General features: G+C 39.7%; 2 pseudogenes; both read left to right on the top strand.

Moving 5' to 3' along the window:
* The first annotated feature begins 20,995 nt into the window (after window positions 1-20,995).
* On the top strand, window positions 20,996-62,483 carry LOC122663046 (annotated as a pseudogene).
* Window positions 25,335-26,118, top strand: LOC122661717 (annotated as a pseudogene).
* Window positions 62,484-72,089: the final 9,606 nt, after the last annotated feature.

Raw genomic sequence — 72,089 nt, 5'->3', positions numbered from 1 at the left:
AACATTCAAAACTACAGGAGATGGGGTTAAAGACCATTTAGTCGAGTCTTAACCTAACCCAATATTATTTTGAATTATTCGAATCTCATCTAGCCTTGGTAAGCATTCTGGACGTTTACATGTTTCGAGATAACTTAGTTAGGTTACTAAGTATGGGGGTTTGTGAAACCATTCCAAACTTGATGGTGTAGCAAATCATGTGAAGTCTCCTTACTTTGTTATTCCACAAAGGAATATGAAAAATGTCTGATATGTTTCAATGATATTGTGCTAGTCTTTATGTCATTTCAAATTTGATGACATGTCTTTCATAGTATGGTGTACCATTCCAAATTTGATGATACAACATAAATCTATGGCTGATATGACGAATACAGTATTCCAAATGGAAACATGGTATTGTCCTTATGATAGAGACTATATAGGATCGAGTTCTTGTAAAGAAACTTGATGATGATGCTTATTATTTTTTGATTTACCTTCAGCCATATATAAAATGTACTAAGTTCTTATTGTTGAACTAGATACTATTGTGCAAATGATTGAATTCATAATATCTTATGAAATTCATATTTGACAAATTACAGAGAATGGCGAAGATGGAGGAGAACGGTTGAATCGGATCTCGATGAGGATGACTTACTTGATGAGTAAAGTCACATGGATTGCAAGGACTTTTCCTTTTGATTATTTCTTTTGGTTTAGCCACTTGCATGTGGAACTTCGGATTTATTGTTGGGTTTAGTTTTGATCTAAAACCCTAGTTTTATTTCTTGAAGTTTACTTATTCCTTATTTGATTTATTGGATTATTGATATTCAATTTATATTGATTCAATTACTGATTGAACAATGGTTCCTATACATGTGTAATGGATATATGTAGAACATAGGAGGAGCTTGTAAGGGTATTTATGTAATATCCCTTCATATGTTCTAATATAATCCTCCTTGTATTAATGCCCAGGCTGTGAGGGGCAATCTAGTAATTAGCCCATCTGACCTAAACCCTAGTTTTCCTATATATATTAGCTGAAGGCAGCAGTCAGGGTATTCCAAACTAGATACTCAGGGTGTAATGCTTTAAGCAACCTTGTGCTTAAACCCTAACCCTAACACTTTTCAATAGGGTTTATTTAGGCCAATTGAGGTATTTGAGTAAGTGCTCTGAATTCTACATCAACTTCCTTCTCTCTACGCCTAGCAACAGCCCTTTCATATTACTTCACAAATCTTACCAATGTCATAGAGCCCTTAAAATATCCCCTAAAATAACTGTTCATCCCTCGCTTCATTGGCTTGAGCTCATTCCAGCAAAGAACGTGCCTCTCAAATAACAGGGCACCCAATGCTTCCTTTTGGCAAACTTGTCACTTAACCAAGAGTGGTCCTTCAAATTATGTTTCACCATTTTTGCTTTCCACGGAGTTAAGAATTCTGCTTCTGGCCATGAACGATAGACACAATGCTTCCATTCCGCCTTAAATTCACAGTTTTGGAACCATAAAGAACTAAGGTGTTGTAGAGCATGCTTAGATACGTGCCATGAACAGAAGCGATGTACTATTTTAGGGAAAACAGTAGCCACTGTAGGTAAAATACCAGTACACTCATCAGTAATAATTGCTTTTGGTGCCTTGTCTCCCATTGCATTCAACCACAAATTGAACAGCCACTCAAAGGACTCTTTTGTTTCATTTACAAGCAAACCACACCCCAACAAAATAGATTGCATGCGCATGGTGGTTGACCCCTCTGTGAATGGAACAAATGGCCATCTATATCGATTTTTCTTGTATGTTGTATCAAACACCACAACATCACCAAAAACTTCATAATCTGACCTTGCTTTCCCATCTATCCAAAAACTTCCACTCAACGTACCTTCAGTAGATATATTAATTGAATAAATGAATCCAGGATCTCTATCTTTCATGGAATCAAAATAGGTTAAAATTGTTTGGCAATTCACTTCAATCATTTTCCGTTCATCTCTTGTCATCTAACCTTTAAGTTTTCCTCTGACTCACCGATACTCTGATAACCACCAAAGCATTCCACAATGGCATCAAATATTTTCCCTATACCAGCCCTATGGAGGTTATCAACTAAGAATTTCACATCATTTGTCAAATGTTGATGTGAACGGAGCCTGATTGCTTGCCCTTCATGAACCATTGGGTGATTGTGATTGCCCTCAAATTTGTGAACTACCCAACCATCTGATGTTCCTTTAACACAGAGAAATGCTGGACAACCAACTCTAACATCTGGTTGACGATACACTTCTTTTCATCACAATAAATACGTTCTTACCTATTTCCATATAGGACCCATTATTCTTAAACATTGCATCATCTTCCATGTCTACGAATAACCTCAACTGCTTTGAATTAAAACACACAACCACAAAGAAAAAAACATCATTGCAACAATGAGATGTGAATCAATCCTACCATTGATAGTAGTTAGATTTAAATGGGAGAATAATAAACAAACAATAGCTAGTACAGTGGTCCCATATGTAGTATTTTATTGGTTTGCAGTAGCTAAAAAAGAAAAGGAGAAATAATATTAAAGTCAAAAAAAGAAGAAAACCATTCATATTTTCTCAAGTGTCTCCAGATTATTACACCAAAAGGGAAGGAAAAAAAAACTGTCTTATATTAGAGGACATACCTTTTGCCTTCAAAGTTGCTCTACAACTGTCAAAAGATAAAACAGACTCCTTAGCCTTGAGAAATGGAGAGAGGCTTTTCTGTTTACCCAACTTTGGAAGCAGACCCTACCATGACAAACACTGTGTTTCTAGTGTTCTCAATATCACTCTACATAGAGATGGACACATATTTTTCTTTCCCAACTTTGGGAGTGGTCCCTACTTGACAAGGCTTAGTGCCTTTCCATCTAATATTGCAGTATACACCAAAGTTTTGGTGCATTTGATTATGTATTCTCAATCTCATGAAGATAATGAGAGTGTTTTGAATATGGTGTAGAGATGCAAAATACAGTACTAAAACAAAGCAGTTTTTCTATTGAACCAACTTTATATCTTAATATTTAAGATTGAAACGAGGTTATAGAACTATATGAGAATCTAAACAAAACACTTTTTCGATTAATCAAACTTTATATCTTAATATTTAAGATTGAAATGAGGTTACTGAACCATTTAAGAATCTAAACAAAAGTGTGGATAACAAGCGGGTTGGATTTTATCATTAGGTGCAACATTAAATAAAGGAGGGGAAAAGTGATGCAGGTACCGGATACCCACTGTACCTGAGCAGTGGAGTTTTGTTCTACGTTCATGCTGCTGTGGATTGGTGATGTTAATGCCTACGTTAATGCCTTTTCCTGGTTGTGGATTGGTGAAGTTAGTTCTTGCATTAATGCTTTTCCCTGCTGTAATGCCTTGCGCCTGCGTTAATGCCTTTCCCTACTGTAATGCCTTGTATCTGAGTTAATGTCTTTCCCTAGTGGAGTTTGTTCTAGCTTTTTTGATGAAAAGGAAGAAGAAGAAGACAAGGTTGGAGAGAGAGAGAGACTTTATGTTTGCTTTCACTTTTTTTTCTTTTAAAAAGGTTATGTTTGCTTTTACATTCCTACTCTAGTACAGTAAAAGATTATTGTAAAAAAAAACTATAGTAAAAGTTGATGTGTTGTCATCAAAAGAGAAACTGAAGTTTGATGTCATGTCTGGTACTTTGTTGCAGTAGAAGATGTATTGTCATCAAAAGAGAAGTTGAGGTACAAGTTTAACTTAAAGAGTTTGAGGGATAAAGACCCAACCAGTTCTTATACATCTATTTTTTATACTACTTTGCAATAGTATAGTATCCATATATGTCTATACAACCAACGGCCTAAATGAAAGAAGCAAGATCCAATGGCTACTATGGTGTTTGCGTGGGAGATAGCTACTATGGTGCTTGCATGGAAGATACCTTACGGGGTTGCGCAGGCTGTTCGGAGCTGTCTGGGGGGCCGTGCATATGATGTACACCCTATGGGGCAAGTGGGGTTATTTTCTGGGCTATACAATATTTGACAGGTTGGTTTTCGGGGATATTGCCAGTCATCTGCGTCCGACTGTTTTCATCGCTGGGGGATGACAAAATTCAGCGTCTACAATAGGTTCTTAATCATTAATTTGATCATGCATTTGGATGGATTTAACCCAATTGCCATGTTGGACGTTCTCCCTATGGTGTCCAAGCTTCTTACAACTCAAAAATGAGGGATTTATGGAAGAAATCCCAAAAATCCGTGTGCAGTTGTACAACCGGATGGTTTAGACCAAACCACACAGGTCATCTAGTCCTTGCAGCTAAACCATCCAATTGGCCCTCTGAGTTTTGTTTTACCCCAGTTTTACTGGACTTTAGCCCTAAACCCTAGGAAAGGTCTAACCAACCCCTGTACTACTAATCTAAGGCAGAAATCCTAAGGAAATTGAACCTAAATAACTATATACCTAGCTAAATATCTACATGCAAGCCTAATCAGTCTATATGTAATCAACTTAGAAAAGTAACTTTTATTCGGTGAGGCTCGACAAAGAAATCAGACCTAACTAGGAAATTGGATAAATTCACACGACAAGGTGAGTGGGATGAACATTGACTTGTTTTAAGGAATTTTTTTTTTTTTTTTTTTTTGCATTAGATTAGATCATTTGATTGTTATTCATGCATAAAAAAACTAAATAAGGATTCTCGCAATTAAAACCTATTATGAATAGATGTGTACAGCTTAGTAAATTCACTTGATGATTTAATATCCTAAGAAATGCATGCTATAATTTTGTATGTATGTATCTTAATCCTCTTATCTATTTATTTAAAAGTCTTGTTTATGTGAGATTATGCTTAATTCTTTTCTACGATCTGTTATTGAAATATTAGAGACGTACTGCTGAGTTTATGTTTATGTGGAGTTCTTATGAATGGCATTGAAATAGATAGGTGTCGTAGTCGACTTGGAAATGAAGAGCGTGGTGTGTCATAGTATGGGATGCGGAGCACTATGCTCTTCATAATACACCATGTAGAATGCATTCGGTTAAGTATAATTGTATCCCTATGCTACGATCCTTACCAACAGGGGTTTAGGTGTTGGTTACCATAGCTCCTTGCTGTCTGAGGAGTGAGAAGGGCTGCTGCGTTGTGAGAGCACTAGGGCAAGGTTGACTATGGTTATCGGGGTCTGCCAGATGGATGGTTTACAACCCATTACCTAAGTGGGCTCCATGCAACAACTGAGGTTACAACTTGGTGAAGTGCAAAAGAAGCCGAGGGTATTTCTCCGAGTTGTTGTAGTAGCATAAGACCTAGTGACTTAGGCATTGATGTTTAGGTGGATAAAAAGTTAGAACTGAACCTCATGCATCTAGATCTCATTTGTGATGTGTATGCTTACGTGGTTTAGTTTCACTCACTGGGCTCAGTGGAGCTCACCCCTATGGATGTCCTTTTTTTTTTTTAGATGATTATGCAGGTGGAGATTACCCTGAGGGGGAGGATCCTGTCGGACCAGGAGCTGATGGTGACTACGGTTATATGGATCTGGACCCAGAGAGCCATGATCCGTCTTGTGATTGTAGACACTGTAATGGTTTATGACGTAGTTTGATGGATTGGGCTTCGTGTTTTTTTTTTTTAAAACTTTGGAGTAGATACAAAATCTACTGTATAGGTCTTTTGAGCTTACCTTAGGTTTTTTTTTTTTTTTTTTTTGGTGTAAATGCCCTTACTACCCAAGTTGTAAAGCTAACTTTCAGACCTTGTGTACATAAAGTAACTTATCACCTAGACTCTGGATGAACTTGTAATTATATAAGTATCTAAGCTTTTCTTTCTGCTGCATTTGATTTGGTATTGTGAGAGATTGCTCTATGTGGAGTACTGTGTTGTAATCCTACGGTTGGGGTGTCGGTTGACAACTGGTTACCCCGGTCCACCCAAGGTGGGGTGTGACATATGAGTTGTTGTATAGTTTTTCTCAACTTACAGTATTGCTGGCCGAACACATTTAGACTACATCAGCATGACATGTGGCAAACAACTGTCTCTCCATGCACAAGACAATAATGACAATGTGACACCAAAATAGCAACAACCTTTCAATACAATCGGGTTTCTTATAGAAATCCAACTCAACTTTATTTAACAACTATAAAAGTTATACTGAATCAAAACTAAGAAGGGACTCACCATTCCACTAAGTTACTTTCCAACTCAACTCCCTTTCCACAATATCTTAGATTTTTTTTAATTAATTAATTAATTTATAAATCTTTGTTTATCCATTGTTGTTCCATCCACAATGCTGCTAAAAACCATATTATTGAACCAATCCAAATTGATTCGTCACTTTCTGGACACTTGTGTTGATATCAAAATTTTTTTTTTTGGAGAAAGGGGGCTTTTATATTCGATAAAACTGAAATAGAGGATTACAATCTGAAATATTTCTTCCCAGCAGCATCGTCTCTAATTAAGGGGGACAATGCTGTTGGGAGACTATCAAGACAAAAAACGATCTCCTAGGGGGGACTAAGAAACCCTGCCAGGAAACCCGTGCAACTATTAATCTCCCGCACATGGTGTGCAAAAATATAGCTTTGAAAAGAGTCTCGTAGTCCATGAATGTCCCCCACAATGTCAAGTACGTTCCATGGAACCTTGAACACGCCCGTGATCATCTGAATGGCCAATAGGGAGTCCGACCTCACCTGAACTTGAAATAAACCCAATGCCCTAGCTCTCATTAGGCCGCACTTAATTGCTTGAAGTTCCATTCTCACAATGCAATCACTTGCAGTACAGCCAGCCAAGGCAAAGACTACACCCCCATTCTACTCTCGACCAATGGAACCATATCGCCCAAAACCATCTCAGATTGACCCATTACAATTAACTGCAAACCATCAAGCTAGCGGAGGGGGCCAGACATGAGTAGAAACCTTGCTGTGAATAAAGGAAGCACAAATTGCCCATCGAGTGAAAAATCCCCTATTCCAACAATTGTCTGGTTTGGGGGAATTCAAGTCTGCAAAACAACCCCTCATATCCGTGATAATACGCTGAATCACCTCCCAAGTGTTACTCCTCTCACTTTGAAACACCCTTGTATTCCTTTCCTACCACAACTTGTAAATAGTAGCTGTCAAGCTTAACCTCCACACACTGTTGAGAATGGAGTCACCCTTGAAGTGGTTGTTCAGCCAGCACACCTCTTATGTCTATAAACTCGCAGGTTCTCTAACAAACCCATTAATGCTCAAAATTTGTTGCCAAATTTCCTTAGAGTAGGAGCAGATAAAGAATAAATGATCAATGGTCTCAGATCCATGATCGTAAAGGGAGCATGTTGTATCTGCTATCATTCCCCAACTAGCCCTCTTGCTCTTTGTTGCTAGTTTCCCCAACATAGCTAACCAAGCGACAAAGGAAAAGCGTGGTTGGGAAAATGAGAACCAGATCAATTTAGACCACTGAATCTTATCACCATGAGTGCGAACCACCTCCCACGCCGATTTTAGTGTGAAATTACCAGTAGAGGTAGCCGTCCATACCACTGTATCAACCAAGAGCCTGCGACAGAATCTCGTGTCCAAGATGTCAGACCACCTATCCCGAATCATCAGATCAGTCATCTCTTCGTCCCAAATGTCCTCCTCAGTTCAAAAAGAACTAACAAGATCAAAGGGGGAGCGACCCAAGGCCTCGGCAATCAAGGTGTTTGCATTAGCCAACACCCCATTTAGGAGCCACAGATCAAACCAAAGCAAAGTTTCTGCACCCGTCTTGAGGAAGTGTTGAGTGCACCCAAATGCAACCTTTCGGGTATCGAGAATAGAGCAGAACGAAAGAGAACATAGGGTTGGTGGGGGCAATGACCAAACTGAATGTCTCCTCAGCCATCTATGCTTAACAAAGTGCACCCAGCAGGTGTCTTTGCTGGAAGCAATACTCCAAACATGCCTCATTAGCGCTGCAATGTTCCAATCCTTAATTTGGCGCAAGCCCAGCCCACCTTCCTCCTTTGGTCTGCACACAGAGCACCAGGCTACCTTGTACATGCCCCATACCAGCGCTCCCCCACCATAGGAATCTCGCCATCATCCTTTCCAAAGTGTCCACTACATGTTGTGGTAAATGGAATACCGCCACCCAATTTGCAATGCAACCCATCGTCACCGAATGCAAGAGAGTTACACGGTTTGCAAATGAGAGTGTCTTGGCCTTCCACGAGTGGATCTTGCTTTCCATCTTAGAGATAAGGCCAACAAAATATTGATGCTTGAGGCTCTTTGATGCTAGTGGAACTCCAAGGTAAAATAGGGAGGCAACCCGCCGACATTCCCAAAACTTGCTTGAGCTCAGTCTGCACATCCACAGTACAATTTGCAAAGAAAATAGATGACTTGCTGTGGTTAATAGTCAGTCCGGACATAGACGAGAACTCATGAAACAAGCGATCCAAGGTCGATGTAGAAGTGGAGTTTGCCCTCCCAAACACAAATAAGTCATCAACAAAACATAGAGAAGTGATATCAGATTTTTCACAAAATTGATGGTATGAGAAGGAGCCTTCCCATGCCGCTGTAGTCAGGGAATCTGTAAAAACCTGTAGAACTATATTGAACAAGAAAGGTGACATCGGGTACTCCTGGCGCAAGCCCTTGTTGGCAAAAAATTTAGGGGATTGAGCTCTATTTAAGAACACCACATACCCCAAGTTAGTGACGCACTATGTCACCCAGTTGATAAATTTAGGGGGAAAATTCAATTTAAGTAGTAAGGTAAATAAAAAACTCCATTGCACCGAGTCATATGACTTTTTCAAATCAATTTTTGCAGCAAATCTAGGCATACCAGTATTTGCATGATAGCCATAAAGCAATTCTTGGCACAGGAACATATTGTCAGTGATCTGCCTTCCTTCAATAAAGGCGGATTGATTAACTCCAACCAGCTTGTGCAACACCAACTTGAGTCTATTTGCCAGCAAATTCACAATGAAGCGGTAAATGAAGGAACTTACCACTATTAGCCGATAGTCATTAAATGTGTTCTGCACCTCCCCCTTAGGCACCAGTGTCAATCTAGAGAGTTTTACTTGTCCCGACAAGTGCAAGTTATGGAAAAAATTGAGGATGGCAGCACAAACATCCTCCCCGATTATTCCCTAAGCCCTCTTGTAGAAAAAGGCCCTAAAGCCATTGGTGCCAGGTGAGCTGTCGTCGTCGGCCGTAAAAATCACTGCTCAAATCTCTTCCGCCATGAAGTCCCTACATAGAGAAGCACAATCCATCTGATCCAAAGAGCGATCTACTGGGAGATTAAAGGGAGTACATATGGTTTGTGGAGTTCCCATGAATGCCCTCTCAAAGAAGTGCGCAACTTATCTACGGATTCGCTCCTCATCTATGATTCTATCCCCAGCATTGTTAAGAATAGAACCAATACGGTTTTGACACCTTTTGGACTTTAATGAATGGTGGAAAAACTCCGTGTTGCCATCTCCCTGCTTCAACAATTTGACCCGAGCCTATTGTTGTACTTGGGATTCCCTAGCGTTCATCAAGTACCGGAGTTTTGAGACCATGCCTCTCTCACGATCCAGCTGGTCAACTTCTGCAGCCTGGGATTGTAAGGATGTCTGCAACTGGTCAAACTCACCACGAACAACAGAAATCTAAGGATCCACACTATGAAAGGATGATCTGCTCCAGGTCTTCAACCGCTCTTTCAAAGCCTTAAGCTTGTTGATTAATGCAAACATAGGGGAACCAGACACCTGAGCACCCTAAAACTCACGTACCAACGAAAGGAATTCATCATGCTTTGCCCAATGGTTGTAGAAATAGAATTGCTTCCCACGCTTCTATACCCGAGAACCCAGAGAGATGACCATAGGGCAATGATCAGAAATACCTTGGTTCTGGAAGATCATGAGAGACCTAGGAAAAGCATCCATCCACCCAAACTCATAAGTGATTTGTCAATTTTTTATTCAATTTGATCAGATCCACTTCCACGATTGTTCCAAGTAAAGAAACACCCAAACCACTTCATATCAACTAGGTCCAAGTTACCCATACACTCCGTAAGGGGACGAACCATTTGAGAAGTAGCAGGCCTACCACCTGTCTTTTTACTTGGGGAGCGAATGGTGTTAAAGTCTCCAAGAATTAACCAGGGTAGGGAGATTGAGGCACAAAAATGTCATAAAGTACTACAAAGCTCCTCACGCTCAGGCTAGAAGTTTGCCCCATAGACAAATGAAACCACCAATTGCTGCTGGGAAGCCTTAATAGTGATCAGAATGTGTAACAATTGGGAATTGGACCTAAAGAGTTGGACTGAAACATAGTCTTCGTCCCACAACACTCAGATATGCCCCGAAGGTGATGTGTTATAATTATCTAACCCCTTTCATCGTCTACTAAACATTTGAAAGCAAGAATCATAATTAACCGGCTTCACCCAGGTCTCAACTAAACCAAAGAAAGCCAAGTTCTGACTAGTAGCCCAATCAAAAACCGCCCGCCTTTTACCAGGTGCATTCAGCCCCCTGGTGTTCTAGATACTGTACTTAATCATGGGAGGTTGGGGTGGGGTGTACCAAGGGGGCACCCCTTCCTGGACTGCGCTCTTGTTCTCTAACTGGTACACAATCTGCAGCATCCTGTGCGTTAAAGCGATTATCCCTAGCCATTGAATAGCGGTATCCAAAACTTTGGAGTGGGCCTTTACCATTTGACGCACACGAGCACGCATAGAAGAACCCCCCATGTTGTATCTGGCTTCCTGCAGTCGTGCCTGAATGCGAAACACTTGGATGAGCATGGTTCACCACCGACGTGCCAGAAGGCCCTACACCTGATCGTGCCTGGATCGCCACCTCTGTGCCAGAAGATAAGGTTCCCAATTGCACCTGGCTCACCACCATTGTGGCAGCAGCCATACGACTCTCACGATCACTGTTCACTACCGTAATCACCTCTCCCATGCTCTCACGATTCTCACACAAGACTCCTTTCCCACATCCACCAGAACTGCCCACAATCTTAGCTTTATTGGGGTTATCCCCAGCAACGTCAGCCTTAGCCAGCGTGGCCTTTCCACTTGCATGTCATGTTGGGGAGTTGTTCCCAGTATCAACAGTTACGGCTCTATGATCTTGCAAGGAAGAGAAGTTGGCTACGTGTTGTGCATCTCCCACTACAACCGCCCCACTCGCTGATGATGGTTCAGGAGCCATCGGTGTCGAAAAGGCTATTGGCCGAGATCTCTTCCCCTTGCCTTGTCATCGAGAGGACGTAGTCCACTGCTCCTCAACCTGCATCGCAATCACCTGTGGTGTCCCCGAGTCATTTGTTTGCTGCTTCACCACCACAAGACACGTACTATCACCATGGCCAAATATATGGCATGTATGACAGATTGGGGGAGCCCAATCATACTCAACCGATTGTTCAAGGACTCTTCCATCATCTAACATAATTGGGATAGTAGATGGAAGACCATCCACAACCTTGATAGAAACATAAACCCGTGCAAAGGATAGGCATTCATGTTGTAATGTGCGTCTATTTGTGCAAATCGGAGTCCCCAACACACTGGTAATGTGGTCCAAAGTCTTGCTTCCTCAAAAGTAAAGATTCAGCCCTTACAATCTAACCCAAAGTGGAAGCTTCGTTTCCTCCTTTTTATCATGTGAGACCTCAGGAGACCATGGTCGCAAGATAAGTGGGCGATTCCCCAGGGTCCATGACCCTTTATCTAACACCTGGCGACTTAAATCAAAGCCCTGGAAGTCAAAAATAAAAATCCCACTATCAAGGCCAAACACTTCGACACCACCTACATGAGCCCACTTCTCCCTCACAAACCTCTTCATGGTGGAGAAGGAGGGTATAGGGCTAAACACGTATCCCACCAGAACACAATCCCATCGATCTTGTTCCTCACTCAGATCTGCAGTACTGCAATGAGCCACCTTTCCCCCCTCTATAATGGTTTGCTCAAGAAAAGGAATATCCAGTGTACCATCTCTAACCTGCCCTCCTGGAAAGAGGTTCACCCATGAACGCTGATGATCCATCTCCTCACCCTTTGCTCTAGGAGATGCCGAGGCAGCCTCGTGGCCCACCGGATTGGGACCACCGATGGCCATGACAAACAACGTACACGAAAACTAGAAAAAAAACCCTCGTGCGCACAGAGCTCTCCTCCCTGCTACCAACTTTTTTCCTTCTTCGATATCAATTTTAACACCTAAGAACTACTCAACACTGTCAAGGATGGCAATTAGATCTTTAACTCACCTCGAAATCAAGTGATCGTGTAATCAAAAATCAAGATTCTCCTTTATTCGCAGGCTCAAAGTCTGTGGCAAAGTGAAAAGTCCAAAATACCCCTATATTTTGGGCACGGGTATTATAGTAGATTTGCATCTTTGCATGTTAAAAACTTGGTCATGAAAGTATCTTTATACCATCTAAAGTCTTGTAGTTTTTTATACCTTAGGTTGGTTAATTGTTTAGAGGTCCTATCTTTGAGTTTTGTTGGATCTCCTAGAAAGTATTTTGCTATACTAAAAATGAGAGTATTTACCGCATCTCCAACTGTTTGATTATTTTTAAGAATAGGCAATCCTTATCTGTAGTTTGAATAGAAGTTAGGATTTCATACTTTTGATTGGTTGTTACGACAAAATCCCACCATCCTTTTAATTGACCAGTGAAACCTGAAATGATCAATTCTGTAACAGCTTGATCAGAGGTTTCTTTGATACGATAAGCGTTACTTACCATTGTCATCTCCTGTAATTTGTATACCAGATTATAATCAGACATGCCATCTATGTTCCATTCATAGATGATGCCACTTTGATATGTTGCTTGATGGGAGGAACCTCTTTCTTTGATTTGGAGATCTGGGAAAGTAGGTATGGGGTAATAATTTGTTGTGGTCTTAAAATTGCTAGCAATAGCATTTATTGTATCTGGATCTATATTTGAATCGATTGTTGATTCAGAGTGTGTTTTGTTTATGATGCTTATTTGCATATTTGAGGTCTTGTTACTGTAATTTGAGATGGTCGTTGTGGCGTCTCTGGGATTACCATTGAGTTAAGCCTTGCTTCTATTTCTTGTAATATTTCCTTTTTATTTAATTCCTTTGATTGGTTACTTGATATGATATATGGATTAAACAATGGTTTTGGTTTAACTATATTCTTTTCTTTATCCTAATCATCTTGTGTTGGTATCTTCTGGACTAAACATTCTATTCTAGACAATTGTTATCCTATAGTTTGCAAGTGCTGGTTTGTAAAATTTACTTGTTCAATTATTCTTTTTGATCCTTCAGAAGCTCCTTCAGTAACCTTAAAGGGTGACGTTGAAATATCAGTGTCTTTTACTATTAATTTTAACTTTTCCATGGGAGGATGAACTGATTCCATTATTATGTCATAATTTGTTCTCCAAACTGGATGTGTAGTATTTTGTACATTAATCTGGTTAAAAGGGTATTCAATGTTGTTATTACTAGTATAAATATCTAAATAATTGAAAAATAAGAGATTTGTTTTAATCTATTCATCTTATCATACCAAATGGTTCTAATTTCATTATGTTCTTCTATCGAGAATTGATCAAAGAACCATTCTCTTTTATCTTTGTTTCGTAGTGAATCAAAATCTTTTCGAAGTTTTGGTTTATCAATCTGAAAGTCTTCATCTTGAATGACATGTAAAGAAGTTGGAGTTTTCATTTCAGACTCTATTGGTGATTGTGGGGTAGACCTTGGGTATAAATTCCATGAGTTATGTTTTCATACGTTCTTATTCCTAATAAACTTGACTTTTCTAGAATTCTACTTACTATGGAAGGGATGTTAGAGCATGATGCTTTGCTTGATTCCTTATGTCTATGTCGAAGAAGGTTTAGAATTGATTTATAGCCTCTAGTCTCACTAGGTTTTCTATCAAAACTAATCGTAACTTGCTCGTCTAAGTTCTAAGTTATTGATTGAATTTCTCTATTTTGTTCGACTTGTGGAATAGGGATCTGAATTTATATTTTTCATTCTTCATGGAAAGATATAGATTTCCAAGTCACTATTTTAGGTAAAATAGTCATTGACTGCATGAAATCAGTATCAATGAATATCGTCTAACCTTTCAGGGATCTTTTGTGAGCTCTAGGGCTGATTGTTTTCATGGTTTTGTATTGGATCCGATGTACAAGTGCACTCGGGATAGATCCAAGCTTCATATTATAGTCGAATGTTTTGAAATTGATTTTAAGGGCATCTAGAAAATTTTTGTCATTTAAAAGGTAGACTGATATCTAGATAATAATTAAAGTGGACTGGTCCATGGCAAAGACTTATTTCGATGATTCCTAGTAGAGAATTGTCAAAGTCCAAAAATCTCTGATCTCTTAGAGCTAGGAGAAGGGATGTATTGAATCCTTCTCTGTGTAAAGGTTTGATAGCAACTTGGATTAACCCTATGTGGGTATAGTTGTAGCTTTGCTTTACTTGTATAAGGATCGAGGATCCAGAAGTTGGATTTCTTCCAGATCTGAAGAGAAATCAATGGTTTGTTCAACTGTTTTTATAGTTTCAGTGAAACTATAAAGATCTTGGTTGTAAACTTCTTTGGTAGGTACTTTGGGGATGATCCAATTTTGAAACTTGTTGTCAGCATCTCATATAAATTCATTATTACTGATAACACTATTGTTGAAAGTGCATTCTCCCAATGTATTAGAGGACATTGTCCAGAATAATCTACTCACACTTATCGGTGATATCTCTCATTTAAAATCTCATTTTACCTATCCATAAATGGAAAAAAAATGATCATATGCGAAAAACCGAGAAATAGGGGCTTACAACCAACAACCCTTTAACACGGCTCCAGAATGCATAATCACCTCTAACCAAGTAATAGGGTTGCAATGAAATTAGAGAGGGAGAGAGCACAATAAGAACAAGCCTATTATTTGAAGTAATGGCTCTGATACCAATGATATTATCGAGAATACATATACCAATGATATATATATATATATATATTATATCTATTTTTTTTTTTGTCTTTCAATTTATGCATATAATATGACATAAGGGTGTTAAATGCCAATGTTAAAAAAGAATGAATAAATGAAAACTTTAAAATACAAATAGGAAGAGAAATATATAATTTTTTTTTTTCGATTTGAGCAGGAGATGTTGATGAAGAAGCCTATTGAGCTCTTATAGAGAAGGAAGATAAAGAAAAATAAATATTTAAATAAGACAATAGAAGGAACTTAAAGAGAAAGTGGAAACCTTGTTCTCCAGTCCGTGAAATCTCCAATGGGTGAAATGAACTACATGCATAACAAACCTGTAGATTTGAATAGGCTACAATCCGTGAAGCTTGAAATCTCCAGTGGATGAAGTGAATTACAAACATAACAGACCTGCAGATTTAAATTGGCTGCAGTCCATGAGCTTGAATTTCCAATCGGTGAAGTGAACTTCATTTTAAGCATAGCAGAGTTGTAACCCGTAATTCCCAATGCAGTCTTCTAATCTACTTATCATGACCTGTAGATTCTAACTTCAGTTCAAGGATAGCAGAACTACTCTACTCATAGATCATAGATTAGAAGAGTAGAGTAGCTAACACCTACAAAAGAATTTAGATTCTGAAACCTGGGAACCACAAGCAGTACATGATAAGTATAACATAATATAAGTTATATTATATAACATAGGGTTGAAGTGAATTGACGTTGGCGGTTAAAGTGACCAGATCTCGGATCGGATCAGCCGATCTAAACGTATTTTCCGATCCGGTTACCGCTCCATATAACTTGGCATGGATCTTTTTAAACTCGGGATCGGTCATGGCCGATACTGATCCGATCCGGACGATATCAGCCGATCCAATCTAAGATTAAGAACCATGGTAACCACCATTCTAATTGTTTAACCCCTAAAAAAAATTAAAATCGTCCCCAATTCCTTAAAAGTGCAGTTAGAGATTTTCGATAAAAGTAACTATTTCTACTAATTCTTTACAACGAAAGAATTTTAAGTCCAAATTCTTGAGTTAACAAAACCAGAAAACATTACACATTCATTAGACTAAATGACATATCATTAGTATCCCCAAAAGGGTAGCATCATAGAAAAAAAAAATTTACATGATAATGTTCATATCAATCTAATGGCTCGAAACCTGTATAAGTACCTTACATTGGTTCTCCCATAAACGATAACATGAATATATTGCATGTACATCAATCAAAAAGTAAGGGTGAATCTCTAAAAAATAAAGGAAACTATGATCTTCATAATTTTTCATTCTAGGCAACCGCCTTGCCCTTGTCCTTCAAGCCATCATCTTTAGAAAAAGAGGGTAACCATGTGGGATGAGCTTACTAACCCAATGAGAAAGTCAATAATAACCTTTCACACAAACATACAATTTATGCAATACTATGATCATTCATTTTGTAACTCATCATTATAAAATTTTGTCATTAATAAGGGTCTGCCTTACGACATAACCATCATGTACTTGTCTATGTCATCTCAAGCACATAGAGGACGAGGCATTCCATACAAGATGGAATTCATGACTATGACATCTCAGGCCCGTAGAGGACGAGGCATTTCACACGAGGTGAAGATCATGACTGTAAATTTCTATGTCATCTCAAGCCTATAGATGACGAGGCATTTGGCTGGTCCAATCGAGTATCCTCATTTAGTTGTTTCATCATGAGCCTTTCCAACAAATTACCCTAATTGGAATAGGTACCATGTCATCATGGTTATCATTTAAAATCATTGTTTTTCATGTTCAATAAACTATGCATTTTGTTTCTAGGAAGAAACATTTACATAATCATTCATATACCTCATAGCATGTTATTCATTCATTGTATCACAATGTCATCCGTAACAAACCATTACATTCATTTACAATGATTCACACATCATTATTGAACAATTAAAATTAACCATAGGTTATTAAAGATTCCTCACATTGATTCAATACTTGTCTTTTTTATACAAAAGTCAATCAATCCTTATGACCTTTAAACCCTTGACTAGTTGACTATTGTGGATGTCTTATTGTAGCAAACATCCTCTTTAAGAATTTATTCAACTATTAAAATGGTCCCATAACAGTCTATGAACAAAACCTCAAAGAAAACAAGCAAACTTGTCATTGACAAGGCAGATGGGCGGACTAATTGCAAAATTTTGTTTTCCTTTGCCTCAACTTTCAGGGGTTTTTGACCCTTTTTGTGTAGTTATGGAAAAAACTCTATTTCACAAAAATTGTAGCTATAGATGTCTTCTTTCACCCAAAAAACAAGAATCCCTAAATTCCGATCCGAAGTGAGTGAGATATCACATCTAGAATATACATGGTCAATTTGTTCGAAATGAAGAATACAACAAAACTGAGATTCAAACATGGGGGTTTCCATTCTAATGCATCATACATGAAATACAACATATATTCATGTTCATGTCATCATTATAAACATAATGGAATCTCCAATTAACCTTTGAATCAACAGATTACAAAACCAAATGAGAATTTAGGAAAACATATACATTGTTCTTGACAAGTTCTTCCCAAAACCTAGGGTTTGAGGTCTTGAATCTTTGATTACTTGCACAATCCTTGTCTATTCTTCAAACCATTGTAGATCTATCAAAAATATAACGTGAATCACTCATAGAAGCCAACAAAAAACGTGAATCTATGCTTGATTGCAAAACCAATCCTTCCTGAAGCCATTTACCTTAAAAAACAGCAACTGTGTGCCTAAATCTTTGCAAATCTGTGATAAATCTCTAATTCCTTAAGAATCTAATACAAATATACCATAGTCTACTTGAATTAATCAACAAAAATGAAAATCTTAACTTGGTAACAAGACTAAATCATTTCATGGCTAATTTACCTTCAAGAAACTCCAAAGTTAAGTTCAAATTTGAGTAGATCACTTTAAGCTCAATCTAAAAGCCAAATCTTCATTTAAACTGATGTAATCAACCATCTAAATACTTTATTCAGCTTCATTTACTGTTTTCTTCCCTTTTCAAGCTCTTCTCTTTCTTCAAAGTCTCAAGAACATAAAAAATTCAGCAAAAGACTAAGAACTCTAAACCTTGTCTACTAATAAAGAATGACACTTTTATAAATTCTCTTAAATCACATGTACAAATCCAACATTGCTCCTTCATGATTTCATTTTCACCATTGCAATAGGCCAATAATCATCCATGCATAACCTTTAGACTTTCAAACTTTCCATCGTTGCCTTTGAACCAAACCTCAATATACCCTTATGCGTAACTCAAAGGTTGAACCAAGTACTAAATCTAATGAGTTGAACCATTGGTTCAAGCCATACATTATGCCATTCACATATATATTAAATAATCATAAAATACAGCAAAACAGTAAAATAGACATATACTTTAAAATAAACATGACTTTTTGCACTGGCTTTCCTCAACCAAGAACATCCATTTGTCAATACAAAACACAAATTAAATAATAAATAATATCAAGAATCGGGTTATTACAATTAGACCTGTGTGTAAGGGGGCAAGAGCGCTGACTGGAACAGGTCGCTATAATAAGTGGAGAGTTGGGGGGAGGGTGAGAGGGTCTAACTTTAGTTAGAGATCGAGACAACTGAGAGTTGAGGTAAAAGGAATAATAAGGCATTAGTGAGGTCGGGCTGCTAGCTTAACTGGGCTTGAAGATAGGATAGTGGGTTCGGGTCCTGGTTCAATGTTTGTGTATTTAGTTGGTTATTGAGAAATGGTGTGGGGATTAATGATGGGTAGGGGTTATTTGAGAAAGGCTCATTGGGAATGTTGAGAAATGCCAGTGACATGTAAGGGAAACCATGGTGATTAGCAATCATGGAAAGAAAGTGGGGCTGAGGAAAGGGGGGGACTGAGCTTGTTGGTGGGCGTGATTCCTTTTATCACAGAGCCAAATCTACTGGGGGTAACTAAGTACACTTCGAAGTTGGGGTGTATTCATGAGTGCCATGGTGAAGTTGATGGGCTTCAGATTGTGCAACACATCTCTGTTCTTCATGGCCTATCATACCACAGAAATAGCAATAAATCGACAACCTCTTGTATTTAAACTAGATTATGATTTGTGAACCATTCCGTCTTATGAGAGGAACATGCATTCGAAGTGGTTTAGAGATATCGACAGACACTCGAACTTGAAGAAACCTGATCCTCTTGCGAATTAGATTCCATTTATAAACATAGCTTTCGAAGAGTGACCAATCTTCACACCAATTTGTAGTGCCAATTTCAAAATTTTATAGTTCTAAAGGTACCTCGTGCAGTTGAATACATAACCTCGTTCAATTAAAGTTCCAATCCTTGGACTCTCTCTAATGTTCTAGAATCAGGAGGTTACCGGCTACAGTCTACAAACATTTAGCAATGACGTTTTCCAGGACGAGTTTGTGTTCAAAATGAAACCGATAGGTTCGCTCGAGATAAGCCTCGGCTCTCCTCTTTGTGTTCCATGCTATAGGTAGAGTTTCGGTTACCAACTGTGATTGATATCTCTTGCCTTCAATAATTTTCCGGACGACAGTGCTAGACCAGGATTCAGATAGTCTTTCCTTTGTCTCATAGTCAAGTGTGAAAGGATCATCATCTGAGGGATAATTTGGAGATGGATAATATGACAGTGAATATGGATCTAGGAGTGCAAGAGGTGGTGATTGGTACTCATGGATCATATGATTAGGACTAGAAAGAAACACAGAAGGGAGAAGGGGAGGCAGAAGAGAGCTGGGGATAGTAGCAAAATATAATTGGAGCAAAAAAGTCATGATGTTGTCGGAGGACATACACCCTAAAGGCGGAAGAGAGAAAACCAACCATTTAGTTTTAAGTTGCAAAGAGCTTCGGGAGGCTGAGTTCTTTGTGATTATTAGACCTTTAGACGAAGAACAGAGAGACAATGGTCGTGAAAACCCAATTTTCTCGACACAACTTCAATAAAAGACCATTCAAGGTGATCATACGCCTTCTTCCTGTCCAACTTCAAGGCTTAGAATTTATTGGGATCTTTTTTCCTCTTTAGAGTGTCTAGAATTGTTGCGACCAAAACATGACCGTCCTACTATTAATTGACATCGAATTTTAATTTTGGGAGCATTTAGTAAACGGGATGACTCTGAGATTGACCCCCTTGGAGCTGGAATCAATAAAGGAACGATCCCAATTAACACCCTTTCATAGACCCTTAAATCATATTTTATAATGAAATTTAGGCAGCTTTTGGTATGCATTCTAAGTTGATTTACTCTCAATGATAAAAATAGTTGTTTTTATCTCCCCTTAAGGGAAAAAGTTCTCTGTCCGGGAGTGTGGCCTACGCCAGCACTCCCATGAGTCTATGTCTCTCCTCCCAATGGGAAAAAACACCTCTGCCCCCTTGTTTTAAGGAAGAGAGAGATAGACATATGGGAGTGCTGGCGTAGCGTACAGAAAACTGCTTCCCTTATCTTAAATAATCTATCAAGAAAAGAAAAAGTAAATTACATAATATATAAAATAAATTAAAATATCCATATCTACGTCGAACAGATTCGGATAGTTTTCAAAACCGTTTTTCTTATACAACAATAGTAACAATAGAGCCTTATCCCAACTAAACCGTTTTTTTTCTTATACAAATTCCTTTACATACCTTTAATCAAGAAGGACAGGGTCTCCCTCACAAACCCTTTCGCTGCAATTCCATATTTGTCTTCTCCAATCTCCATGACTCTCAGCGCACAATGACAACTGAAGAAGAAAAATCTCCCTGAAGGCCAAGAACAGAGAGGGAGAGAGAGAGAGAGAGAGAGAGAGAGAGAGAGAGAGAGAGAGATGTCCTTCCTTCAAACAGCTCAAATTATGTCTCTGAACTTGCAAGTTCCCAACAAAAACCTTCCTTATCCTCATTACCCTCCTCTCTTATGCCCAATTCGCCCTCCTCGATCAATTTCCGTCGGAAAATCCCGGAAGTTTGTCGTGATTAATGGATGTTCTTCTCCGGCTCTGGTGGATGAAGACCTCACAGCACACTTAGAACACTGCTTCAGGCTCTCCCCTGCCGATTTGGATGCGGGCTTGCCTTCATTGTCGACGTCGTCTTCATCTTCTTCTGTTATGATTGCCCCTGTTATGAAGGGTCGTACGGCGCGTTAGGAACGGTGACTCTTGAGAAGTCAAAGCTTGATTTATCGCAGAAGCAATCCAAGTCTAGTCCAGAGGTTCGTGTTATCTTGGTTGTTTAATTGGCAATGGCAGAAATGCTTTTGAGTTATTGTTGGTTAAATTTGTGGAATATTTTGCAATCTTCTTTTAACTGAGGAATGGGTTGCATAATGATTTTCTTTCAAATGGGGTTTCTCTTACAAATTGTTGGATTTGGGTCGTTGGTTGCCAACTTATGTTTAATGGGCAACTGAGTAGATATCAAAATTTTCAGTCCATAGGTTTTCCTTATTTATATTTCAGTGATCACGAAGAGACATATACAGTTATTGCCTTATTGATAAATAAAGTGACGTAAAGAGTTATATATGAGGGAATAGGAAGGCCTTTCTGTATGATAGTGCAACTAGTAGGACTGCGTTGAAGCCATGTTAGGGTGTCTGTCGCCATGGTTCATGCTAAATAAGCCTTGGGAGTGTTGAATTTCTAATTCATGCAACTTCTTCTCCTTGCATGACTAATTGTTGATATTTTTGGTACTTAAAAACCTTAATTTTTGAAGCTTTAAAGCCTTTAATTTTGGAAGTACCCTCTTAGTTATAAACAGATATTTACAGAACGCAACTTAAGGAGGATCTTGGGTATGGAACTGGAAGATGACTTTTTTAATCTTCTAGTTACTTGGGTTTGGAATTTATGGTTCTGAGGATGTGCATTGGTGTTGAAAAGGAGTTCCTCTAGAAGAGAAAAGTTTGGGGAAGAAATTATATTTCTTTAGTTTTGTACTTATCTAACGTGACTGGAATATAGAGGTCCCTGATACTTGTAGTTGACATTAAAGTGTATAAACAAGTTGTGTCTGGAAGCTTCTTTGGTTTGGAGGTAGTGAATGTAGTGAAATGCATAGTTTCTTGGCTCTGAGTTTAATTTGCTTTGTGCTCTGTTCATGATTTGTTTTTCTTATTTGGCTGGTGTATCCAATTATCTGGACTAGATTCTGTATCAATTCATTGAATTTTCTCAATTTTCTTAATTCAACAGGACAACATTCTGTGTATGAAGTTGGTCTTTGTTAACTTGAATTTACTTACTCATTCCATTAATTCTATTTGATAAAGACAAATATTTGGATGTGAACCGTGTAAGTAATGTAGTTCTAGATTGAAAGTAATCAAACTAGAAACCAAAACCAGAAGCTGTATCAAAGGATGACTCGATTAGGGTTTATTTAAGGGAAAGGCTAAATTAGGTTTAGGGTTATGGAAGTTAGGGTTTAGATGTTAGGTTTAATGTAAGGTTGCTGATTTACTAATTCCAGTGATGAATTAAACTCAAACTAGCAAAACAGTGGGTGTAAACTGAATCGACAGCAAAGGTTTATGGTGAAAATAGGTTAGATTAGGGTCAGGGTTTAAGGGAAGAGAAATTAGGATTCCTTGGGTTTGGCTGGGCAGAATTACACCCAACTTGGATCGAGTTTTCCAAAGAGGCAGGGTAGCACTCGATCTGAGTTTGGAGTGATTCTCACGGCTAGAATGGGCTGGGGTGAATTTAGGTCTTGGGAAAAATAAGAAGCAAGGGGAATCTAGGGTTTGGGGATTTCAAACTTACTTGTTGGTGATGAACAAACTTGAAATCAGACTTGTTGATGATGAATGAACCTTGAGATCAGAACTTGAATGTAGAACAGTGATGAAGATGCCAAAAAGTAACCAAACGAACCACCCGGGCTTCCATCGCAAGGTGTCAATCAGATCAAGCCCCAATTCCGTCAGCCTTGATCAAACACAAGACAAAGATCTTCTTGGAGAAGCCAAGTTGCAAAACAAGAGCTTTGAGAATTGGTTTTTCAAATTGTGAGAGGTAAGAAGAGCCTCCCATGAATTGTATTTATTTATAAGGCCTAAAGGTCAACTCTTATTCAGCCTAGGAGTGGAAACCCCCCCCTAGCCGACTCTATTACAGAAACAGCCCCTTTCTCAAAACTGTGGAGAGGAGTGGGACACTTAAGTTGTCACATGACCACTGAAACAACTGAAAAGAAATCTACTTAATTCACTTAATTGAACTACTGGTTCAAACCAGCTTTAGACCGGTTCAATTTAAAACACAAAGACATGAAAAATAAAACTAAGTATAGAAAACTACTAAATACTAAACAACTACTTGGACTGCTTGGACTTCTTCTTATGGATATAAGTCTTCAGATCTACATCAGTAAGTGGGTTGATGATTTTATCATGGTATATTTAAAATTGTAACTGTTGTATAACTTGGGAATAGTCATAAATCTGTTTGGAAAAGGAACATATTAAGTAAGAAATTTTAAGCTGAACATACTATGTATGTTCAAGGTATGTCAATTTTTGGTGTCATTATCAGTTTATGATTAATGTTAGGCTTTTCTGATAAGAGAGTTAGTGGCTGTTAACTTAGTAACTGTGTTCTTTAAATCTATTAACGAAATGAGTTTTATAATGAGAAGATGTATTCCATCATTATTCTGACTTTTACTTTTCCTGAATGGGAAATGTGAGTAATGATTTAATAGAATATATGGTCCCCGATGGACTGGAATGGCTGAAAAAGACTTTTGTAATCAATTACAAGTAGCTTTGATAAGGCTCTGTTCAGTTTGCTGGTTGAGTTTAGGATATGGGCATTAACCTTGATTGTGGATAAAAGTTAATCTTCCCAACCTTAAAACATGATTAATCTTTTTTAATGCAGCAGTTGATAAAGGAACTGTAGAACTGAATGCCTCCATTAGTTTTTCTTTTGATAATTACTGGATACCTCCATTATTGCAATCCCTAAACCTGTTCAAACATTATCCGTGCTGGGAGAGTATGATTCACTATTTCTCTACCTAGATTCACTTCTCTTGATTGGACACAAGATTTCCTGATGATATTCCTGACCCATGATCAGTCATGTAGATTTGCTTACTTTTCAGATAAATCTAACTTTACTCGATTCCGATCAGCCACACTTCCTGACAGTAACCTCATGCACGGTTGCAACTAGAAACCCTAATCATAATTAGGGATATTGGGTTCGAACTGCAAGTAGCTAAGAGGGAAGATTAGGGTTGGAGAAATAATAACAGGCACTGGAATACATTTATTGGAACAGAATATATAGGAAATAGGTCACAAGCAAGGGAAAAGAATGGAACAGAAATTAGAGCAGAAATAGGATAGAGAAGGAGTGATGCGGATAACTCACATAAATGGGGTTATTTTATTAGATTTAAGCCTTGGGTTGGGTTATGTATGTGTTGGGCTTTGATCCCACGTGTTTTCATTGTGATGGGCCACTTTAGTGGGCCTAAAATATGGGTAGAAGGTAGGCATACGGAATTAGGCTTCATTAGCTAGTCTTTAATTTAGGGAAAATTACACCCCTCCCCTACAGTTTATAATATGTTACAAACAGACCCAGACCGTTAGTGTCCCTCCGCTAAGTCTTGACTTGAGTCAAGACTAATTCATTTAATGCCCAAAATATCCTTCTTTCTTCTTCTTCTTCTTCTTCCTCCTGCAACCCCTCCCGTCTCCACACCTCAGTCCCGCCGGAAAGCCACCTTCCCCTCCCCAAACCGGCCTACCCATCCCACTGAATTTCATTCTGTATCTGCCGTTCTGATCTGAGAAATCCTAACAATAGTGAAGTTCGATGACTTGATCTCTAGCAGCATCGGTGAAACACCGGACAGCTGCACTGTTTGTCTGTATGAGTTCGAGGGTGGAGAAGAGATCAGACAGTTGACGAACAGCCGACACATCTTTCACAGGTGCTGTTTGGATCGTTGGATGGATCATAAACCCCTTTCATACCCGACGAGTTGCAGGAGGTGTTCAACGAACGTCTCTGGGCTGCTTCTGGTATTCCAGATTACTACAGCAAGTACTCTTTGGTTTCGGGTTTGTAGCTTTTGATTTTGAAGAGAAGAAAAACAGCAGGCCTGGGAAGTACTTAAATGTACATATAAAGTGGGGGAAACTCCGAGAATCCGGAAAAGATATGGTTTTTAATGGCTGTCTCTGCAAGTAATTTCTGCAAAGATTTCGCCATCACTTGGCACGATGGTCGTGCCAAATTACTTAACAATGGGGACCTTCTCACTCTGTCCCTAGACAAAGCTTCCGGCTCTGGTTTTCATTCCAATAACGAGTATCTGTTTGGGAAGATTGATATGCAGCTCAAGCTCGTTCCTGGCAACTTCGGTGGCACTGTCACCGACTATTATGTAAGCTCCCGTTTTCTCCTCCCTTTAGTTTAGCTCTTCTTGTATAAAGTTTCCATCTTAATTTCTGACAAAAATATGCCAAGTCCCCAATATCTTTTATTCAAAAGTGAAAATCTGTTTATCTTCAAAGGATGAGATCGATTTTGAATTCTTGGGGAACCTCAGTGGATATCCTTAAATTCTTCACACTAACATGTTCAGTCAAGGCAAAGGCAAATGAGAGCAGCAGTTCTATCTGTGGTTTGACCCAACCGCTGACTTCTTTGTGGATGGAACACCCATAAGAGAGTTCAAGAACTTAGTCAAAGGGGGTTCCCTTCCCAACCAACCCATGAGGATCTATTCTAGTCTCTGGAATGCAGATACCTGGGCTACCAGGGGTGGGCTTGTCAAGACTGACTGGAGCCAAGCTCCCTTCACCACCTCCTACCGCAACTTCAGTGCCACTGCCTGCGTTTGGTCTTCTGGGTCATCTTCTTGCAACTCGAATTCTCCCTCCTCTGCATCTGGCAATAACAACAGCTGGTTCTCTTACAGAGGAATGCCACCATCTGCATTCCCATCTTAGTAGCTCTCCCTAATCTCTCTTACACTCTTCAGGAATCAAGATGGGGATTGATTGGCCAAGAGAGAGAGAGCATGGGTGGGGGCGGGGAGATGGGATGTGCCAGCAGCAGGGGTAGGGGCGGAGTTGCAGGAAAGGGGGGTGGGGGCGGGGCTGCAGGGAAAGGGTTAAGGGTAAAATAGTCTTTTCCAAACTATAACTAAGACCAGGCTAAAACCATCAGCCAGAGGGGTTACGAGTGTAATTGTTGAAAACACAGGGGAGGGGGGGTGTAATTTCCCCTTTAATTTAAGTTATTTTTTAAGTTGTTTAGATAGCTTGGAACACTCGCACCTTGTGTGAGAAGGTTTCCTTTTATTATTATGTTTATTAATTATGTTACTGATACTTAGAAATGGGATTTTACTTTCCTATTCAGATTAGAATTATGTTTTAGCTTTTATAAATATCTTGTAAGAGCCAAAGCTCAGATACGAGTTATGATGAATAAAGTTTGAAATTTTCTTCAATGGATGTTGTGCGATTCAGTGGGGGGTGAGACATCCTTGGAGGGCAGTCAAATTCTGTACCTTGTTGGTGGGAAGCCATAGTTATCCTTCTTGTTCTTCTTATTCTCTGTTTTGTCTTCCTCAAATCAGTGTTGTTTCATCTAATTTAATTCAAGCTTGCTGTTCTCTATTGAATCTTAGTTTGGGTAGGTTTATCATCCTCTTTTATTGTTGAATACATACTTTTCTTGTTGAGAACCAAATCACAGCAGGAAGTATCTCAATTTGGGCTGGTGGATACCCTATTTTTTACTTCTTTTCAGCAAAAAACGAGATTCACCGTTATGGGGAATCTACCCATAAGACCAGGGAGATCTTTAAGGGCATCAAATACTGTCCTTAAGGGACCTTCGACCAGGGTTTGAAGTGGATCAGATTTGATCTGCTGATATTAATTTTCTCATAAATTCTGCCTGTTGTCTGAACCAGACCTGAATATTGTCTAATTACTTTAAATCCAGCCATTAGATTTGAATTAGCCTGCCAATAGTGAAACTCGACCAGACTTTGAGGTTAATCTGATTCTTTGATTTTGAGTAATTAGACAACAACAACAACAACAACAACAACAACAACAAAAACACAGCCTTATCTCAACTAAATGGGGTCGGCTACATGGATCCTTAAAAAACAAAGTAGTAGGAATAAAAAATGAAGAAATGAGATAAAAAAAAGTGAGAAGTGGAAAAAAAAATGGAAGCTGAAAATAAAAGGAAAAATGATAGCCCAGGAAATTAGGAAAATCTGACCTTTGGATCATTACCATCTTCTGAAGAGCATCTATTTTTATTTATGTGTGAGTGCTAATCAGCGTTTGACCTTCATCTGAGAAGGTTGACTTTTGTTGACTTTTCTGGTTTGGAGACTTGGTATCCTGAAAGAGGGGTGTGTAACCTAAACCTAGGGTTCATCCTAACTACTCCCCACCAAGGAGATTTAAAATTAACTCAACAACCCAAGGTCTGATAGGGTTGAAACTCAGGTCGAGTTGCCCGTTCTAACGGGTGTATCAGTGGCTAAAATGTCACTGAATTCTCACAACATTTAAGGGGTGTGATGGGAGCAGGGTTGGTTGTAAACTGAAACGGGGCAGGATAGCAGGACAGTGATGAAAGAGGTCTGAAACAGTGGTTGTTTGTGGGGTGGTTTTAATGCAGGTGCACTACCTTGGATTGACCCAATCCCAGTTGGGTATCCAATGCAGATGAACCGGGTCCAGTTTGAGTTTTTGGATCTGGTAGGATTTTAGGAATTTATTTTATTTGGGGAAAATGTCTTTTTATTTTCCTTATTTGAATAAGTTTCCTAGTTAGGAAGTTAGAGTCTTTTATTTCTCTTTATATATGATGTAATTCCCCATCATTGAATAGATTGAAAAGATGATTTGAGTTGATTGTGTTTGAGAGCCTGCGTGACTGTGAGTATGTGTGAGTTTCTTCTCCCCCCCTTTCTAATGTGTGATTTCCTCTATTCCCCTGCAACTCTGAGACCCCTCTCAGATTTCTTCCCACTCCCTACTGGCCCTCTACCAATTTTGGTATCAAAGCCGAAGGATCCATCTCCTTCCCTTCCTATTAATTCTGTTTCTCCTCCCTCTGTACAATCCCTTTCCTTTCCCCTGTAACCCTCTTCCCATTGACTTCCACAACAACCTAATCTTCTCTCCCGACAGTTGCAACAACACCCCACCTCCTTTTTGTTTTTCCCGCTGTGATAACGAACACATCATCCAAAAAAAGAGTCAAAAGGTGCTTCCATTGAAACCCCCCCTTCAACCCCCTTCTGTTACACCGCAACAACCCCACTGCTTCCTTTTCTTTTCCCCACAACTCCAATTGATTTCCCCCCTTCACCTTAATGTTTCGCCAGCAACAAAAAGAGAGAGAGAGAGAGAGAGAGAGGAAGAAAACTGTAGAAAACCTAGGACCTGTAACCAGTAACTAGAGAGAGAAGAAAAGAGAGAAGAGAAGATGGAAGAAAAATTGTAATGCTTGAGTGCTTGAGTGATCTAATTGATTAGACAAGCCCTCTATTTATAATAAAGGGAAATATTACAATAGAACCGAACTGCCCCTACCCTAGCCGATTCTATTAGAAGAGTCAGCAGTATATAATGAGATAATAAATAAACAAACCCAAAAGGACCAGAATACCCCCACAGTATTTTGGTGTACATATTTCAACACTCCCCCTCAAGCTGGAGTATACATATATAAAAGAAAAGCTCCAGTTTGGACCAATAAGAATAACAAAAAAAAAAAATAAATAAATAAATGCTACACTAGTCTTGAATAGTAGTCGTAGACTCCAGTGAGCACAGAGAGAACTCCAATCAACCACCATAAAGCACACACTCCAAGCATTCTAACACTCCCCCTCAAGTTGGCGCATAGAAAGCACATATGCCCAACTTGAACGAAATAGGATGAAACAACTTCCCAAATAATCTTGGACATAATAAATCTTCAAGAACTGGAAATAATTGATCTTCAAAACTCGGACAGACTTGATCAACAAACCGCGACAGATTTGTTCTACAAAGCTTGAGAAGAATCGTTCTTCAAAATAGAGAGATGCACCGATCTTAACAAAGGCAGACACAATCTTCCAAAAAAGGCAGCTTTCATCGATCTTAGTAGTTGTCCAGTGATGAATCTCGGATCGTCACAGTGACATAAAATCTTGAAGATAAATAAATAGGGCAGCAAACATCAGAAAAAACTGAATCAACCCAACTGTAGATCCTCAAATAGGCATCCAAATAAGATCCCAAAATATCTTCAATACTTCAATCTCCCCCTCACGGCAAATTCAACCCAATAACTAAAGATACCCAATGGCAATGGTGGAAAAAACTGATCTTCAATGTTTTGCACAAATGTTCTAAAATGGCTGCAAGGTTCTGCAAGTTCTGCAATGTCTACAAGTTTCTGTAAGTTCTGCAATGTAATTGTACACAATCTCCCCCTCACTTGTAGTAGTACACGTGGACAAATAATGGAGATGATGTAAGGGATAATGGCAAAAGTGTAATTGTCCAGAATTTTCCAAAGGTGCTATGGGAAAAAGGAAAGAATGGCAAAATGGTAATTTATCAAATATTTCCAAGAGGAGTTATGGGTAAATAACAAGCAATGCAGATCTGAGGTTCCAAAAAACTGACTCGGATCGCTTAGGGGCCCACCCAATTAACAAATAAATCAAATTTAAGTAGTAGTGGCAATCTGGTAAATAACCAAGGAATCGTGAGAAAAGGGGAAAGAAAGTACCGTCTCCTACATCTAACACAAACCAGAGGCGGAAAACCAGATTTGATTTTCAAGGGAGGAACTCACTCGATTGGCTTCTGTTTACCTTGAGATTTCAATCGATGAATAATAACCCAAGACCCTTCTGAATCCCAGTAATATCAGACCTAAACAGCCAATATATTCCAAGAAGGATTGGCTGAAACAGATCTGGCGGAAAGCTTAGATTCAGATTTGATTTCTGATTAGAACTTCAAACATAGAACAAAAAACGACTCAAGGCTGTGAAGGATGAATTGTTTCTATTGCAGGGATGTTTCTTTACAACCTCAAACTGTTCTGAAGAGAAGCAGTAGAGATCGATGTAGCAGCAAATCAGTAATCTAGAAAGCAGATCACGCAACCTATACTGCATTGAAGGAGGAAGAACCCTAGTCGATAGTAAGAAAATCATCTTCAGAAATTTGCCAGGGCATCTGAATCGATACTAAAGGAATAAATCAGCAGGTTCAGTAACTCTCAACAGGTAGCAGTTGAGAATATCCTTCGAAATACACCATCAAATTAAGAAGAAGATTAAGAGAACCAGAGTTCGATTGCACAGCAGCAAACCAGGGGCATAATATCATACATCTGCTGAATCACATAAGGAGAAAAATAATTCCACACCACCTGCAGTGTCGTCTTCTGCCCCAAACTCGGTCAATGGCAGAAAAACAGCATGAGAGAAGAGGGTTTATACCAACCCACTTTCAAAAACTGGAGGGAAATCCGGCGAAAACCAAGGGGATAACCAGGCCTTCTTGGCGGTGTTGTCTTCAACAATAGAAACCAAAGGTATGCTGGTATGCAGGAATTTAAAAAAAAACGACATACTAGAGGCAGAAATCCTATTTGTAAACACCTCCAGATCAAGTCATCATACCAGGAATCCAATCGACTCCAGAAAACCAGAAACGATAGCAGTAGCGATACCAGAAAGGATTCCAGAAATATACTGCAAATCTTGGAGAGAATCAGTCACTGGTTGCCTAGCTCTGATACCATGTAGAAAACCTAGGACCTGTAACCAGTAACTATAGAGAGAAGAAAAGAGAGAAGAGAAGATGGAAGAAAAATTGTAACGCCTGAGTGCTTGTGTAATCTAATTGATCAGACAAGCCCTCTATTTATAATAAAGGGAAATATTACAATAAGACAGAACTGCCCCTACCCTAGCCGACTCTATTAGAAGAGTCAGCAGTACATAATGAGATAATAAATAAACAAACCCAGAAGGACCAGAATACCCCCACGGAATTCTGGTGTACATATTTCAACAAAAACATAGAGTGCGAAAGGCATTAAAAAAATAAAAAAGAGAAACCGCAGCAAAAATGAAGGAAACATACTTGGGTTCCATCGAAGTTGCCATCCCTTGTTGAAGTCCAAGTGTGTGTTGAACTCCTTGTCGGACTCGAACTCCACTGCCGGCTTCTTCGCATCGAAGTCCTTCTCCGCAAGTTACAAAGCTGCCTCCTTCTTCGTGTCGTCTCCCTCACGTCAAGGCCTTCACTATTTCTTTTTTTTTCGTTTTGAGTAGCAGACTCCAAGTAGGAGACACGATTCACTTTTATTTCTCTTCTTTTTTTTTCCTCTTTATGTTCCTATACTGCCCCTTCTTTTCTTCTTATCCCCTTTGTTCTTTTTTATATTTGGTTTCCAAGTTTATCCTTTCCCATATATAATACTCCCTTGTTGGTTATCATTGAACTACCCATAATTACGGTACTGTCACCTTAATATGATTTTTACTCCATTTACAATTCTGCCCTTGTTATCATAAACCCACTACATCATAGAAGTTGATCGATACGATTTATTCCTTTCAATTTGTGATGGGTTCCGAAAATTGCAAAAACAAAACTTTTTAATTTGAAGACAGCTTTTCGGGAGCTTGCCAATATTAGCAACTTCTATGATAAGATGTCAAACATGATACAATCGTTAGAAGGCGGATCAGATGTGGACAAAAAGTGACAATCAAACTGAAATACACGGTCTGATCAAAGTTGCGATTGAAGAATTGATCGATGGTCCGATTTCAGGTGTGAAACCCCACGATCAGATTCCCATCGAAGAGAGGTCGTCTGCTAATGACCATTAGAAGATCGTGATGGTTGATCATGAGATGCGCTGGATCATAACCCCATCAAAGTTGATATTTTTTGGATGCCGATCGAGTGGTACTAATTTTCTCATTTTATAAAACTTGTGAGCCAGTGTTTCTCAACACTGGGGGAATTAATGCAGGTGTACTACCTTGGATCGACCCAAACCCAGTTGGGTATCCAAATGGAGATGAACCGGGTCCAGTTTGAGTTTTTTGGATCTAGTAGGATTTTGGGAATTTATGTTATTTGGGAAACTAATGTCTTTTAGTTTATTTTAGAAGTTAGCTTTGTAGGGTATTTGGTTTCCTGATTGTTCTTAGTTTCCTTATTTGAATAAGTTCCTAGTTAGGGAGTTAGTCTTTATTTTTAGGAGTCTTTTATTCTCTTTATATATGGTGTAATTCCCCATCGTTGAATAGATTGATAAGTTGATTTGAGTTGATTGTGTTTCAGAGCCTGCGTGGCTGTGAGTGTGTGCGAATTTCTTCTTCCCCCCCTTTCTTATGCGATTTCCTCTCCTCCCCTGCAAGTCTGAGACCCCCTCTCAGATTTCTTCCCATTCCCTATCGGCCCTCCACCAGTTTTAGCAGGTTATGCTGTCAGGAATAGTGGGTGAAATCAGAGCAAAAGGGATGATTTGAGAGACATATAGTGAATTGAAGGTGGCCGAAAAAGTTATCTAAATCTGAGTAGCTGTTGGGTATTTAATTGAAAAATGCTCACATGTGGTTAAAGGCACACTAAAACCAAAGAAAGAAAGCTAAGAGCTGTAGAACAGAAACTCATTAACTCACCAACAAAGGCAGAGGGAATCCACCCTTAGAGCCTGAAGAATCCTCCCCAGTTGACCAGTGAATCCACACTAAAAAACCAACTGCAGCAATTTTATTCAATTCTCAGTATTTGTGTTTATCCCTATTTATAATGAAGGGATCAGCCCTTAGACTTGCTTTAGAAGTAAGAAACTCTTCTAAACAAAAATAGAAACGATCTAAAAGAAATTCCAACTCAGACTTAGGCTCTCGATATAATAACCAGAAAAAGAAAGTAAGAGTCTAAGACTAAGCTCATAATAGAAACTAAGACTAAACTGCTGCTGCTGTTGACTGAGAAAACTTTCAGAATGCTGCTGGAATACTAGAAGGGCAGATTGATTGGGCCTTTTTGTGCCATTCTCTCTTGGCTGCTGCGTCAACATGAGCAATACATAAGCAGAGAGAAGGTTGGAGATAGAAAATCATAGTGAAACTAGAATTGAACCCCCCTACAATCCACATGACCAGCCCTCTTTAAAATGGAAAGAGATTATAAATTAAATTCCAATTACTTATGATCGTGCTCTAGTCAACTGTAATAAGATGTTCCCTATTGTTTAAATTGTCTCAAAATTGGTCTTTTGATAGATAAGGAGCTTGGGACAATTCTGTTGAAGATACTGCCGCATCAGTGCTGTTGGTTGGCAAGAAAAGAACCGCAAGCTTTCAAGTATGTTTCACTGATCAGAACATATCTTGCAAAGCTCAAGCAATGGAAAGATAATCAACAACATAAAAATCTTCTTGTTGAATAATTGACTTGGGAGGTTGTATACTCTTCTTCTTGCATAAAGACCTATGTTTGATGCATATCTTCTTCAAGTTCAGCTAATGTAGTTCTAGATAGGGTAAAGCCCTACTAGAAGCCAATTAAACCAGGACCAATAACAAGGAACTAAGGGGTTGTTGGTTCTGCAGTTTCAGTAGGACAGAATTGTAGTTTTAGGTCAAATCTAGGGCTTAGGTTAGGATAATGGAAGGGGGGCTTAGGGGGTATGGGTAGGCAGGTTTACAGGACTCTAATAATGTAGGTATTATAGAGTTTTAAGTGTTTTGAAAATTCTGTAAAACTGGGCAGTAAGTCAGGATTGACTATGGGTTTTGGGAAATTAATGAAGAATGAGGAGATTAGGGTTTTAATGGAAAAATATGGCTGAGCAGCAAGATCTAGAGTTTAATGGAATTCAAACAAAAATAAAGGGGGATCAATTGGGGAAAGGAGTAGAGGATTAGAAGAAGAAATTAATGAATAATTTGTAGCAAAAATCCACTAGCAGCAGCTTGGACAGAAGTGAAGGGTAGAACCACCTTCGAATTGGGATCCTCCCGGCCGTCACGGCATAAGGAGTTGATCGTATTCCACCAATCCCTTTCCACCTTGATAGAACCACAAGGATGCACACTCACAAGGAGCATAGGAGCAGCAACAATGGCAGCCAACAAGCAAAAGCTGAGTTTTTATTAATCAAATTCGTGTCCAAGGCTTTGCCCCCTTACAATCTTATATAAAAGACTCAAAAATAGATTTCTACTCTAAGAAGAAAAGGTCCAACCCAATCCTTAACCTATTAGATAACACTTAAACTGACTAGGAAACTAAAATACTAAAAGAAATAGACTCAAAACCTGGCTGGACTTATAGAATCCTAATCCAGCTCAACTTACATCACATGACCACTTAAAAGAGTCACATGATCACTTAAGTGATCACATGACAACTAATTACATAAAAATCAAAACTAAGGAATTAAAACAGCTAATCCCGTATGCAACCTAATTACCCATATTTTAGGCCCATAAAAGTGGCCTATTACATAGAAAACCCATGGGATCAAAGGCCCAACATACATACAACCCAACTGTGAAAACCCGCAAAAAAAAAAAAAAAATTGAACTTTTAAAACCCGAGTGATTTCAGGTTTTGGTTCAATATTTTCCATGCTAACCTCAAGCTATGGGCAGCATCACATCTTTTTCATGTGCTTGGCATGCTGGTTTGATGGCCTGCGAAGCCTCTCTCTGTCTTAGGCCGAATCCCAGGTAAGAATCCCATTTTATATGTATATATGTTGTATTTCTAATTAATTAGTGTATTAGGGGCAGAATAGTAATTTTTACCTTGTGGGACCTACATCCCCAGTGGGAAATCCAATTCCTAACATTTACCCGTGTTCGGATTGTCCCTGATGTCGTATGATATCATTATATAATTAGAATAATGAAATAGGTACGAAATTCTAATTAAAATCTGTTTTAAGAATCTATTTTAGAATCTGATTTTTAACTTAGCTAAACAAACAGCCCCTTAACTTAAGCACTATATATATAGAACTTATTTCCAAATTCACTATTCACATCTAAACTAAAGGGAACTCGATTCAGCCTTGGTACCTTAGGGAAGAAGAAAGGAAAGTGGGAGAAAGAGAAGGAGAAGAAGGAAAAGAAGAATCACCTTGGAGTCTTTCATCTTGGTATTGGCATGGGAGCTTCAAGATATCCTTTAGAGACCTTGGAAACTTAGAAGCAAACTGCCATCTACTAATTCTTATTGCAGAATTTAAGTAAGTTAATCAAATACTACTGTATCCATCCTCTTCTTCCCTAATTTCTTCCTTAATTTCAGTCCTAACTGATTCAGTCATTAAAGCTTTAAAAACTAAGCTTTATTAACTAAAATTCTACTTGTACCCTACTATTTTGGTGATTGTTTAGATTCAGCTGTACCTGATTTATTGTAAATCACATCTTTGAACCCAATTTCAAGTTCTACTATCCAATTGATTGAACTCTTTGAGTTTAATTATCTTTCCCCAAATTAATTGTGATTTTTTTTTAAATTAACCTGAAATTTATATTGACCTACCTTAGTTTAAGTCAAAAACCTGAAATTAAACCTTTGCATGTCAAGATCCAGCCCTATTTCTCCAATTTCCCATCTTAATCTTCTCAATTTCAGTCCCAATTCTGCCCTAATTTGGTTCCTGCCATTAAAGCATAAAAACCAAGCTTTAATTACTTAATTTCAGCTTATGTAATTTCTGTTTTGAACCAATTAATGGTTCAGTTGTGACTAAAACCTATTTCCCCATTTTAGGAACTCAAATCCAGGTTTAATTGTTCAAGTTATAGAACCCTAGTTTGCCAATTTGGGTTTATTTATTAAAATCCCCAATTTTATGTTAGGTTTTGAAATTAATTTATGAATTCAGTTTAACCCACCTTAATTATGGTCTGAAACCAAAAATTAGGACTGTGCATGTTAAGATTTGTCCATTTAAAGCAAAACCCCCAATTATGGGACTTGAACCGGATGCAAAACCAGGGCTTGAACCGGTCGACCGGTTCAGGTGTCCTGTGAATCCGGTTCAGCCAAAATGGACCAAAATACCCTTGACCCCTTGGATTGACCCTTGGCTGTATTCTGACCCCAAAACTTGGGGTTTCTCTGCTGCTTTAGGACTGTTTCAACCTATTCTTCATTGATCTTGTTTGTGTTGCTGGGATCTTTGGTGGGTAATTGTTAATATCTGATCTACAAATTCAGGTAAGGGAATTCTGACTTTAATTTTGGAGTGTTTATCATTTTAATTTGTTATTGTTCTGATTGCCATGTCATGCATCATCAAAATTATCCTGTTTATATAGTTTATTAGCTTTTATTTACTGCATTAGAATCTGCATGTGAATTAGGTTGCATTGGCATCTTGCATTTGCACTGATATTTACGTATTACTGATGATTATTATTGGAGAAGTACTGTTCTATTTAAATTCAGCTATTCATACATGTGCTATCATGCATAGATTGCACTGGGCTAGGCTGTTATATCATAACCCAGTACTGCGCCCCTTACCAACAGGGGGTAAGGTGTTGGACAACTCGTGGTACAGCCGAGGGGTATGTCGGGGTACCGTTCACTGTCCCATGTTAGCGTGTGTACTCCGCTGTGGGAATAAACAGTAGGGTTGGTCATTGAGGGTATGTTGGGTTAGCTGCCTGGTGATATGCTTTCTTGGCGGGTCCTCACCGTGGTAGAATGGTTTCGCTTGGGTGACCGACGTCTGGAGCTGCTAGGTATCATGCTTTCCGGTTGGTCATTGGGGATCTGTTGGGTTAGCTGCCTTATGTCATGCTTTCCTGGTGGGTTCTCTTCGAGGTTAGCATCTACCACCAGTAGTACTTAGACCTCACGAGACTTAGTATCTGTGCTAGGAGCATGTTAGTTTAGCATATGCATCATGAATATAATTGTGTTTGTATGCGTGTACCCCCTTACTGGGCTCAGTGGAGAGCTCACCCCTGTGGATATCCTTATTTTTCAGGTGATTTAGTTACTTTTAATAATGGATTTGCGGCACTGGAGTTCGAAGTGCACGATGCTTCGTGAGCATGTGATGATTGCACATTCTTCTGATCTTGGCCTGACAGTCCAGGCTATCTCCCCACTCTTTTATGTCTATAAATATTTCTATACTGATATAATATAGTTCTTGTATAGTTTTACCCTGTAGTACCTTTGAGAACTGTATAGTAGTATCACAAGCTTTATCCTTTATATAAATGAAATATCACATAGACTTCTCTTACTACTGATGTTACCTTTATTATTTAATTGTTTCTCGCTACCTGCGATTCTTGTATTTGTGAGCAATGATTGTAAATAGGTACTGCACTTGTGATCCTTGGGGATTGGTTGGATGTCAGAGACATCCCGCCACACTTGGCCCTTGTTAACCAGGCCGGGGTGTGACATTTAAGAACAATTACCCACCAAATATCCCAGCAACACAGACAAGATCAGTAAAGAACAGGTTGAAACAGTCCTAAAACAGCAGAGAAACACCAAGTTTTGGGGTCAGAATACAGCCAAGGGTCTATCCAAGGGGTCAATGGTATTTTGGTCCATTTTAGCTGAACTGGATTCACAGGGCACCTGAACCGGTCGATCGGTTCAAACCTTGGTTTTGCATCCGGTTCAAGTCCCAGAATTGGGGGTTTTGCTTTAAATGGGCAGATCTACTTAAATGTCACACCCCAGCCCAGTTAATAAGGGACAAGTGTGACGGGATGTCTCTGACATCCAACCAATCCCCAAGGATCATAAGTGCAGTACCCCATTCACAATCATTGCTCATAGATACAGAAATCTGAGGCAGCGGAAACAATTAAATAATAAAGGTAATATTAGTAGTAAGAGAAATCTATGTGATATTTCATGTATATAAAGAATAAAGATTGTGATACTACTATACAGTTCTCAAAGGTACTACAGGGTAAAACTATACAAGTACTATATTATATCTATACAGAACTATTTATAAGAATAAAAGAGTGGGGAGATAGCCTGGATTGTTAGGCCAAGATCAGGAGAATGCGCAATCATCACATGCGCACGAAGTATCGTGCGCTTCAAACTCCAGCGCTGCAAATCCAACATTAGAAGTAACTAAATCACTTGAAAAATAAGGATATCCACAAGGGTGAGCTCTCAACTGAGCCCAGTAAAGGAATGCATGCAAAACATATCGCAGCAATTATGATGAATGTCCTAAGTAGCATGTCCTAATATGGATACTAAGTCACATGGGGTATAAGTACTACTGTGGTAGATGCTAACCTAGAAGAGAACCCGCCAGGAAAGCATGACACAAGGCAGCTAACCCAACAGACCCCCAATGACCAACCGGAAAGCATGACACCAGGCAGCTCCAGACGTCGGTCACCCGAGCGAAACCATTCTACCACGGTGAGGACTCGCCAGGAAAGCATATCACCAGGCAGCTAACCCAACGAACCCTCAATGACCAACCCTACTGTTTATTCCCACAGCGGAGTACACACGCTAACATGGGACAGTGAATGGTACCCTGGCATATCCTTTGGCTGTACCACGGGTTATCCAACACCTTACCCCCTGTTGGTAAGGGGCGTAGTACTGGGTTATGATATAACAGCCTAGCCCAGTGCAATCTATGCATGATAGCACATGTATGAATAGCTGAATTTAAATAGAACAGTACTTCTCCAATAATAATCATCAGTAACAAGTAAATATCAGTGCAAATGCAAGATGCCAATGCAACCTAATTCACATGCAGATTCTAATGCAGTAAATAAAAGCTAATAAACTATATGAACAGGATAATTTTGATGATGCATGACATGGCAATCAGAACAATAACAAATTAAAATGATAAACACTCCAAAATTAAAGTCAGAATTCCCTTACCTGAATCTGTAGATCAGATATTAACAATTACCCACCAAAGATCCCAGCAACACAGACAAGATCAATGAAGAACAGGTTGAAACAGTCTTAAAACAGCAGAGAAACACCAAGTTTTGGGGTCAGAATACAGCCAAGGGTCAATCCAAGGGGTCAAGGGTATTTTGGTCCATTTTGGCTGAACCGGATTCACAGGGCACCTGAACCGGTCGACCGGTGCAAACCCTGGTTTTGCATCCGGTTCAAGTCCTAGAATTGGGGGTTTTGCTTTAAATGGGCAGATCTTAACATGCACGGTCCTAATTTTTGGTTTCAGACCATAATTAAGGTGGGTTAAACTGAATTCATAAATTAATTTCAAAACCTAACATAAAATTGGGGATTTTAACAAATAAACCCAAATTGGCAAACTAGGGTTCTATAACTTGAACAATTAAACCTGGATTTGAGTTCCTAAAATGGGAAAATAGGTTTTAGTCACAACTGAACCATTAATTGGTTCAAAACAGAAATTACATAAGCTGAAATTAAGTAATTAAAGCTTGGTTCTTATGCTTTAATGGCAGGAACCAAATTAGGGCAGAATTGGGACTGAAATTGAGAAGATTAAGATGGGAAATTGGAGAAATAGGGCTGGATTTTGACATGCAAAGGCTTAATTTCAGGTTTTGGACTTAAACTAAGGTGGGTCAATATAAATTTTAGGTTAATTTAAAAAAAAATCACAATTAATTTGGGGAAAGATAATTAAACTCAAAGAGTTCAATCAATTGGATAATAGAACTTGAAATTGGGTTCAAAGATGTGATTTACAGTAAATCAGGTACAGCTGAATCTAAACAATCACCAAAACAATAGGGTACAGGTAGAATTTTAGTTAATAAAGCTTAGTTTTTAAAGCTTTAATGGCTGAATCAGTTAGGACTGAAATTAAGGAAGAAATTAGGGAAGAAGAGGATGGATACAGCAGTATTTGATTAACTTACTCAAATTCTGCAGTAAGAATTTGTAGATAGCAGTTTGCTTCTAAGTTTCCAAGGTCTCTAATGGATATCTTCAAGCTCCCAAGCCAATACCAAGATGAAAGGCTCCAAGGTGATTCTTCTTTTCCTTCTTCTCCTTCTCTTTCTCCCACTTTCCTTTCTTCTTCTCTAAGGTACCAAGGCTGAATCGATTTCCCTTTAGTTTAGATATGTGAATAGTAAATTTGGAAATAAGTTCTATATATATAGTGCTTAAGTTAAGGGGCTGTTTGTTTAGCTAAGTTAAAAATCAGATTCTAAAATAGATTCTTAAAACAGATTTTAATTAGAATTTCGTACCTATTTCATTGTTCTAATTATATAATGATATCATACGACATCAAGGACAATCCGAACACGGGTAAATGTTAGGAATTGGATTTCCCACTGGGGATGTAGGTCCCACAAGGTAAAAATTACTATTCTACCCCTAATACACTAATTAATTAGAAATACAACATATATACCTATAAAATGGGATTCTTACCTGGGATTCGGCCTAAGACAGAGAGAGGCTTCGCAGGCCATCAAACCAGCATGCCAAGCACAGGAAAAAGATGTGATGCTGCCCATAGCTTGAGGTTAGCATGGGAAATATTGAACCAAAACCTGAAATCATTCGGGTTCCAAAAGTTCAAATTTTTTTTTTTTTGCGGGTTTTCACCCTCCACCCTCTTTAAAAAGAATTTCGTCCCCGAAATTGGCGTAGCTGGTAAGCTGAAAGGGTGAGGACATGCTTCTTGTAGGGAGCGCCAGGTGATAACAGTTGAGTATGATTACCTTTGGTCTGGTTTAACAGATTTTAAATATTGATTAGGCAATTTACCTAGTATATAGACATTCGTTACTTTTAATAATAGATTTGCAGCGCTGGAGTTCGAAGTGCACGATGCTTCGTGCGCATGTGATGGTTGCACATTCTTCTGATTTTGGCCTGGCAGTCCAGGCTATCTCCCACTCTTTTATGTCTAAAAATATTTCTATACTGATATAATATAATTCTTGTATAGTTTTGCCCTGTAGTACCTTTGAGAACTGTATAGTAGTATCACAAGCTTTATCCTTTATATAAATGAAATATCACATAGACTTCTCTTACTACTGATGTTATCTTTATTATTTAATTGTTTCTGCTGCCTTTGATTACTATATTTGTGAGCAATGATTGTAAATAGGGTACTGCACTTGTGATCCTTGGGGATTGGTTGGATGTCAGAGACATCCCGCCATACTTGGCCCTTATTAATCAGGCCGAGGGGTGACATTTAAGTGGTATCAGAGCCTTCATGCTCTACTCCTATTTACAATCAAGTTCACAGTACAGCAACTCTTAGACTCATTGATCTGAAGGTGAGTCTACTTAAGATGAATAAAAGCTTCAACTAAAAGCTACAACTAAAGTTAAAAAAAAAGAAAAAAGATAAAAAGAAAATTTGATTGTCCAACACGAGATATTAAATAGAAAATTAAAAACTTTATAAATAAGTTGAGTCTTTAGTACAATGGTTACAACTTTTTACAGACTTTAAGTACAAATTTCTACAAAGAACAGCTGAAAGGAAGTAAAGTAAAAGCTAGACTAAGATGCATAAGTCATCACTGTTGTGGTGGTGGTGGGTCCCTGACCAGAGAAGAAGGATCTCCATTGACCCAACTCAGTCTCCACTACCTGGACATGGCTGCTATCATGAGTGAAGTCTTTCCTTATGCCCTCAAATTCCTGTGCCATGGATCTCTCTAAGCCCTCGAACCGGCTAAAGAGGTGTCCCCAAGGTCCTATATAGACACAGTAAGTAGCAAGGATCTGCATAATAGATAACTCTGTGCGGTGCCCTGCCTTTGGGACAACATTGTGCCCACAAATCCTAGATAGTAATCGAGCTGAGGGAAGCAAGTCTAACTTGGATTTCATCCGGTTATAAAACTTTCCGTCGGTGAGAACTGAGTATAGCCATTCTTGCTCAATATCAACTAGGTACTCTGAGGTATCAGCACTCAGAGTACAATACCTCCACTCTCCCTCATTTGATATATCCAGTATGATAGCCAACTGAGCAATATTGAAGGTAATAGGCATGTCCTTCACATAGGAACAAATAATAAACTCTTCTCCTTCATACCGGTAAGATTGATTGCTTAAGAAGAATCGCACCAATCGAGGGTAGCAATGTCTCTACGGTTATAGCATGGATAGCCACCCTAGTTTCTCAAATCTTTCCTGGAGCTTGAATGGGATAAGGTCAGCCAAGACTACATTCCTTTCCTCTTCCACTTTCCGGAAGAACCTTGGGTTGAATTCAGCTGGAACTGCAGCTGCATGTCTACCTCTTCCTCTACCACCTCGACGTCCTCCATGACCATGGGCTGCAGCCATATTTGATCGAATGCTGCAATACAAAGAGAAAGGGAAGAAAGGAACATATGAGAATTTGTGTAAACATAATGGGAAAGTTGGGACAGCAACATAGCTAAGGTAGACAATGACTAAGATTCAATAGAAACCTTAGTTGCAAACATGCTAATGGGAAAGAATGGAAATCACAAGGTTAAGTAGACTAGTAAGGATTTGGCTGATTATACAATGAGAGGATAGCTATTGGTTGATAATAGATCTATTTAGAAATTTAGTCATATAAAGCACTTAGAAATTCTTCTTTTATGTATCTTCATGCTGTCATTGATAAAATGATTGGAAACCTAACCACTTTCATGTAAAAGAAGATCTAAAAGTTTGATAGATGCTAGGAGTACCTTAAGTTTTAAAATGAACAAGAAGTTAGCTAAGAAGACTCATTAGGACATTTTATCGAACACTTAGTGCGCACAACCTAGTATATAATTAGAAGAAGAGTTTTTGGATAAAAGCAGATTAGTAAGAACTTAAAAAAAAAAAAAAAAAAAAAAGAAAGAAAGGGACCCAAAATGTCCCAAATTGCTGAACCAAAACACCAGAATCAAATTCCCAATTCAAAATAAACCTTAATGAAAGTAAATGAAAATAATTTGAACAATATTAAGTAGATAATAGTATTCTTGGGGTATGGATCACGCATCCCCTGAGCACCTTCGAGGATACAATAACCAATGATAAAGCTATAGTCTTATCAAATTCTTATAAATAGATAAATAAAATAAAAATAAAATAAATAAATAAATCAAATCAATTTCATGTCCTCACAGATTACCTTATTCTTCATTCCTTGATCACTCTGACCTGCGTAAGAAGTAATAAGAGCTTAAAAGTGGGTAGAAATTTTGAAAGTGAGGAAGAAAGAAAAGTGAGTAGTGTTGCGTGCTCGAAATGGGTTTAATAATAATAATAATAATAAAATATATATATAAAGAGGATTAAGGAGATTTTTACACTACACTAGAACATAAGAAAAGACAAGAAAACTAGGTTATGAATATGAGAGAGGATGAGACTTGAGAGCCTGGCCTACTGAATTCAGGTATAAAAATCGTATATACATTTATACATGGGTACATAAATAGAAGATACCTTTACGCAACACACACTAGTAAACTATGAAATGCGTGCTGATAATGAGGAAGAAACACGAATCTTGCCCTCGTATGCTTACAATACTACTAATAAGTGTTTGGTATTTATCAAATAAATGATTAATTTTGTAAGACACATAAAACACAATTAGACATATTTACATATACTCGAGAATAATAAATACGTTACTCTTCAAACCTCCTTAGGAAGAATCATAGTTAGAACTAAATAATCTTGCTTTTACCTTCCCCTTCTTCCTCCGAAACAGCGGTTTGACTTCTTCGTAACCGTTGCCCTCCTGTGAGCGCGCGATCACGTGCAAATGTGGCCTCTACTTCTGAACCTATCTGATTCAACTCCGATGCGGTCGTGGGAGCAGAACACAATTCCACCTACTCTACCGTCATTGGTAGGAATTCCTTAGTGTATAGCCTAAATGTCTGTGAGACTCACCGTAGGACTTGTCATGTAGTCTAGTGAATGTAAGGAGATTGTCTTTTCTTTTCTCGTGACCTCAGTGTTTGTTCCGGACTACCTTGGGATGTGATCTGTAGAACTCATTAGAACCCTTACATGAAATATTGAGAGTGATCCTGTGTACCCTCTTATGAACCTATGACCTCACATGCCTCTTAGGAGTACCATTCCTAGGACTTGTCAGTAATCCTATCGGAAATTAGAGATTTATTTGGTATTTAGGTCCAGTCATTGACCTTGTCCGATGGAAGTTTCCTAACTTGTGTCTAGATTCCGTAGGGACGGTGAAAGATAGTAGGCACGTAGCTGAGAATTAGTATGGTTGCTCAACCGTGACCGAAGAATGATCGAAAGGGATGTTTCGGATCTGAGACTAGAGAGAATGAGTAGCAACCATTGAAATTGAAGTTTATGAGAAATTTATATTAAGTGTTGGTATATCCAAGTGAGACTGATAGAAAAGTTGTGACTGAAACTGAATGATTTGATAATACTTTGCTCAACAATAGGTATGAATGGAGTAATGGGTCCCCGAATGTCTCCTCCATTATTAGGAGTGAGCAATAGGGATCCCATCAATATTCCAACTCATTCTAAAGTTGAGTTAGGCATTGAAGAATCAGAAGTGATAGTCAACGACAAAGAAGAAGCCAAATAGAGCTAAGTGTAGCAGGACTTAGATCACATAGCGTATACATACTGTAAAACAGTAATTAGTCACGATTCCTTTCCTCAGATCCTTCTATGCTCTGTTAGTGTTTACATTCTTTCAACAATGGTTGTGTCACGATAGCTCATTCCTAATACGACATAGAAACAACTCTGCAATTATTCTTAGTCCAATGTTCGATATGAAATTCGTTAAATAACCTCCAAATCAACAATGAAATTATTTAAGTTACCTATTATCTTCTTTAACACCTAAATACCAAAACAATTAAGGAACATACTTTTACCTCAATAATTAGGTACCCTCTGTAGTTCTTCAACTCTACTCTCAGCGTCTGGTTGAACTTCATATCCATTCAACCCAAATCATATGATCAACCACTAGTACACCTTTCCTTCAAACTAGTCATTCATTTAAAAAAAAAAAAAAACATATATATTTATATATATTGATTCAATATACTAACCTTAGAATTATAATCTCTAATAATAGAAACTCTAGGTTCTTCTTAAATACTTCAATTGTATGTATAACTATACTTCTTATAAACATCTTAGGTATGTACCACATTAAACTTTCCACCAAACTTAAATTTACTTGTGTGTTTGTCTTATAATTGTTTTGTCTATATAATTGTAAGATAATCTCGAATGTCTATATACTAGGTAAATTGCCTAATCAATAATTAAAATCTGTTAAACCAGACCAAAGGTAATCATACTCAAATGTTATCACCTGGTGCTCCCTGCAAGAAGCATGTCCTCACCCTTTCAGCTTACCAGCTACGCCAATTTCGAGGATGAAATTCTTTTTAAGGAGGGTGGAGTGTGAAAACCCCCCCCCCCAAAAAAAAAAAAAGAACTTTTGGAACCCGAGTGATTTCAGGTTTTGGTTCAATATTTCCCATGCTAACCTCAAGCTATGGGCAGCGTCACATCTTTTTCATGTGCTTGGCATGCTGGTTTGATGGCCTGCGAAGCCTCTCTTTGTCTTAGGCCGAATTCCAAGTAAGATTCCCATTTTATATGTATATATGTTGTATTTCTAATTAATTAGTGTATTAGGGGCAGAATAGTAATTTTTACCTTGTGGGACCTACATCCCTAGTGGGAAATCCAATTCCTAACATTTACCCGTGTTTGGATTGTCCCTGATGTCCTATGATATCATTATATAATTAGAATAATGAAATAGGTACGAAATTCTAATTAAAATCTGTTTTAAGAATCTATTTTAGAATCTGATTTTTAACTTAGCTAAATAAACAGCCCCTTAACTTAAGCACTATATATATAGAACTTATTTCCAAATTCACTATTCACATATCTAAACTAAAGGGAAATCGATTCAGCCTTGGTACCTTAGAGAAGAAGAAAGGAAAGTGGGAGAAAGAGAAGGAGAAGAAGGAAAAGAAGAATCACCTTGGAGCCTTTCATCTTGGTATTGGCTTGGGAGCTTGAAGATATCCATTAGAGACCGTGGAAACTTAGAAGCAAACTGCCATCTACTAATTCTTACTGCAGAATTTGAGTAAGTTAATCAAATACTGCTGTATCCATCCTCTTCTTCCCTAATTTCTTCCTAAATTTTAGTCCTAACTGATTCAGCCATTAAAGCTTTAAAAACTAAGCTTTATTAACTAAAATTCTACCTGTACCCTACTGTTTTGGTGATTGTTTGGATGCAGCTGTACCTGATTTACTGTAAATCACATCTTTGAACCCAATTTCAAGTTCTATTATCCAATTGATTGAACTCTTTGAGTTTAATTATCTTTCCCTAAATTAATTGTGATTTTTTTTAAAATTAACCTGAAATTTATATTGACCCACCTTAGTTTAAGTCCAAAACCTGAAATTAAACCTTTGCATGTCAAGATCCAGCCCTATTTCTCCAATTTCCCATCTTAATCTTCTCAATTTCAGTCCCAATTCTGCCCTAATTTGGTTCCTACCATTAAAGCATAAGAACCAAGCTTTAATTACTTAATTTCAGCTTATGTAATTTCTGTTTTAAACCAATTAATGGTTCAGTTGTGACTAAAACCTATTTCCCCATTTTAGGAACTCAAATCCAGGTTTAATTGTTCAAGTTATAGAACCCTAGTTTGCCAATTTGGGTTTATTTGTTAAAATCCTCAATTTTATGTTAGGTTTTGAAATGAATTTATGAATTCAGTTTAACCCACCTTAATTATGGTCTGAAATAAAAAATTAGGACTGTGCATGTTAAGATCTGCCCATTTAAAGCAAAACCCCCAATTCTGGGACTTGAACTGGATGCAAAATGGACCAAAATACCCTTGACCCCTTGGATTGACCCTTGGCTGTATTCTGACCCCAAAACTTGGTGTTTCTCTGCTATTTTAGGACTGTTTCAACCTGTTCTTCATTGATCTTGTCTGTGTTGTTGGGATCTTTGGTGGGTAATTGTTAATATCTGATCTACAGATTCAGGTAAGGGAATTCTGACTTTAATTTTGGAGTGTTTATCATTTTAATTTGTTATTGTTCTGATTGCCATGTCATGCATCATCAAAATTATCCTGTTCATATAGTTTATTACCTTTTATTTACTGCATGTGAATTTGGTTGCATTGGCATCTTGCATTTGCACTGATATTTACTTGTTACTGATGATTATTATTGGAGAAGTACTGTTCTATTTAAATTCAGCTATTCATACATGTGCTATCATGCATAGATTGCACTGGGCTAGGCTGTTATATCATAACCCAGTACTACGTCCCTTACCAACAGGGGGTAAGGTGTTAGACAACCCGTGGTACAGCCGAAGGGTATGTCGGTGTACCATTCACTGTCCCATGTTAGCGTGTGTACTCCGCTGTGGGAATAAACAGTAGGGTTGGTCATTGAGGGTTTGTTGGGTTAGCTGCCTGGTGATATGCTTTCCTGGCGGGTCCTCACCGTGGTAGAATGGTTTCGCTCGGGTGACAGACGTCTGGAGCTGCTTGGTGTCATGCTTTCCGGTTGGTCATTGGGGGTCTGTTGGGTTAGCTGCCTTATGTCATGCTTTCTTAGCGGGTTCTCTTCGAGGTTAGCATCTACCACCAGTAGTACTTAGATCTCATGAGACTTAGTATCTGTGCTAGGAGCATGTTAGTTTAGCACATGCATCATGAATATAATTGTGTTTGTATGCGTGTACCCCCTTATTGGGCTCAGTGGAGAGCTCACCCCTGTGGATATCCTTATTTTTCAGGTGATTTAGTTACTTTTAATAATGGATTTGCGGCGCTGGAGTTTGAAGTGCACGATACTTCGTGCGCATGTGATGATTGCACATTCTTCTGATCTTGGCCTGACAGTCCAGGTTATCTCCCCACTCTTTTATGTCTATAAATATTTCTATACTGATATAATATAGTTTTTGTATAGTTTTACCTTGTAGTACCTTTGAGAACTGTATAGTAGTATCACAAGCTTTATCCTTTATATAAATGAAATATCACATAGACTGCTCTTACTACTAATGGTACCTTTATTATTTAATTGTTTCTGCTGCCTCTGATTACTGTATTTGTGAGCAATGATTGTAAATAGGGTACTGCACTTGTGATCCTTGGGGATTGGTTGGATGTCAGAGACATCCCGCCACACTTGGCCCTTATTAACCGGGCCGGGGTGTGACACCAACCCTAGACTTATTTCTAAAGAAATAAGCCCATTTCGGTGATGAATCTGTATAAACTCTCCCCAACTAGAAAAAAATTGTCCTCGAATTTTGCAGTGATGAGGGGGAAACAACATATGAGTAGCAGCTTCAACCATTCCCAAACAAAATTCTGGTGATGCAGGAACATTAGGGATGAAGTCTTCAAGGCGTGGAGCTTTCTCTTCGAAGAACCATAGTGGCATAACAAACTCTATGTGTTCGATCTTTGAATCACCCGTGAATGCCCTATCCATAGAGTCTTCAGTGTTAATAACATTCTTAGACACTAGCTCCACCTCTTCATCTTATACTGTATCAGCCTTATCTACATTGGTTTCTTCAACATAGACCACTTTAGTAGGATCTTCTACATGTTGATTTTCCATCTTTGAAGCTATAGGAGTGGTCTCTTTCTTTTCATCACAATTCAGTGCCACTTCAGATTTATTTTCAATTTCCTTTGGCAATGAAAATATGTATTCTCTATACTTGTCTGTGTCTTCTCTGTAACCTCTGAGTCTATCCCTGTGATCTCTGGCAGGGGTGACTCTTTGTTCTCCCAATCGTTGTAACCTATCCAGGATGGCTTCAGTTGCAGCCCGTTGTTCAACAGCAAATTTCTGGAACAGTTCCAACATAGCAGCCATAGGATTTGCTGATGGATTTACTACTTGATTACCATGCTGATCCATGGCTCTGATACCAAATAATGTAGTTCTAGATAGGGTAAAGCCCTACTAGAAGCCAATTAAACCAGGATCAATAACAAGGAACTAAGGGGTTGTTGGTTCTGCAGTTTCAGTAGGACAGAATTGCAGTGTTAGGTCAAATCTAGGGCTTAGGGGGTATGGCTAGGCAGGTTTATAGGACTCTAATAATGTAGGTATTATAGAGTTTTAAGTGTTTCGAAAATTCTGTAAAACTGGGCAGTAAGTCAGGATCGACTATGGGTTTTGGGGAAATTAATGAAGGATGAGGGGATTAGGGTTTTAATGGACAAATATGGCTGAGCAGCAATATCTAGAGTTTAATGGAATTCAAACAAAAATAAAGGGGGATCAATTGGGCAAGGGAGTAGAGGATTAGAAGAAGAAATTAATGAACAAGTTACAGCAGAAATCCACTAGCAGCAGCTTGGACAGAAGTGAAGGATAGAACCACTTTCGAATTGGGATCCTCCCGGCCATCACGGCGCAAGGAGTCAATCGGATTCCACCAATCCCTTTCCACTTTGATAGCACCACAAGGATGCACACTCACAAGGAGCACAGGAGCAGCAACAATGGCAGTCAACACGCAAAAGCTGAGTTTTTATTAATCAAATTCGTGTCCAAGGCTTTGCCCCTTTACAACCTTATATAAAAGACTCAAAAATAGACTTCTACTCTAAAAAGGAAAGGCCCAACCCAATCCTTAACCTATTAGGTAACTTAAATTGACTAGGAAACTAAAATACTAAAAGAAATAGACTCAAAACCTGGCTGGACTTATAGAATCCTAATCCAGCCCAACATACATCACATGACCACTTAAGTTGTCACATGACCACTTAAACAAGTCACATGATCACTTAAGTGATCACATGACCACTAATTACATAAAAATCAAAACTAAGGAATTAAAACAGCTAATCCCGTATGCAACCAAATTACCCATATTTTAAGCCCATAAAAGTGGCCTATTACATAGAAAACCCATGGGATCAAAGGCCCAACATACATATAACCCAACCTTAGACTTATTTCTAAAGAAATAAGCCCATTTCGGTGATGAATCTGCATCATCAGCACTGACATGATCTTTTCTGTCCTTGTTTCTTTGTGGAGCTTATTCATTCTCTCCCACAAGAGTTGATTCACTATCATTGATGTGGTTCAAGAGTATAAGATCCTACACTGGGAATTAGAAGCAAAGAAGCTTGCTGGAACCACACTTAAAGAGATAATTAGATTGAATAACTAATAAAAATCGACGGGAAAGTCCAAAACCAGATCGAGTTATTTTGAGAATTGAGCAGATTAGTGAAAACTCAATATGGAGAAATCTCATGATTTGATTTGGATGAAATTTGGTCGACTGTGAAGCTAGATCAGATCTATCAAAGCATATAAAAATCTTGAAATCCCTTGGAAAATTGAATATTGATGATAGCCAGCTTGCTTTAAAGTTAAGAAACTATGCAAAGTTCTTGAAAGATACATTTTCAAAAGAAAGAAAGAATTAGGTGTGATGCAAGTAGCACATGACTGGTTGGACCAGCAGGACTGACTTTGGAAACCCAAACCCAGACAGAACCTGTCCAACCTGGCTTTTTGGTCCACTAAGGTTTGGAAGTAGTTTAGATAATCTGTCTTTTATTCATGTTTTGAGTTGGATACGTAGGAATAGGCTAGTTTAGTCTTAGAGTTGGTTTAGGAGATTGAATTTGTTTGCAAGTTAGTTTCAGTTTTATATTCCAATTAGGCTTCTTTGGTTTTCGTTTATTTAAACCTTGTGACCCAACGTGGGTTTTGGGTTTCCAAAGTTGGTCTTGCTGGTTCAACCAGTCAAGTGCTACTGCATCAAGGTGACTAGTAAATAACAGAGATCTACCCCAGATATAAAGGAAAGAAGAACTTGATTGGAGGATTATAAGGTGAAAACAAAAGAGATCAATGGAAAAGAATGGGGAGGAAGAAGAAGAACTAAGGAGGAGTATGAAGGGATCAAAGCTGGGAGAGATCAGTTTTGATAATTGAGCCAAGAGGAAAGCGAGAGAAACACCAGTGAGCCAACCTTAGAAGCCTTCAAATAACAGCAACTCAGAAGCATAAAAATTCAAAATAAATTTTCAGCCAATTAATTCGATTGGGGGGAGAGGGGAGGGGATACGAGCATGTATATATAGACTTCTTAAAGACCTATTTCGACTCACAAAGGATTCCTAACATTGGCTTACAATTTACAACTGACTCTAATTTCAGACCATAAACAGGACACTTTATTTGCTATGTAAACAATTACTTTCCTAATTGTACCTATCAACAACTAAGAAATTCATTTAAATTAATTATGGATTACAATGATGCACCCACTAATAGCTCATAATGACTATTCTTCCCTCCTTGGATGCCGCTAGATCTTGTTGTGCATCTTGGCTTGGCTCTTTGTGGGCTGGGCCTTCATAATGGATCAAGCCTTTCCAGCCAGCCTACATCCTCAGCTGCTGCATCAATTTTCTTCTTGCTCCTTTTCTTTTTCAATTTCTGTTTTGTAGAGATGGTGCTTATATGTTCTTAACTGTTTGGGAGTTGTTCAAAATCCTTCATCTCATTTAAGGTTTTGTGTTCCATCTACAATTTTCTTTAATTTATCAATAACAAGTACCTCTAAACCAAAATCCAATTAAGCATTCAACATCTAGGTTCACTTTCATACCAAATCGATGCAAGACACGTTTTTTCATAATTGGCCTGCCTTGTGCCAAAACTTTATTTCTGTTTGTATTTTAATATTCTATAATGGTTATGTTCTTAGAAGCTGACTATTTTATAACAAACATAAATTGCTGTTAGTCTTTAGTAGCTCTTTAATTTGTAGCTGTAGTTCTACTTCCGTTGCCAATACATATTTTGGCTTTTTTTAGTTTTATATGCTATATCAACTTAGATAACTTCAGTTTTTGGAATGCCGCAGACTGCAATTGGGGGAGGGGGTGGAGATATTGGAAAGAAAATTAATCATGGTGGTGGCGACGGGGGTGATGATGGTGGTGATGATGATGACTATATTAGTGACTTTGATGATGGTGATGAAGGAGATGAGGGTGGTTTGTTTAGGTTGCGAGCTGTTTTGGAGGAGGTACATAATTTCTGTATATATTTGAATTAGAATTATGTTCTAGAGTAGATGCAAATGTTTCATTTAAAAGTACATTATTCAATACTCACTTTTCTGTGCTGTTACCAGCTTTTTGATTGGAAGTTTTTAGATGCTGTCTTGCATGAGTGGCAAAAGACAATGAGGGATTTGCCTGCTGGGCTCCAGCAAGCGTATGAAATGGTAAATTCTTACAAATCTTTTTTTTTTCTTCTAATAACTATGGTTACAAAATACAGTTTCTTGTAATATTTTCTTCAGGGTTTGGTAAGCTCTGCTCAAATGGTGAAGTTCCTAGCAATCAATGCAAGGCCAATGACTGCTCGGTTTATTTCTCGAGCTCTACCACAAGGATTATCAAGGCAATTCATTGGCAGGTAAAAACTGAGATCCCTCAAATTCATGTGATTCGATAAGTTGAGAATTTCATATAATTTTTTTGGTAGAGGAGTATGTATGTCCTGATCAACATACGTTGTCATTATTTGTAATCATTATGTAAGTTCTCACTAGCCAATTGGGCTCATTTGGTATAACATTTTGAGTGAGTTCTCACATTCATGTTTGCCTGTGCTTTTGTGCGTGTGTGCATGATTTTCTGTTGTTTGGGGCACAGCCGCACAGGTGCTCTTCCAATTCATGAACCTGATTAGGACTATAGTAATGGATCATACCAAATCTTATTCCTTATTAAGTTGCCATCTCTTGTCATTATCTGAATTCTCCTTCCTCACAGTTTTTATTTCATTTTTCCCCATTTGGGCTCCTTTCGGGAAGGGACAGCTGTTGCTGTTGTTCCTTGTTGATAAAATATTCATTTCTTTTGAACCTGATGACTCAAATTTTCATGGCATGGTTGTCATGTCACCAAGGTGAGCCACAGCAGTGGCCTGCCATCTTGACACCGAGCGAGACCAAGGCACCCAAGATGAGTGCCATATGTCATTTCCCAGGCCATATTTTTCTAGATATTTCTCATCTTATAAATTTGTGTGTGTCTAATTTATTACATATGGAAGGCAAGATCATCAGGTTTTTGGGTATGTGCACCTTTTCACATCAGGTGACTAGTTACCTTGGGCCTCAAAAAGGGGGGGGGGGGTTGTCGCCTAGGCAACGCCTTGCCAACTATGTTTATTCCAATTGCATCTGACATCATGCATCTCAAGTCCAAATTATGACAACCCCCTTTCTCCCTCCCACAGTGGATAAAAAAGGTGAAGAAAGACCCATTAGATTAAAAAACAAGGGCGTACCTAGTGCACAAGGCTCCTGCCACTGCAGGATTTGGGGAGGGTCATAATGTACGCAGCCTTACCCCTGCTTTCACAGAGAGGCTGTTTCCAAACTCGAACCCGTGACCTCTTGGTCTTGGTCACAATGAAGAAAGACCCATTAGATATGTGCATATTTTCTGACTTCATTTTCCCTAAAAAACTTGGATTATTGAAACCAATGTTAAAAATTGTGCTAAAAAACCATAAAATAGATGTAGGGTTCTGCTTAAGAGGTTTAATCAACTCAGTCCTTATGTTTTAGCCCATGTTAACAAATAACAAGTGCATATGTATATCTTTAATATTATATCTTTTAATAGTTCAAACAAAACATTCAAATTGAATTAAAATTTATTTTAAAATCAAGTATTCTTAACACTATATAAAGAGTTTTATTTCTAAGTGTTAGTTGGACATCGTGGAAACTGAATTATTTTTGGTAATTTGGTTATTTCAGCCAAATCAAACTAACTTAAGTCCATGGTTCTGCTGAGTTCAAATAATTATGGTAAGTCTATGTTATGTTGAGTTGAGTTAGAGTTAGTAAAGATATCATTAATGGAATATTTCCCAAGGAAGAGACCTAAATCCAAGGTTCGAGAAGTTGGTTTTGATGAAATATTTTGGGTTTTGGTCAGATTTCGACCGAAACCTGTACCAACAACTTCCAATGACGACCATCCTTGCTCTTTTCCCCCCTGCTCTCTCTCTCTGTCTGTCTGCACCAGCGACAGCTGGAGATGGCTCTCCTCTCTCTCTGTGAATCCCTTTCTCCACCACCCCCTTCTCTCTCTCTCTCTGTGCAAATCTGATTTCACTCTCTCCCCCTCTCTCTGCAATTATCCTCTAATTTCTATCCAATTTCACCCACTCTCTGTGAATTTCTCTGCCAAAGAGACCCTGTTAATCTTAAATTACCAAAGGGAAGCTTAATAGAGATTAGAAGCAGACAAGGAGTTCTGCTTTGGATTAAGTAACCGAAAAGAGAAGAAATTCTGGAAACTCGAATAGTAAAAATTAGATAATATGAACCGGCCCAACCTGGTTGAACCAGTGGTTCAATTTAAGTGACTTGAGTCACCTTTTATTTAATATGTATTTCTTTTTCTTCTTTTTTTTGGGATCCACACCACACTTTCATGAATTAGATAGGAGTGTGGGTTTAGTTAAGTCGGCTAGGGGTCCTTTAGACTCCTAGGCTGAGTAGGAGTAAGGCTATTAAGCCTATTTAAATTAATGAAATCCGTGGAGCACATTCACTCTCCACTTTTGAAAATTAAAACTCTGCTTGTGCAAGCTGCTGCTTCTCTTCCATTGTGAAGACTGCTTTGTGTGTGATCAAAGCAAGGTGGGATTGGTGTGTGATCCAATCGACACCTTGCAGTGTGAAGCCCGGGTGGTTCATACAAGCTCTCCTTCAAGTTTTCTTCGTAAAGTTTCAATTTTTAATCAAGGTTTTGTTGCTGCCGATTGTTCACTGCATCTCCAAGTAAGTTTGAGACATCCCCAACCCCAAACTTCTTCTTCTAAACCTTCTACAGCCCAACCCTAATTTTCCCCTTTTATTTTCTTCAAATTCCCATAACATAATTCACTCATAGACCTAACCCTCCATCAGAATCCTTCCAAATTCAAACCACAGCACCCTCAAGACACCCCCTCCACTTGATCCAGACCTTTTCCCCTTTCCATCACCAAAACCCTAACTTCCATCAATTCCCATTAAAACCCAAAACCCTAGAATACTGTCCAGCAACATCCACCCTTTTCCTGACCATCATACTTTGGCCGAGTGTCCCTCTCTACCCCTAGAGAACTCGACCTGAACCCCCTGCCCTAAATCTACCTCTAAACCCTAGATTCCATCACTTCCATCTTTTCAAAAACCCGAAACCTTAACCTGCTGCCACTTGAATTCTCACAATTCCACTCATCAAACCATCACTGGACCTTCACTGATAGACTCCCCTACACCTGCCTAGCATAACCATACCCTCAAACCCTTACCTAACCCTAACCCTAATTTTGACCTAATTACATATTTTACCCCAAGCAGACTGCCTGTTCACAGCAGATCCTGCAGTGCTGGTTCCTAGTGGGTCTTCTACCTACCTAGGACTACAGTAATTGGACTTCCCCATGAGTATTTTTTAACCATTGAACTGTTGCACTCATACCTGTGTCTTTTTGACAACTTTGACCTCTTCTTAATCACATGCAAGAATCCATTTGGGCTGAAAATTTATAGGTACACAAGGAACAGTGGGCCACCTCCACCCGATATTTGACAGTAAAATGAATTGCCATGTGGTAGCTAGAAGATGACCGATGTGAATGGCCTGGTTGAACACACGATGCACTACTCACTTCCTTTTTTAAATCACTTGTTTTGTCAAAATTTACATCCAAGGGAGTTAGGTAAATGGGTCTGTCTGCTTCAAAGAGTTTATAGGACACAGATTGTGGCTGATCAGGAAGCTACAGGGGTTCTTTTTCCATTTCTCTGCTTTTTTTTATTTGGGGGGGGGGGGGGTGTCTGTTATTTGTTATTGTCTTTGCTATTTCAGATTTCGTTTTTGCTGTGTGTGTGTTGGCATAGTCCGAGATCTCGCCGAGATTCTCGGTTTTCGATTTTCCGAGTCGAGATGGCCTACGAGTCCCAAAAGTATACTTTCTCGCCGAGAGATCTCGGTTTGACATAGGCAAATGCCCATCTAGGTCCTTTATATGAGTGCCACATCTTGAAATCTTGGTGGAAAATCTTGGTATACAGACACCTATCTATGCCAGGAACCAAGGCAGACAAGATAGACAGTTATTTATGCCTAATATCATTTAAATAAAAACATTTACTTAAGATATTATTCATAAATAAGCAAATACCCCCCTATTTGAATCCAATAAAAATAGTTAAAAAATAAAAAGAAAAAAGAAAAAAAAGTCAACCCCCCAGTTCAAGAACAAAAACTGGATTTTCGACGGTAGGTGCAATTTTCAACTTTTTAATGCTGGGGTTTTTCTCAAATCTAAAAATTTCATAAATCTTATTATGGTAAAACATTGCTAAAAACCAAAAGTGCGGTAAAATATTCATTTGTTTTGATGTCCAAAAAACTATTTTCATTCAGAGCGATTTTGACAGCATTCGCGCACACCGAATCCCTAAAAAGGAAAGGCCTAACCCTATCCCTAACCTATTAGGTAACTTAAACTGACTAGGAAACTAGAATACTAAAGGAAATAGACTCAAAATATGACTGGACTTATAGAGTCCTAATCCAGCCCAACTTACATCACATGACCACTTAAGTTGTCACATGACCACTTAACCAAGTCACATGATCACTTAAATTGAACCAATTGGATGCAACCAATTTGAAACGGTTCAATTAAAAAACATAAAAATAAACTAAGTATTGGGCTAATCCCGTATGCAACTTATATACCCCTAGTTTAGGCTCATTAAAGTGGCCTATTACATAGAAAACCCTTGGGAACAAAGGCCCAACATGTATATAACCCAACCCTAGGCCTATTTCTAAAGAAATAAGCCAATTTCTATGATGAACCTGCATCAGAAAGGGGTTTAGAAGGAAAAAGAAAAAAAAAATAAAGCACAATACTTGCCGTCAAGGTTGGAGATGTCACCGGACGCCCGTGGAGGTTGGAGATGTCGCCAATGGAGACTGGAGAGGTTAGAAAGGGGTTTAGAACTTAGAAGAAAAGGGTTTAGAAGGAAAAAAGAAAAAAAAAAATAAAGCACAATACTTACCGTCAAGGCTGGAGATGTCGCCGGATGCCGGTGGAGGATGGGGACTGAGCGAGACGCCTCTGCTTCTTCTTCTCCTTTTCTCTTTCTCAGATTCTTTGCTTTTTTCTTTTGGAATTTGGTCGTGAAGCCGTGAAGGTGAAACCGTGAAAGTGAAACCGTGCAATGGTGAGTGAATTGACTTGGTATTTTGGTCTTTACTAGTTTACTTTACTTTAGGGTTTTTTTTTTTTTTTTAAAAACATATGATTCCATGCTTCTCAGAGCATGGAACCAAAAACATGAAGGAGAACTTGTATGAACCACCCGGGCTTCACACCGCAAGGTGTCAATTGGATCACACTCCAATCCCACCTTGCTTTGATCACACACAAAGCAGTCTTCACAGTGGAAGAGAAGCAGCTGTTTGTCAATTAGAATAACTTAAACTGCATAAAAAAAAGTATCTAAGGCAACCGCCCAGCAGAATAGGTGTCTTAAGGCGCTCGCCTTTGTGACATACTGTAAGGCGGCCAACCGCCTAGCCCCTGTAAAACCGCCTGGACGCCAAGGTGATGCCTTGATAACTATGTCTACGATCATTAACTTAGGTTATGTCATTTCAGTGGAAATGCACACATAAGTTAATTTGGTATGGTCAAATATTCAGAAAATGAAACTAGACTTGGTGGCCATGGATATTATATTTTAGGCATATGACAGTCTTCATAAAACCTACAACCTGCTCTTAAAAATGAGGTTCACCTCTATAAAGTCATTTATACATGGGACAGTTATAATTTGTAGGTTTGGTTCATGTTTGGAAGTTATCATGATGTGCCAACTTTGGTAACATATTGGTTTAATCGCATACTGTTGTACAAATTGACATTTTCCCTCTGTTTATTTAATATCTTCTACAATTCATATGTTTGTTTTCTCGGTAACTGGTCCTTGAGTTTGTATGTTCTTGTCTGTTTGTGGCTTTTTACCCAATCCTCTTGTTGTGCAGGATGATTGCAGACCCAGCTTTCCTATATAAGCTTATTTTAGATCAGGTCGCTACAATTGGTTGTACTGTTGGGTGGGAATTGAAGAATCGTGGGGAAAGGTATTTCTTTTAATTTAATTAGGTGAATGGAAAGTATGTCTTATCTGATGTGGTATTCACTTGATATATGTCTTCTTCATCTTAATATGATAGGCTTAAGCGGGAATGGGATCTGGCTCTTATTAATGTGCTGACAGTATCAGCCTGCAGTGCCGTCATTGTATGGTCACTTGCTCCTTGTCATTCTTATGAAAATACATTCCGCTTTGATTTGCAAAATACATTACAAAAGCTTCCAAACAACATTTTTGAGAAGAGTTATCCACTCTGAGAATTTGACTTGAAAAAAAGAATCCACTCATTCTTCTACAAGGCTGCAGAGCTCTGTTTGGTAGGGTTAACTGCTGGAGCAGCACAAGCTGCATTGTCAAAACTTTCAGCCAGTAACAAGGAGGGAAGGTAAACAATTTGTCTGACTTGCTTTTTTATTATTTTTTTATATTTGGTGCTATTCCACTTGTGTATTTCTAGACACATTTTTCTGCAACCATTCTGTATCTAAGCCACCATTGCTTTTTATGCAGGTTATCTGTGACAATACCAACCGTCAGTACAAATGCACTCGGTTATGGGGCTTTCTTGGGACTTTATGCAAATCTGCGATATCAGCTGCTATGTGGAATTGACAGAGCTCTCTTTAACCGTTATGATGTTATTGGGGTGGCATTATTTTTTAGCACTGCATTGAGGTATTTTTTTTCCCCTTATTTACCATCATCCATATAAATTTGATCTTGGTGCCTTAAGAATTTTTTTGCTTATGTTAGTGTATATTCGTATGGACTACTTTCACCAAGAATTATTCTTGCATTTTGACGTGTTAGTTTCTTTGTTTAATATCTGAAGATGTTTCGAATTTTTCATAACTTATTGCTGCTGCCTAGTGATTATGGGAAGTGATTCTTTGAAATGATTGTTGTTCTTACAGTTTGATATTATACTGTTGAGGTCTGAAGGTTTATCTTCTTTTTTACTATCTATAGTTAGTTATGTTTTTTTATTCTAGTTTTGATTATCAACAAGAATTATGTGGCTGACGGGGACTACATTATCGTATAGTCACCCAGATCCAAATCAGCCCTATTACCCCCTTTTCTTTTAGCTAGTTCATCAGCCGAGACATTGGCACATATTGATGGGGAACAGACCCCAAGGGAAGGTGGTGCATAGATTTAAAACAAAATTTAGGTTGGTTTGTTTCAAATATATGAGGCTAATAATACCATTAGATTCGAAATTACTTGCAACTAAACAAGAGTCACGATTAACTTTGAAGAGAATTGCAATTTAACAAAGCTAGAGCAGCAACAAGTAATGAAATAACAGAAAATTTAAATAAAAATGTTGTAGAAGAGCTTCTACTTACTCGTCAACTCTAGCACTCCTTGAAGAACATTAAGGCTCCATGGAACACTGGTGTAGCCTAGGAAGGCTATCATGCCAGGACCAATTCTGGTAGAGAATATTACCCAGATCTAAAGTAAAATACTTGCGATGGTGATGAAAATGAATGATGAAGATAGATAGTTGGATAGGTGCAGCCAAGAGTCCCACTGGTTGCCAACCATCGGAGTCGCACCGAGGTCACGATCGTAGGAGTCCCATCTTGATCCCACTTGAATCTCACAAGCTTTCTTGCATATCACAAGGAAAAAACTCTCACAAAAGGAGTTGTCATATTTCAGATTTTTCTTGGATGATTGAAAGCTCACCCATGATTGCAATTTATAGATGAAGGAGATTGAACCTCAATTGATGACATCCTATTTAGCATTTGCAATTCCCAAACAAAGGGAAGAATTCCAAAGGCTGGATACATGAACAACTAAAACGTTAATTGGTCTTTGGAATTCCCAAGACATGGGGGAACGCTTCCAAAGAGAATAACTTAATGTAGAGCCAACTAAGAAATAGTGGCAGCAAACATACCAAATTGGCAAGCCAAATTAGGGTTTGAAACCAGAAATTAAAAGGAATTCAGAAATCAGAAAATTAACCAGCTGATGGGGGTGAAATCTGTATCGAGTGTAGGTCTCAACAGTGTGAAGTATCCCTCCAAATTAAGGCTGGTTCTGATGGTCTGATGTAGAGTAATATTAATTCACATAATTAGAATGTAAAAGAATGAAAATAGAAACTTCGGGTTTCAGACAAACCAGTCACCAATTGAATATTAGATTTGGAATGAGAAGAGAAGATTACGCTTGCAGGTTGTACTCCAAAACCAGGTTCAATAACTTGAAATGGAATTCAGAAGTTGCAGCAGCCGGAACTTGAGGAATAAAGAGATCGAGCTTCAATGGAGAAAACCGGGCTTGAAACAATGCTGTGGACTGAGTCTTCTTCAAACAATGATCAAATGGTCTTCTTGAATGACTGAAACTGAATATCAAATCTGTTGAAAGTATTCTTGAGCCTTGCAGAAAATTTCCAGTAACTAGAATGGTTCTTCAAGATATCGGCTAGGGCAGATCTGTGTATTGTTTATGAAATCAATAGGAGGATGGAAAATAGAATGGTATCTCACCCTAGGCTTCTCACCTATCCTATCTCAGGATTTAACAATGCTTTAAGCAAAACTTTCTATTCATTCAATTGTGGACTCAATTGAGCAATTACAACTATATTTATAGCCACAATGGCTGAACATAGAACCTGAAAATCAAACTCAAAACTAGGACTCAAAGTAGAACTAGGATTCAAAACTAAACTAGGAATCCTAATTAGGATTACAATTCCAGCAAAACAAGGACTAAATAAAAGACAAAAAAGATTAACAAACTAGCCCACAATTTATGCTGGTGTAACTGCTGGTGTAGGGAATAATCCCTACACCTGTAGCTGGTTTTGGTCAGCCGATGTACATCAGAACTACTTCTAGAAAAACTAAAGAATAATCAATACTACGTAAGAAAGGAAAATCTACTACATTAATTAACCTAGGAATGAAAATAAGCTACTACTAAGTCTAATCCCATATGTCTTGAACCCACATATTAGGCCCATTAAAGTGGCCCATTACAAAGAAAACACAAGGAATCAAAGGCCCAATGCATACATAACCCCACCCAAGGCTTATTTCCAATAAAATATACCCATTATGTGACTTATCTGCATCTAACACAGATTTATAATCTATCAACAGAAATATACTTAACATTCCCAGGCAAGCTTTCCTCACTAAATGACTTACAAGCCTTTATATAGGCATCGACTTCTACAAGCCTTAGTTGCTTATGCCCTAAAGAACTAGTTACTTGGTGCCATAAGTAACTTATTACTTTTGCTTTAGGCAACTAGCTACTTACCACAAGTAACTAGTTTTCTTTTATTTATTTATTACAATAAGTAACTAAAAATTACCTTTCAAGTAACTAGAAAACTTTAAAACTAACCAAAAGAAGAAGTATGAAAATACCGACCTTGCATAGGTGTATGGGAACCTATTTTGCTTAGGAAAAGAGCAGGAACCCCATTACCGTGAAATTTTTACCAGTCGTTTGATTGTATCATGTGCATGTTCAGTCAAAGGTGGAGACAAGCACAAATGATGCATTCATGCTGTCAAAGTTTTCTTTTTTCCTTATACCATCATGAATATTTTATTGTGTGTGCCATGCAGGATTCTGAATGTTCAAATTGGAGAGACATCAAGGCTAGCTTGGCTTGGGGTAGAGGGAGATCCTCTGATTCAGTCAGATAACCTGTTGAAGGCTTACAGCAGACCATCTAAGGATGTTGCCACATCTTCTTCAAACTGGTTCATCTCTAAGAATGCTATTGTTTCTGGGTTGGGTCTCCTTGGCATTAAGCAGAGTACTGCTGACCATGCTGCTGATGGAGAGATGGCACCTCCCAAAGCACGGAGGAAGAGAGTTGTCAAGAGAAAGTTGACCACAAGTTCATAGCACATCTTTCTTTGATGGTATCACAGACCAATTTTGTAGCCCGGAAAGATTCCATTTTTGTCGATTAGGTGGCGTTATTTGCTGTTGCTTCAATGCAAGGCAATTTAGTGGCATGGATTTGCTGCTGCTTTGATATTTTTTTTTTTTTTTTTGGGGTGGGGGGGTTGTGTTTGAAATGGGGGCCTTTTTTATTATTTGAGAGGAGAGATTTGAGGTGAGATAAAAGAAATTGTTAAATTTTATTTAATTTTTAATAACTTTTTTTTTTTTGTAATAATTTAATTTTTAATTACAACCACTTTAATCAATGGGAATGAATAATTTTTTTCCTTTTTTTCTTTACTCTCCAAAATATTAAGAAATCTTGTGACAAGTGAGAAGGGTTTTACCTTGTTTGGCCTGAGAATCTTGACTGGTTACACGGGTTTCCTTTCATGGACTTATTCAAAGCATCTATGTGATGTCCTCTTTTCTGTTAATGTGCCCCTTCTGCTGGATAACATTTTTCTTCTCTTCTCTTCTCTTCTGATTTGCAAAAGACATATTAAGTATCACTAGTGTGACTAATGGAAAACTGAACAGGGTGGATACAAATAGGACTCACCTTGCAGCCCTTAAATATATTAGTTACATCAGATGCCAAAATGGTCATTGACTGCCAAAATCAGAATGAATTACAAAATGGACATGAGACTTGGCAGTTTAGAAATTCAGATATTAGCAGCACAGTTGATAGAGTTTGTTCATTTGTGTTTCAATCAAGACAGTTTAACAATGAAGCACACCCACCGGCAGCCATGCGGCCAGGAAAAGAACATGACCGTAAAACGGTTTGGCCTCCTTGTAAGAAACAAAATTCTGATACCATTGTTTTAATTAACTGCAGGTAGGTACTCTTCTCATCCTTCATAATCAAGTGTATAGAAGATGGTATAGTTGTGGTCTTTATTTATTTATTTTTTTCAAGTTATGAGATGTTTCTGGTACTTATTTTTACTACTGTGGTAATGTTTCGTTTTTTTTTTATGGGAAGTAATGTACAGTTTGAGTACTACAGCTTATTTTAACAGGTGTGGTTTTGGGTTTTTTGAGTTTTCCCTGTTTTTGCAAGTTACATAGATATGATGCATTTCATTTCTTAAAGACTCTGGCAATCTAGTGTGTGGAGATGACATGCATGGTGATGATGAATGGGATTCCATGGAAGTGGTTTAGGTTTTGTTAAGTAGTTTTAGATTATCCCGTGTCTGAGACTATGTAGAACCATTGTCTGAGCATTTGGCATCGTAGGAAATGCCCATTGGTCAATTATTTGTTGTATTAAAGTAATCGTTTTCATTTCAATTTGATAGACCAACCCAGTCCAGACCTGGGCTAGGTTCAAATCGGCCCAAAAAATGTGTAAGAGTTTTCATAATTTGGAGTCGGTGTTTAAAAGACTTGGTCGACGTCCAATGAAGAATCATCAACATCGACGGAGAGCTGGTCGACAGCTGGTCAACATCGACTGATCTTCATCTAGTGTCAATCCGAGCTCATTAAGTAAGATGCAATTATGCACATATGGTCATAGTTGGGAAAAAGATGTTCAGTGGTTTGTATTGCCCATGCGACTACCATTTCATTTCAGAATTTCGTCGGAGCTCTCGAGGGTACAGTGGAGGACTTCCCGTTCATAGAACCCTTTCTCCTCCTGCCCTGCCCGGAATCCTTAATTCTTAGGCACCCCTAGTTTTCCGAGTGGATCTGGTCTCTCTATCTCCTCTAATTCTCCTAATTTTGATTTACTTTTAACGTTTCACCACCTTCTTCGGTTTTCCCAAACCTAAATCATCCTCACTGTCTTCCTCTTAGCCTTGATCTGGTTTTCTTTATTTATTGATGATCTCCTTTTCCATTTTCCCGAGAGGATCAGGTATTGCTTTGCAGATCATGCGCCTCAACCATTGGGCTTCAAACCCATCGTTTGTATCTGCAAAATCTCCTCATCTTCATCTGGTTTAAACTGTCATGTCATCTTTCCCATTTAGCGGTTTTCTGATGATTTTTCATCATTCTTCAGCATCATTCCCCCTATTTTCTTGGAAGTCTGCTCTCTACTATTGGTCTGCTTTCAATTCCTCCCGAGAGATCTACTCATCTGTTGGTGATCTTTAGGTTACTCCCAGAGATTTTCTTCAGGGATACTCTCCTCACCATGTCTGCATCTCATCCCTTAATTCTTCATAATTTCCATTATGATCTCTATCTGCGCTACTCTAGGCTGGCCTATTCGTGTGATCGACCCCCTTCCCTTGTTCTTCTATTTATGTTCGGTGCATGCAGAAGGCTTGTACATCTTTCGCATACCCCTGAAGCAGTTCTCTCTGAAGTAACTGCGCTTGTGGTCTGGTCGTGTGACGCAAAGTCCCTCCTCATGGCTTCTTTACCGAATATTCATCCTTTAGCCTCCTCTTCCTTTCCTGATTCCTCTTGTTCCAGGTCTTTTGTCGAGAAGCTGGCTGATGATTTTGCTTCGAAGCTCGACTTACTTGACATGCAAGATCCTCAGATCGAAGTCTCTAATAGTGCTTTCAAGCTTGCTAAAGACAATCTTCAGTTCTCGATTGTTGGCTGGGTTTTGGACAACGTCCGTGTGTCCGTGTTGGAACTAAGATCAATGTTTTTGAAAGCTGATCACCCCAAGTCTATTAAGGCGGTGGAGATCCACCTTGTTGAGAATGCTACCAACCGCTTCATTATCAAGCTGAGATGTGCTAGGGACATGCACATCATTCTTTGCGCTCAACCTTAGATTTATCTGGGTCATTTGGTGGTCCTTCAACGCTGGAATCCAGATATACCTGCTAGTCAGATGGTTTTCTCGATGGCGGTTTTGTGGGCTCAGATTGAAAACTTACACTGGATCTATTATAATCCAAAAATATTGTCCTTGTTGGTGAAAAAACTCCCCAAACACTTACACGCGGGGTACGCACGTGGTGCGAATAATGCGGGCATGCCAGAACGTTTGCGCAGGTTCAAACAAGACCGAGAACAGCCTAATCTGACTCTTTATCAGGTTAGTAGGTTTTCCTCCTGCCTGAGTTTGGCTCTAAGGTCTTTTGGGTTAAACCAACAAACTACGGATTGCAGTCCGAAATACTATTGCTCAAACAAAAAGGGAAAGAACCTTAAGACACAAACAACAATGAACTGAAATAGTAAATGCATTAACCAATCATACCAGATACAAGTGTGAGCCTTGCGCATACACCCCTGCTGTCTTTAGTATGTGACCGTACATTCCCTTTAGCCTCAAATGACAAAAAGCGATAAAGAAATGCAGAGCAAATAAGTAAAAGTAAAATGCAAAACGAGTAAAGACAAAATGTTGATTGTCAGATGTGTTGTGTCTTCTACGGATAAGCATTCTCCCTTATATAAGATAAGCCTTGGCAGTTATCAATCTAAGCAACCGTTCCCTCCAAGGCCACCCTCTTTGGCTCATGCTTCCCACGCTCCAACCAGGTGTTGCCATGCAAGCCACCAACCCTGCTCTCACTCCAACTGCTGCAGTAGTGGCGGGCCCCAGCAACGTTGCCATCAACCTCATTCCCTGCGAGACGCAGACCTGCGCCTGGTACCGCCTGTGTCTCTACCACGTGGGCCACCCCCCCAATAGTCAGGGGTGCAGCCACGTCTCTGTGTTCCTCCTTGATCTCGGCCCAACGACGATGGCCCACTCTTGGTTCACGCCTGGCCCACCCCAATCAGAACCAGGTGGTTTGGGCCGCAAACAATGGCCCTCACAACCTCCCTGAGCGACCCCACGTGGCCCAAGCTCTGGAGGGTTGTGGCCAAAACGTTGGTCACCTTCAGCTGTCCTGTCGCGCAAAAACCCCTCGTTGCTTCGTCTTCTCGGGCCGTTAGGGTTTTGAATTTCAAACCCTGGCGCCATAATGATGGCACAACTTCCAACTCCCATTTAAACCTTCGCCGGTTTTCGAGAGTTCAACGAACCCTTCTTCTCTTCCCATTTCTGCTCCACTCGACACATCGTCCTCCACCATCGCGTCTCTGCTCTCCTCTGCCAGAAGCATCACCCTTCGCCATCTGCTCTCCTCTGCTTGCCATGGCCCGTAAACCCGTAGCTCCACCGTCGACAGAAGAGGTGGAAAGCCTTTTGGCGCAGAAGCGCTCGCTCCTTCCTCTCTCGGTCCAGCCTGAGGTACTGATTTCTTGTTCCAAGCCCTCTGTCTACACACTAGACCCTACGTTTACTTCTCGCCCTACCGATGTATCGAATTTCCCCAAATACGACCAGGAGCAACTACTCTTCCAAAACCCTACCCCCTGCAGCTGAAGGAGAAGGCTTTCGTGCGATTCTGGCCCCACTTTCTTTTGGATTGGAAGACTTGGGTTGACCGGGTGGCCTGTGATCGCTTTGACCTACTGATCAACCTCGACGTCCTCCACGCCATACAGCTTTCGACCACTCCAGTCCCCCTCGATCGCTTGGCACTGTTCCCCGGAGCTTATGCCTTCTTCACCTTGGACCTAAGGGAATCCCCTAGTATGGCCCTCGTTGGTCTGGGCCTGCCGGTGCCATCTTTGGGATGCCTTCTTTCTCTGCCATCTTTTTTTCTGTGCTCTGGATAGGCGAGCTGGATAAGGGCTAGTCGGGAACTTTGGATGCCTTGCAACCTTCCATCATTCTTCATCTGTCTTGGGAACAACCACCCTCGGCATGTGGCCCTCCTGGTGCTGAGCGGCCTCCCATCTAGAGTATTCTAAGCGCGAGTAGCCAAGTCCGCACTGTTCATACGTCAAACGCCTCTTTACTGAAGCCCTCCCAAGCCGGTCTTTGGCGGACGGCCTGGAAGTGTGTGATGCCTGATAAGGAACTGGCCTCCTGTCTACTGGATTAATCTCCTCTCGCACCCCGAGGGAAGACCGTGTGTCCTGATCAAACGGTGCTCGGCCTGACCAAGCTGTGTTTCTGTTCCGTCGTCCCTTGATTAGGCGACTGCAACTGGGACAGACTTCCTGGTGGATCCTTGGTGCTTCACACAGCCTGGGTGTGCCAGTCCCAAGTCCTTCTGCCCCTCTTGGTTCCTCTTGCAGACTAAACTCATAGCGGGGATTCACTGTGGGCCGTCTGCCCCTCCTTCGCCGTCTCTGAACCCTGACCTACTCTTCAGACCGAGCTGGCACATTACTGGACCGGCCCATGATAGGTGCCCCGGGTCGCTCAGTTGGGGCCAAGCATGCTTGCGTCATTTTGCCCGATGCATTCCCCAGATTGCTAGCTGCCCGACCACTGTTGGCCTGGGTGCAGAAAGGAGTGGCCCATGGGTTCAAACGGGATCCTGATGACCACGCCGTTGGATTCGTCCTGGGTGGATGGCTCCCTTGCCCGATCCTCACAGTTGGCACTACATCCTCTCTTGGTCCGGCCATCCTTGAAAAGTCGACGCTGACCATGTTGACGGGAAAAGGGTCTTCATCAACAATCATGACCCCCTTCTCCTTTCTAGGGAACTGTAAACGTCCAGCTGTAATTGCTTTCTGCAAGGCATTACGTAAAACCACACAGTTAGTAGTAGCATGGGTGCGAGTGTTGTGCCACTTACAGTATTTCTGGTCTTTTAGCTCGTGATTGGGCGGTATCTGGTGCCCTGGCGGCAACTTAATTTGCTTATCCTTGAGCAACTGGTCAAAGATCAATTCGGCCTTTGAAATGTCGAAGGAGTACATTACCTTCGAATCAAAGGTCCTCTGAGGAGCGGCCTTGGATGGCTCGGTCTGCTTGGCTTGATCATTCGGCCTGGCCAAAGCCTTACATACATAGGGTTTTCCTTCTGTGATTTTCGCAGCATCTACCTCAAACTCAACGTAGTCAACCTGTTTTTGCTCACTACTTCCTAACAGCTGGAAGGCGTGGCTAGTTGTATCTTTATAATATGTTCCAATAGATGCCACTTTCTGCTGACCCTCCTCTTTTAAGAGCTGCTCATAGGGCGCGGCCTGCAGCACCAACTGACCCAGGTCAGCAAAGTACTGACCAGCAAACCTTTTTCGGAGCTCAAAACTGAGTCCCCCCAAGGCCATCCTCGCGTATTCGGCATCGGGCAAAGTGGTCGGACATTTGTATTTGGCCGTCTTGAAACGGGTAACGAACCTTTCAACAGCCTCACCCGGCTCCTGGGTCATTTTGGTCAGGTCCCCTATGGTGACCTCAGGCTCGGTCCGATAGAACTGAGTGTGAAAGAGGTCCTCCATTGCTTGCCAACTCTGGACCGAATTGGCGGGTAAATTGAAGTACCAAGTGAAGGTCGATCCCGTAAGGGAGTTGGGGAACAACTTGAGCTTGGTCGCTTCCAGTCCGCCTAAATTACCACATTGGACCGTAAAGCGGGCTATGTGTTCAATAGTGGACACCTTATCCTCGCCTGAGAACTTGGTGAACTCTGGGATCTTGGGATTCCTCCCGAGGTCCACTGCATCAAAATACTTGGGGTAGGGCTTCCTATATGCAAGATGTGGGGTCATCCTATAAAAGGGATTAATGCTGTCCTGGATGATCCTAGCCAGTTCTCCCCTGTCAACTATCAATGGTACCCCTTGAGCGGCTGGATACCTCACCGCGTCTGGCGGCCATGGGTTACCGGGGTAAGCCAGGCAGGGCTGAGCATTTGGGAACGCCTCCGACCTTGGTTCGAATTCGGGCACACTCTCCTTGATGTTCGCCCCTATGGGTCTGTACCCAGGCACTCCGGTGGTCATACTACCACGTCCTGGAGGAGGGTATCCCCCTAAGGGAACAACGTTTGGCCCTGTGGCGGCCGTGTTACTGGACCCCGGGATGGACCTGATGCCCCCTGTCTGGGCAGCACTTGCAGCCGCTGGCCACTGCAACACCGCTGGGATAACTGCTACGGGCGCATGGCCTGCCCCTAGGGTTTTTGCCTGATTAGCGCCCCCTTGGACACCTGTGGGAGAGCTGCTGGCCACATAGCTCCCAATTGGGTTAGGGACGCCAGGCGGGCCGGCCTGATACAGGGGATTGATGAAAGACGTCGCTGGCAGACTGACCCTAGGCCGGTCCCCAACAACGGGATTTTGGCTCGAACTGCCACCATACGCGACCTGAGCAGGCAAGCCTACCCGGCCCACCTCCAGTCCTCTACCTTCGGCCCCTGTGGTAGTCCCATCAGGTGGTGTGACCGTGGTGTTCGGTCTTGCCCCTGACGTGGTCTGCTGTCTCAAGGCAACAAGGGTTTCACGGAACTCTTCAAACTGACTTTGCTGACTGGCCGCTGATTTATCAATCGTAGCCATCATGTGACATAAGTCATCAAAAATGGGTCTAAAGACATCCACAAGCTGTTGTATACGGCCCACAAGGGGGTCTACAGCGTCATGCACCATAACCGCCAGCTGATGTGCTGAGTCATGGCTGGCGTTACTGCCATGTGAACCGCATGGTTCGTCCTCGGCTTGGTCTGCAAACTCAACCGCCGTAGGATTCTCCATTTCTTCATCCACCATATTTTCCTTTTGGATACGAGGACGTCTTGGTCCTTTCTTTCGCTTGACCATAGCAGTCGTTGGCTTATGAGGGTCCCACCGGGCGTGCCAAAATGTGTTGGTGAAAAAACTCCCCAAACACTTACACGCGGGGTACGCACGTGGTGCGAATAATGCGGGCGTGCTAGAACCTTTGCACAGGTTCAAACGAGGCCGAGAACAGCCTAATCTGACTCCTTACCAGGCTAGTAGGTTTCCTTCCTGCCTGAGTAGCTCTAAGGTCTTTTGGGTTAAGCCAACAAACTACGGACTGCAGCCTGAAATGCTATTGCTCAAATAAAAAGGGAAAGAACCTTAAGACACAAACAACAATGAACTGAAATAGTAAATGCATTAACCAATCATACCAGATACAAGTGTGAGCCTTGCGCATACACCCCTGCTGTCTTTAGTATGTGACCGTACATTCCCTTCAGCCTCAAATGACAAAAAGCAATAAAGAAATGCAGAGCAAACAAGTAAAAGTAAAATGCAAAACAAGTAAAGACAAAATGTTGATTGTCAGGTGTGTTGTGTCTTCCACGGATAAGCCTTCTCCCTTATATAAGATAAGCCTTGGCAGTTATCAATCTGGGCAACCGTTCCCTCCAAGGCCACCCTCTTTGGCTCATGCTTCCCACGCTCCAACCAGGTGTTGCCACGCAAGCCACCAACCCTGCTCTCACTCCAACTGCTGCAGCAGTGGCGGGCCCCACCAACATTGCCATCAACCTCGTTCCCTGCGAGACGCAGACCTGCGCCTGGTACCGCCTGTGTCTCTGCCACGTGGGCCACCCCCCCAATTGTCAGGGGTGCAGCCACGTCTCTGTGTTCCTCCTCGATCTTGGCCCAACGACGATGGCCCACTCTTGGTTCACGCCTGGCCCACTCCAATTAGAACCAGGTGGTTTGGGCAGCAAACAGTCCTCCATTTTTTCGAAAGCAGGTCATTGTCTCAAGTTAGAGTGCCCTTCGGGCACTGTGAGTTCAAACTACAATCTTGCAGCCCGTCCAATTATTCCTCTCTCCCATAAATTCACCAAGTCTGTCACTATCAAGTTAGGCCCTGATTGTTCTTCTGTACTTCTCGCTTATGAAAGCAGACCCTGTATGGTCTGTTCTAATTGTCTGTTGTTTGGCTACAAAGGGGCTGATTGTCCTTTTAAGCCAAGGACAGAATACTTGAATGCAATTGCTCAGGTGGAATCTGTAGCAGAATAATCTCTTCTTCCCAAAGCTGTTATTCCTCCCTGACGTACTAGCCTCCATACTCAGATCACCACTGTGTACGATGAATATTTTTCACATCTCAAGGAAGTTCAACCCCCTGGGTGCTTCGTGCATCCAGCGAAGGAAATCAGAGCTCCTTTACTCAATCATTAATCTGGCCTATGTTTTCGGCTACTACCAGAAAGGTCATGTATGATATAATCAGGAGCAGTGCTTTCATCCCTTCTTCTCCACAAAACGTCAACCCTTATCCGCCCCCATCATCTGTTAACCTGTTCCCTGTTTTCCTGCGAAATACCCCTGCTCTTAGTCAATTTGGGTTCCCTCAAGTTGAGCCTAGGTCCCTTGCCTGCATTCCCGCAGCAGCCCTTCAAGCAAAAAAGCATGTCTGGATTTCCAATGAAGGGAATCGTGATCATCAGGTTGTTCCAGTTATCCCTGATCCATCGATGGGGGATGTTTTTCAGTCCATGTCTAAGAAGCGGTCTGCTCTGCTAGAGATTCATGACCAGCTAACTCTGCAACTTTTTTCTTCTGCTAAAGGTGAGTCCTACAAGCACGCCAAAGTGGGAACTTATTTGGTTGATTCTGATCTTTTTGAGGCTGAGGTGACTGGCTGAAAACAGTCACCCAAGAAGAAATGAATGTAATGTCCTTGAATTGTCGAGGGATTGGTCGCCCTTCGACACGCTGTGAAATTTGGCAGTTGATAATAAAACATAGACCCAGTTTTTGCTTCTTGTCTGAAACAAAGAAGAGCAGCCCTAACCTCAGAAATGTCTGTCATTCTCTGACCTACTTGCATTTTGTTTCCTCCCCGCTGTTAACAGAGTTGGAGCTCTCCTCCTTATGTGGTCTGACCATGTAATTTGTAATGTTTTGTGGAGTAGTAAGTGGTGTATCCATGTTGAGGTGTATTTTCAAAATCATAATCAGAAATGGGAAGTGTCCT

The sequence above is a fragment of the Telopea speciosissima genome, chromosome 5, assembly GCF_018873765.1.
Source record: "Telopea speciosissima isolate NSW1024214 ecotype Mountain lineage chromosome 5, Tspe_v1, whole genome shotgun sequence".
Classification (NCBI taxonomy): domain Eukaryota; kingdom Viridiplantae; phylum Streptophyta; class Magnoliopsida; order Proteales; family Proteaceae; genus Telopea; species Telopea speciosissima.
This window is presented reverse-complemented; position numbering and strand designations above follow the sequence as displayed.